Source organism: Marmota monax, unplaced genomic scaffold (assembly GCF_021218885.2).
Source record: "Marmota monax isolate L192 unplaced genomic scaffold, Marmota_monax_Labrador192_F-V1.1 WCK01_AAM20220418_F8-fsc00176, whole genome shotgun sequence".
In the NCBI taxonomy this organism is placed as follows: domain Eukaryota; kingdom Metazoa; phylum Chordata; class Mammalia; order Rodentia; family Sciuridae; genus Marmota; species Marmota monax.
The window spans coordinates 3,555,553-3,623,103 of record NW_026694774.1 but is presented as its reverse complement, the minus strand read 5'-3'; the positions used below and the strand labels follow the sequence as shown (position 1 = coordinate 3,623,103).

The 67,551-nt window shown below is 37.7% G+C and overlaps 3 protein-coding genes and 2 pseudogenes across 4 annotated transcripts; 3 read left to right on the top strand and 2 right to left on the bottom strand.

The window, feature by feature from the left end:
* Positions 1 to 25,160: 25,160 nt before the first annotated feature.
* On the bottom strand, positions 25,161 to 25,625 carry LOC124079718 (late histone H2B.L4-like). The gene has a single exon (XM_046425402.1). It carries the CDS (start codon positions 25,623 to 25,625, stop codon positions 25,161 to 25,163), a length of 465 nt encoding a protein of 154 aa, XP_046281358.1.
* Positions 25,626 to 26,415: 790 nt separating this feature from the next.
* LOC124079722 (U6 spliceosomal RNA) lies at positions 26,416 to 26,509 on the top strand (annotated as a pseudogene).
* A 1,732-nt stretch (positions 26,510 to 28,241) lies between these two features.
* Positions 28,242 to 28,934, top strand: LOC124079685 (large ribosomal subunit protein eL8-like; annotated as a pseudogene).
* Positions 28,935 to 37,408: 8,474 nt separating this feature from the next.
* On the top strand, positions 37,409 to 39,408 carry Bex4 (brain expressed X-linked 4). Its single transcript, XM_046425390.2, has 3 exons — positions 37,409 to 37,563; positions 37,884 to 37,964; positions 38,357 to 39,408. Exon 3 carries the CDS (start codon positions 38,362 to 38,364, stop codon positions 38,722 to 38,724), a length of 363 nt encoding a protein of 120 aa, XP_046281346.1. The 5' UTR covers positions 37,409 to 37,563; positions 37,884 to 37,964; positions 38,357 to 38,361; the 3' UTR covers positions 38,725 to 39,408.
* Positions 39,409 to 63,656: 24,248 nt separating this feature from the next.
* Positions 63,657 to 65,886, bottom strand: Tceal8 (transcription elongation factor A like 8). 2 transcript variants are annotated; one of them, XM_046425363.2, is made up of 3 exons: positions 65,746 to 65,886; positions 65,252 to 65,324; positions 63,657 to 64,652 (listed from the first exon to the last, which is right to left on the bottom strand). In XM_046425363.2, the coding sequence occupies exon 3, from the start codon at positions 64,607 to 64,609 to the stop codon at positions 64,259 to 64,261; it is 351 nt and encodes a 116-aa protein (XP_046281319.1). In that variant the 5' UTR covers positions 64,610 to 64,652; positions 65,252 to 65,324; positions 65,746 to 65,886; the 3' UTR covers positions 63,657 to 64,258. The 2 variants fall into 2 exon arrangements, with proteins under 2 accessions (XP_046281319.1, XP_046281320.1); XM_046425364.2 differs by having other exon boundaries at positions 65,735 to 65,836.
* Positions 65,887 to 67,551: the final 1,665 nt, after the last annotated feature.

The window sequence follows — 67,551 nt, the reverse complement described above, 5'->3', positions numbered from 1 at the left end:
GTGGGGTTTACTTTCCTCTCTTATCTTCATTACATAGAGGGGTTATGAAGTGAGGACCATGAGGCCACAATAACATGGGAGTGTAATGTTTCTGTTTCTCAAGTCCTAGAAGCCAATCTTCTAAAAGGGAGGTTGCTCAGTGACTTCTAGAAAGGGAAAAGGATGAAACTTCATCCCAATCCTGCCACTGATAAGGAGAGGTAACTTAAAATCTGTGAACCTGAACTTGGTCAGTTGTGAAATGAGATTCAGGATAGTATCCTTAAAGAGTACTCATAAAGGTAACTGAGAAAACCTGTCAGAGTCTATGGCTTGGAGTGTGACTTCAGTGGCCTTTTAAATGTTGGGACATAGCAGTAGGAGTTGGCTGAGCCTCAGGACTACAGCAGGCATTGTGAAAACCATTCCTCATTGTTTCTCTTAGTGAGAACACATATAGCTAGACAAAGAACAAAAATCTCTCTGTAGTATACCTTGTGTTTAAAGTTTTATATGCGGAAGTTGACTTACTTTTTTTGGTATTTCAGCAGCTCATAAGAGTGGCTCAATTTCATGCTTCTGAGGAGATCTAAATCCAGTTCCTCACAATGGGAAGGAAGGTGTGTCTATGAATGCACCTAGTGAGTTTCTGACTGGTCATACCAGGCAAACAAGGAATTGTGTTTGCCTAATGGCAGCCCCTGAATTGCTTGATATATTGATATATTTATTTAAAAAGTCTATATCCACTGGGCATGGTGGCACACACCTATAATCCCGGTGGATTGGGAACCTGAGACAGAAGATCACAAGTTCAAAGCCGGCCTCAGCAAAAGCAAGGTGCTAAATAACTTAGTGAGACCCTGTCTCTAAATAAAATATAAAATAGGGCTAGGGATGGGGCTCAGTAGTCTTTTAATCCCTGGTTACTCCCCCCCCAAAAAAATTCTATATCCATTTACACCATGAATGCAGGAGTCTTTGGATCATGAATTATTCAGCCATATCACACCAGGATTTCAGTCATGTATTGCCTCTGTGAGTGACAAAACTTCAAGAATTACTAGCATTTCTTAGACACTCAATTGTTCATTCTTGTATTTACTAATAACTAACTATGAATTGAACTGAAACCCTGTACTATTCCATTGGAGATGTCTTATGAGATCTAAAGTAGAATTAAAATGGTGGAAAGGGAAATAAATATATAGACAACTTGAAGGTTAAATGTGAGATGAGATGGCTCCTTCACATTAACTTTTAAATTTGCTCAAGTTTTAAGGAATTAAAGATATTCAAAAATCTCTCCTTGGGCCCCTAATCACCCATTCAGTCACAGGATTAAGATTCTCTCTCTCTCTCTCTCTGTCTCTCCCCCCTCCCCCACCCCACACCCACCCCTGTTTTTCTCTCTTCCCCTTTGAAGACAAAGTTCAAAAAGGATACATCCCCTGTCATCATTCTTAAATTCCCACACCTTATCTCATTGTGTTATGTCGTCTCTCCCCAGACTTTTCAAGAAAGTACTGCCAACAAGGTCGTGTTTTATCTATTTGTCACTAGAATTAGATATTTTATTAATATGTTAAGATACTAAATATACTTTAACTCATAAAATGTGCTTACTTTTGCAGACTCCTTTCACTCAACTGTAAATCTGTGACATTTTTCCGGGCACTGAAGCATGCCCTTAGACTGGGAACAAACCCAAGCTCTAACTATGCAATCTTAGACAAATTTCTTTTTCTAAGATTTTCATGTATATAATGGGAGTAAGCAAGAGTATCTCAAAAGGGTGCTGTGAGTACTAAATGAGTCAAAGTGTTTGGAACACTTGTTCCAAAATAAATTTTAGTCTTATTGGCATTAGTATCCCCATATTATGAAAAATAATATAGACATATTTAGAACAAATGAATCTGAGTTATATTTATTAGTAAGCATATTAGTTTACTACAGTGACCATAACATGCACTTGGTGGCTTAAGGCAGGAGAAATTTATCTCACAGTTCTTCAGACCAGAAATCCAAAAACAAGGTTTCAGTAGAGCCACACTTCTACCTATGGCTGAAGAGGGTAAACTTTTTTTTGCATCTTCAGATTCTGGCAGCCCCTACTTTCTTTGGCTTATAGTAGTATAACTCTTATGACTACCTTCACCTTTACATGGCTTGATTTTCTGTGTGTGACAAATATCCCTGTCATTTCTCTTACAAGGACACAAACCGTTGTATTTAGGGTCCATGCTAAATCTAGGATGATCTCGTTTCATCACTGATTACATTGTACAGACCTTATTTTCAAATGAGTTTGTATTCTCAGGTACAGGGAGCTAAAGTTTGGTCACATATTATTGAGGGATATAATTCAACCCACTACAGTGATATAATTAGGTTAAAAAGTAAATTATTGCCTTTTAGGATAAAATGCATCCATAAATGCAAAAATATATAAATACCTGTATAGGAAACCTTCTATAAGAATTTATTGCAGATGAAAACATGAGTAGGGCTTATCTTTTGTCCTTATGCTTTGGGATATTGTTATTTCCTTTCCTATGTTTTATATTTTACCAGTAATAAACATGTATTGATATTGGAAATATCCAAATTAATAAAATCATGAAGAAACACAAGCATTCTCTGCTGTACCCACAAAAACCCACTCACATGAATAAGAATATTCTTAAGACAGGAAGGAAGACAAGATGCTGGGAATCTGCTGCCATAATATTACACAATATATTTCCCCCAGTTCCAAATCATAATAAGTTTTTTCCAATATTTCACTACCAAAGTAACTGGGGGAAAATATGTTACTTTAGTTTAATTAATTTGCTGTGCCCTGATCTTATCATATGAGAAGCAATAGCACATACTGGGTAGATATATTTACCTGGTAGCCACAAGGCCTTCGAGCCTTGGCCTTTGATGGACTTCATTTCACTTATGGTAAAGTGGACAAAAGTAGCTCTTCCTCATAAGTTATGGTGAACATTAAATGAGCAAGGATAGGCTTAGCACTGACAATGGCATGAGCCCTGAAGAAGTCACAATAATTAATAGCCATTTTTTCATTATTTTTATATCTGAATTGACAATGTTATTATGTGGAATATTTTGATTCATATGGATTGACCTTTATAATATGTTTCTTGGAAAACAAAAACAGTTTACAAAACTATAACTAGAATATCATATCACTGCTATCTATAACCATGCATGGTTATATTTGCAGAGTAAAAATTTCTGAAAAAAAATACAATTCAGCTGTTAACATCACTTATCAATGACTTGTAGAATTTTTAACACTTCTAATGATTTTCTTTCTATTCTGCATTTTTCATTTCTAAGTACCTTGGTTTTGGAGTTGGAAAAAAAAATATTACCAGCCATTCCTATAGTGAAATGGTTCATCAGCAGAAAGAGGAACATTCCCAAGTCAAGGGAATTCTGTGATTATGTAGTCCAAAAACTAATACATAAATCTTCCATGTGACAGCCACAGTTGGGCAGCTTCAGGGAAATTATAGATGGTGGGAGAAAGGCAGGCATGTGTCTCAAATGAACTATGAATTCAACAGTCAAACCATTTGTCCACTTCACAGAATTTCAATGAAGTTTAGGAGATGAATATAGTTTTCAAACATAATTTTCTCCGTACCTTGCCTGCCAAATGAAGCCCTTTCAATGGAAAGTAGGTTCCTCTGTTCACACACTTAGTTAAGTAAAGCAATAACTGCCCCAGGGGACAGGAAATGCGAGGGACAACAAATCACCCAGTGCTCAGTACCACAGCTTCCAGAGGGGGAGATCCCCATGCAGTGGAATACAGGGTAAAAGCTGAGTCAGAGTCTCAATCAGTCTAGGACCCCAGAAGCAATCAACATGAGAATTAAAACACCCGTTAAGGACCTTCTTTATTCAATTAAAAATAATAAAAGGAAAGGAAATACACACATCCCCAGCACTGCACTTGTAGTACCAAACCAGATTAAGTTCAAAATGGGATGCATTCCTAAAACATCCAAGGAATTTGTGCAGTACTTTGGATACTTGACATCTAACTCCTAAAAAACACTGTCTTCTTTTGCCAACATTGTCAAAATTAGGTTCCCAAGGTACAGGCTTGCCTAGAAGAATAACAGTTTGAATAAAAGATTTTTAAAAACTGGGCCAAACAGATAAGATATTTCATATTCAAGATGCTATGATACATTGTTTTAAATTAGTTGACATTAGAAAATGCTAAGATTTTGAACACATCAGGAAAATACGACTAAAATAGTATCTGGTGATTCTGTTAATATTCCTTAGAACATATACGCTCAGAAAATGAGTGAGTCCATTATAGAAGCTCTATAAAAGAATACATATGGCAAAGCAGAATATATGGTAGGTCACAAGGTTGAGGTGTTAAAGTATTTTTGTTCTCTCTGTTTCTTACTTCCTCCTTTTCATCAGGTATCCACATTATAATACCATATTTCACTTTAAGGAAATGATATAGATAGATAATGAAACTAGAAATATTGGTTTCAAGAATGAAAAATCCTAATTTAAATAGTGGTTAGTTTGGGGGAAGAAGGAGACTAATGCAATTATAGGAGATATCAAAGTGAGTTTCAACTGCATATGTAATTTTTATTTCTAAATATGAGTCACAGAAGTCTGACTTGTTTTATGTTCTTTTAAGTTTTATTTTATACCTAATTATTAAAAGACCTTATTTTTGGAGCACTTTAGGTTTAAAGAAAAATCGTACAGAAATCCCATGCATCCCCCTTCCTGATCACACAATTTCCTGTAACATTTACATCATGTATTACTGTAGTACATTTTGACAATTGTTTAATCAATGCTGATAAATTATTATTAACAAATATCCATAATTTACAGTAGGTTTCATTTTTTGTGTTGTACATTAAGTATTGGCAATTATAGTATGGTATGTGGCAATCATTACTGTATCATACAGAATAGATTTACCCCACTGAAAATCCCCTGTGCTCCACCCATTCATTCTTTCTTGCCCTTGAACTTCTGGTAAAAGTGTTTAGAGGGCTGAGGTTGTAACTCAGTGGTAAAGTGCTTGCCTACCATGAGTGAGGCACTGGGTTCAATTCTCAGCACTGCATATAAATAAACAAAATAAAGTCCATTGACAACTAAAAAAAGTTTTTTTAAAGTGATTAGAATATTCTATTCCCAAATATATCACATTGGCATAAAGTACATTGTGAGCTGAAGACTGAGAGATAGCAGACATAGGAACCTTTCCCCTCCCTGTTTAAAAAGGGCATAAATTATGTTTTATAACATTGACAAAATTTCTATTTGTAAAGGAATCTTCTTCCATACCAGGGAATGGAGAATGACTAAAGAGAACACTCATCACTGGAAATGACTTGAGTCTACATAACAAATCTTACTAAATAGCCTTTATTTCCCATATAGTTCCTATTTATCACACATATCCCAATTTCCTTTGTCTAGTCACTTTTGTTCAATTTTTCATCTTTTGTTAAAATGACACATAGCTCCAAATCTAACCACTTCTCTAATTTTCACTTCTCTTCTGTGAAGTTCTCATGCATATAAAATTTTAATGTGAATAAAATTACTGCCTTTTTTCCTGTTAATTTCTCTTTTGTAAATTAAATTCAGATACCCCAGTTAGAAAAATAAGACAGAGGAAAAAAAATTCCCCTACACTGGCAATTGCTGATCTTTTTACAGTTTCTATATTTTTGCTTTTTTTAGAAAGCTATACTGCAATCACACAGCCTTTCCAGATTGGCTTCTTCACTTAACAATAAGCTTCTTAGGCTCCTCACTCTCTTTTGGCTAATAACTCATTTCTTTTTCTCTCGGAATGACATTTCATTGTATAAATATACCATAGTTTGTTTATATGTTTATTAAGAGATGTCAATATAAAATAACTCTGCTTTAAAAATAGTTTATTCTGAGCCAAATAAGAGTAACCATGGCCCAGGAACATAGATTAAACTCACCTTGAATGTTGTGTTCTGACATTGTAGGGATTACATGAACTTACCTCGCCAAAGAACAAGTCATGTCATAAACCAATGTACTCAATGTATAAATTGGTATGACACTGGGTAGGTGGGCTATAGCAAAGAAAGGAAACATTTCCTATAAGTTTCAGATGATATAACATTTTTTGCCTTAGGATTGATGGAGGCTACAAGTCTACAAGCTTGACAATACAGTCTGAGAGTTTTCTGTAATAGAATCAAAGTCAGCATTCAAAAAAGAAACCTCCACATCTGTGCTTATCATAGTACTATTCACAATAAACAAGTCATGGAATCAGCCTAGATGTTCCTCAGTGGATGAATAAATAAGGAAAATTCAGTGTGTGTGTGTGTGTGTGTGTGTGTGTGAGAGAGAGAGAGAGAGAGAGAGAGAGAGAGAGAGAGAGAGAGAGAGAGAGAGCGCATGTGCATGCACAGTATCACAATATTCAGCCATAAAAGATGAAACCATTTCTTTTGCAGGAAAATGTATTGAAATGAAGAGCATCATGTTAAGTGAAATCAGCCAGACTCAGAAAGACAAGTTTCACAAGTTTTCCATCATATGTGTAATCTAGAAGGGGGGAAAGACATGAAAGTAGCAGGGAGACTATTAAAGAAGAGGAAAGAATTCATCTGGATGGGGAAGGGATGGAAATGGAGGAAAAGGGGTGGATATGATCAAAGTCTGCTAATTGCATGTGCAAATAAGCCACAATGAAACCCATTATTCTGTGTCATTAAAATGCACTAATAAAAAAGAAAAAATGTGAAAAAATAAAGTCTCACAAGAGGATAGAATAAATAAAGAAAAATCAAGTGGTAATTTTAGAAGTAAAATGTATTAGGGATCTCAAGAAAACAGAGCCAATATGAGCAAGATGTATTTTAAGATATTGTCACACATTATATTAAACATCTGGTAAGTCCAAGATTTGTAGAGCAGGCCAGAAAGCAGGGAACTTCTGGAAGGTTGCAGTTTGATTCCAAAGGCAGTATTCTTTCTTGCTCATAGGAGGGAAATCTTTGTTATATTTATGCCTTCAAATGGTCTAATGAGGTTCACTAACATTCTGGAAGATAATTTTATTTACTGAAATCCATGTTAGTCTCATAAAAATAAACTTCACAGAAATTTTCAGAATACTGTGTAATCAAATATCTTGTCACCATGGCCCAGGCAGTTTGACTATAATTAATCATCATGCCAGGCACTGAGGCAAAAAGCTCACAAGTTCAAGGCTAGCCTCAGTAACTTAGCAAGATCCTGTCTCAAAATTAAAAACAAAACAGACTAAGGATATAGCTGAGTGGTAAGACACCCCTGGGTTTGATCCCCAGTGTATATATAAAAAAAAGATTTACCATCACATGAAACACATTATAACTGAAAAGCTGAATGAATAGTCTCAACTGAAAATGGAGAGAAAAGAAAAAAGACACAGTAAGACTGAATGTATGACAAGAGACATTATGTGAAAAGAACAAAGAAAAATAGAAAAAAAAACAATAGTAGAACAAAAGCCCCATAGACCTCTGGGGCTCTGAAAAGTTATCTAAAATTCATATCATTTATGTACTAGATAGAGAGGTGGAAAACTAAGGACAAAGAAAAATCTTGAAATCGGGAGAAACAACACATTATCTACAGGAGAAAAATAATATGAAGGGCTTTCAATTTCTCATCAGAAACCACATAGGGTAGAAGAAAGTGACATAGTTTCAAGTGATGAAAGAAAAAAATTTGCCCATGTCTAGTGAGTGGAAGTCATGGGCTATGGACAACGGTTTAGATGAATCGTCAAGCACGAGAAAGGAACAGAATTCGAAAATTGTCATAAGGAAATCTGTGGAAGAAATATGTAAATAAACCTCTCTGGTTTGGGAAAAAACATGAAAATATTTTTTTTGCTCAATGAATGCTCATGAAATGGTACGACAGGAGAGCATTTGGATAACTCGTTCTGTTGACACCAGCCAGAGTCTTTTTTTTCTTTTTAAAGAGAGAGAGAGAGAGAGAGAGAGAGAGAGAGAGAGAATTCTTTAATATTCATTTTCTAATTTTCGGCGGACACATAAGCTTTGTATGTGGTGCTGAGGATCAAACCTGGGCCGCACACATGCCAGGCGAGCACGATACCGCTTGAACCACATCCCCAGCCCCAAAGCCTTTTTTTTTAAGGCATTATATCTGTACAATTTGATCTTTTTTTTTGAGAGAGAGAGAGAGAGAGAATTTTTTTTAATATTTATTTTTCAGTTTTCGGCAGACACAAGATCTTTATTTATTTTATTTTTTTATGTGGTCCCAGCCAGATTCTTTCTAGTTAGTCCTGTCATCATCCAGTGAGATCATGAACAAAGTGTCCTTGGTGGCAGGAATGAAGAATACTTAGCTTAGCAGCATGGAGTTCCATTAACCAAGGCCAAATTGGCTAGAGCTACTTCTGAGTGACCAATGTGTCAGCATCAGAGGCCAATCCTGAGTCTGCAATATGACACCATTCCCCTGAGATAAATGGACATCTACATAGTGAAAGATTTATTACATTGATTCAATTCCTTCATACAAAGGGCAGCATTTTGTTCTTACTGGAGTATGTTCTTACTAGAACACTCAAGTATGGATTTGAGTTTCCAACACACAATGCTTCTGCCAAAACTACTATCTGTGAACATATTAAATGCCTTATCCACTGTCAAGGTATTCCATAAAACATTGCTTTCAAGCAAGAAGCTGACTTCACAGCAAAAGAAGTATGGCAAAGGAATTATGTTAATGAGATTTACTGGTCTTACAATGTTTTCTACCACCATCCTGTGGTAGCCCAATAATTCTTAGAAAGAAGATTTGATGCTATCTAGTAAAATTGCATAGACATCTACACTTGGAACCAGCAGTGGCCCTTCTAAGAACCTGTTCTCAAGAAAAAAGGCTGCAGGGTGCCATGGTGCATGCCTGTAATCTCAGAGACTTGGGAATCTGAGGCAGGAGGATTGCAAGTTCAAGACAAGCCTTAGCAATTTAACAAGGCCCTAAGCAACTTAGCAAGACCCTGTCTCAAAATTAAACATTAAAAAGGCCTGAGGATATGGCTTGGTGGTTAAGTGTCCCTGGGTTCAATCCCTAGTACCAAAAAAATAAAAAGGGCTGGGGTTGTAATTCAGTGGTAAAGTACCCATAAGTTCATTCTCTAGTACAGAAGAAGATGAAAGAAAGAAAGGAGGAGGAGGAGATAAAGAAGAGGAGGTGGAGGAGGAGGATAAAAGGAAGAGGAGGGGATGAAGAGGAGGGAAAGAAAGAAAAAAGAACAAGGCAAAAAGACAAAAAAGCATAAAATAAGCCTTTTCTAGCAGAACAGTCCTAATAGCAGAAAACTAGGAAAAAAAAAAAAACATGCCCACCAATAGGAAAATGGTGGAACTGTTTAAAGTATAGCTACATCAGAGAGCAGAGAGTACCATGCAATTGTATAATGCAATAAATTCTCAAGATGGGGGTATAGCTCAGGGGTAGAACATTAGCTTAGTGCACTTGAGGCCCTGGGTTCAATCTTCAATATATATAAAACATTTCACTCTCTAAAATGGTATGGAGTGAGAATTAGGATATTGTTATGGTATGGATATAAGGTGCCCCCACCAAGTTCATGTGATTGACAATGCAGGGATGTTTAGAAGCAAAATGATTAGATTATGAGAACTATGATCTAATTGGTACCCCAATCCACTTGATAAATTAATATTTTGAAATGGACTAATGGGTAGTAACTGCAGGCAGGTGTGGTATGGTGAGAGGAAATAGGTCACTGGGGCTTGCCCTTGGGGATTATATATTTTGTCCCTGGGTCTTGTCTCTTTGTGCTTCCTAGCTACCATAAGCTTTCATCCACTACATCTTCCACCATAATGTGCTACCTCACCTCAGGCCTAGGGAAATGGATTCAGCCAACTATCAGCTGAGCCTTTGAAACAGTGAACTCCCTGCTCCTCTAAGTTGTTTTGTTGTGTATTTTGGTCACAGCAATGAAAAACTAACTAACATGGACAACCTGTTAACTGAAAAAAATCAAGGTACAGAAAAGGATATAGAGCTCTTGTTTTCCAATACTGGAACCATTATCCACACATAGTTATTTAAATTCATATTTTTCATTTTAATAAACTCTAAAAATTCATTCACTCCGGGGATGGAGAAGTAGTGAGGATGGAATTGGTAATGTATAAACTCTTAAAATATGATATCTATTTACTGGCTCCATGTATAAGTTAGAAATAATAATCAAACTAACAGCATTGAGAAACCCTAATAACCCAGATTGATTCCTCTAAAATCCTTTCCCATGGAAAGAACTCAAACTTTGGGCTGGGTCTGTAGCTCAGTGGTAAAGCACTTGCCTCACATGTGTGAGGCACTGGGTTTGATTCTCAGCACCACATAAAAATAAAGAAAGATACTGTGTGTCCATGTACAACTAAAAAAATATTTTTTTAAAAAGAAGCCAAACTTGCTTGGTGAAATGCAGGCTTCTAAGGATAGGGCTGTATTTATTACAGATGAGTCTACACCAATGCCAGAAAGCATATCAAAATGATACAACCCCATTAATATATGCAATGTTTTTATGTGTAGGCTAAAAATAAATATAAAGAATAAAATAAAAATTATGTTAAAAAAACTTGGAGACAGCAAGCTGAAGAAACTCCCAGTGGCCAAACAGAAAAATATCAGCATTAAATAAAATAAGTAAAACACATCACATATATAAAAACCTATGAACTCTGATGACATTCTAAAATAAAAATATAACAAGATCACTACTCTCCCTTTGAGGCTCTTAGGAGAAGAACTCATTATTTCAAAAAGTGGAAATACTGCAAAGTAATTAATCATTCCATCATAGCCCTTCTTGTATTCTCAGAGTAACCTAATAATTAATGAAAGTTTCTTTTCTATAATAATTCCAGATAATGAATAAAGAAGAAATTAGAACATCACCTTTTGATAAGCTTCAATGAAATACAGTTCTGGCAACAATCTACAGTGAATGCATAAAGCATGAAGGCAATGCACATGGGAAATTTTATAATGGATCAACGAGTCTGAGAACTGAACCCAGTGATGATGATGAATCATAATGTCACAGGAGGAGAGAAAATGAGACACAATAAGCCTCCTAATGCAACACTCTAGGAAGCATAGGTTCCTTGTCAAAGAGTAAGCTTATGTGCAAGAGCTCTTGGATACCTCCCGGTGTCTCTGTACCGATACCACTCCTACTCTTTTGCTTTTAAAGCAAACAAAATTCCTGACAACATGGCTGTGCTTTGTTTCAACAACCTGGGCAGAGTTCTGCCGTTAGCCTGCATTCCAGTCATTCTAATTAGTAATCTTTCTCAGGTGACCATCTCAAAAATGATAGTGTTGATAGTGTTTTGTTTTCCGAGAAAGGCAAGGGGACAGAGGGGAGGGCGGTACGTAGGCATTGCCTGTACACAAATCAGCCTGTGCATTGCGGTTGCCATAGAAACCTGGCGTCATTATGGCGACCACTGTGAGCGTGACGAATTTTTAATAGAAATCGATATGGTCTGGCAATAAAAGCAAGGCCCCCGCCTACAGGTGTTTGGACTTAGCGGAGGGTGTGGGCGCCCCGCGGTGGGGGCTGAGCCTCCCTGGGGTGTGGGGACACAAAGGGATCCCAGACCCTAGTCGCCTCGTTCAGCTCTGGGGCTGGGTGCCACGCTGACTGCAGAGGGAGAGAGGAGTAGGACCCTCCTGGCCCCAGGCAACGTAATGTCCTGCTCCAGGGTGTCCTGGACCTATTTTCTGTGTAAAGGCCGCGTGGAAGGAACAGACCTCTGTTAGCCCACCTTCTCTGTAAAATGAGGGCAAGAAGGCTCATCCACAGGCCCATTCATGTGCACAAAACCCTGTTGTTTATTGTGGGATCATTAATGCCTGTATGAATTTAGGCCATTTCTTAGTGATTTTCAAAAATATTTTTTGGCTAGGAAATAGATGTGCCAAGGATAAAAAAAAAAAGGCCCTGGTGAGAAACCCATTGCTTCTTCTTGGTAATCAATTACATCACTGTCAGAGGTCATTGACCCAGTGCCTAGCATGTTATCAGGGAAATGTTTACTCCATAAAACATAGTAATTTCTGGATTTTGTCTTTCCCTGGGCAACTCTTCATCAGGTGACTGGGCTCATGTCAGGTGTTTGAAGGAAGTGAGTTCTGAGGTTCTGGGTGGTGGTGGCTGCTGAAGCTTTTAATACATATTTGAACACAGCAGTTCACAGGAGCCCTCCACCACTTCTATCTCTGGTAAGATACATAACACCTTTCTCCAGTAAGTTCATAGATCTGGGCAAAGAGACATATTTTGGAATACTTCTTGTGAAGTTCATGAAATAGTACAAAAGTAGAGAAGCTACTTTCATCTCCTCATTGGAGAGAATATTTAAAGTGGAATTTAATTCCACTGGCAATTACATACTTTATGGCAGCCCTTGAGGCCCATCTTTGAAATATTCTCTTTTGATGAAAGCAATGGAACTATCCAGCTTAAGGGAGGAACTTAATCTTTAGTATGCCTTTGCAATTAATATACCTGACTTATTCTCATTGTATAAATGTTATTCAGCAGTTCCCATGTTTCTCTCCAATGAATACAGTAATAAGCAGTTAGTTAGAAGGTCTCCCTAGCAATTTGAGATTGTAACATGGGTTCTTACATGGTAACCACATTTTTTATTCATTCTGTAATAACATCTTTTTAAGTATTTATTTTTTAGTTGTAGATGAACACGATATCTTCATTTTATTTATTTATTTTTATGTGGGGTTGAGGATCAAATCCAGGTCCTTGCACATGCAAGGCAAGCACTCTACCACTGAGCCATAACCCCAGCCCTATAATAACATCTTAATGCCAGAAATATTGCAAGTGTTAGTTTAAAATATCAGAAACAAGAATTTAGCATTTTAAAAAATAATTACCATAGTTTTCATCATCTTAAGAATACTAAATCATGACCCCCCAAACAACCAGACATTCTTTTAAAAAAAAAAAAATTTAGTTGTAGATGGACACAATACACTTATTTTATTTTTACATGGTGCCGGGGATAGAACCCAGTGCCTCATGCATGCCAGGCAAGCTCTGTACCACCTAGCCACAACCCTGGTCCCAGACATTCTTAAATAGCACAATGATGACTTTCCCACATATAACATTTTCAGTTCTGTATTCATAGGCTCCCATTGCTATTCTCCCCATCTTGTCACCAGACTATTACTGATCTTCTATTACTATAGATTCTTTTTTTCATTTTCTACAATTTTATTTAAAAGTAAACATGAAGATTGTAGTTTTTAATTGTTCTGGCTTCTTTCACTCAGCCTATTTAATTTTAATCATATTATGGCAAGTTTCAAAAGTTCATTCTTTTTTATGTCTGAATTGCATTATAGTATATGAATATACAGTTGTTTCTCAGTGTCTAAGATAGCTTGGTTCTAGGACCCCTGTGACTAGCAAAAGCTGTGCATGCCCAAGCCCCTTATGTAAAATTCTATAGTATTTGCTTAGAACCCATGAGAATCCTCCTCTACACTTTAAATCATCTCTAAATTACTTATAATACCAGATACAATGTAAATGCTATGTAAATAATTGTTATACTGTGTCATGTAAGGAATAATGACAAGGGAAAAAAAGCCTACACATGACCAATGTGGACATAATTGTTTTTAAAAAAATATATTCACAGTTTTTTGAATTCACAGGTGTGGAACCTGTAGGTATGGACTTTCAACTCTACTATAACTGGTTTTGTCCATTCAGTTGTTGAGGGGAATTTGCCTTTTTTCAATCCATAGTGCCTATAAACAAAACTGTTATGATCGTTTGTATACAAGTTTTTTCACTAACATATGATAAATACTTGGGAGTGCAATACCATGATCAGATGGTAGATATAAAATAAACAATGTAAGAGACTGCCAAAAAGCTTTACCATTTTTTCTTGCCTACCAGTAGTGTATGAGAGTTCTAACTCTACAGTCTTGCCCACATTTGGTATGGTCAGTCTTTTTAATTTTGACCATTTTTTAAATTACATTTCCCTGATGCCTAATGGTGTTGAGCTTCTTTTCATGTGCTTATTTTTCATTTGCATATCTTCTTTTCTAGGGTATCTTTTCAAAACTTTTGCCCATTTATGTATTATATGTCTCTTCTTATTGATATTTTTATTGTGGTTAAACCTTACAATTTACATTCTTAACCATTTTAACTGTACAGAGCAATAGTGATAACTATATTGCCTTATCATGCAATAATATATCTCTAGAAATTTATCATCATACAAAACTGACACTCTGTACCCAGTGAAAAACAATTTCTCTTTTGTCCCTCTCCTAATTCCCTGACAACAACCATTCTTTATGTTTCTTAGAGTTTACCTACTTTAGTCACATCATATTTGTGGGATAATGCAGTATTTATCTTTTTGTGACAGACTTATTTTACTTAGCATAATGTTCTTAAGTTTTGCCCATGTTATAGCATATGGTAAGATATCCTTTTTTAAGGCTAAATAACATTTCAGTATATGTGTATGCCACATTTTCTTTACATGTTCTTCTACTAAAGTCCATTTAAGTTGCTTCCACTCCTTGGCTATTATGAATAATCCTGCAGTGAGGATGGATCAGCAAATATCTCTTTGATATCATATTTTGAGCCAGGTGGTGCATGCCTATAAGCCCAGAGGCTCGTGAGGCTGAGGCAGGAGGATCGTGAGTTCAGAGCCAGCCTCAGCAAAAGTGAGGCACTGAGCAACTCAGCGAGAAGATTTCTCTAAATAAAATAGCTTAAAAAGGGCTGGGGATGTGGCTCAGGGGTTGAGCACCCCTGGGTTCAATCCTTAGTAGCAAAACAAAAAAAAATCACATTTTGAAATCCTTTGTATATATACCCAGAAATGAAATTGCTGAATCATATGATAATTTTGCTTTTAATTTGAGGAAACTCCATACTGCTTTACACTGTTATTGTACCAGTTTACAATCTTACTAACAGTGCAAAAGGCTTCTGGTTTCTTCACATCCTTGCCAGCACTAATTTTCTGATTTGTTCTTTATAGTAGTCAACCTGAAAGTTTTAAGGTCCTATCTCATTGTGGTTTTGATTTGCATTTTCATGATAATAAAGTTTTGTGTTGGGCCTTGTACATCTTCTTTGGAGAAAAAGATCCTTTGCCCATTTTATAAAATTATTTTTCTGTTGTTGAGTTGTAGGAGCTTTTTATATATTCTAGATATTAACTAGCTTTAGTATGTTTATACACAGGTGTATTTCTGAATTTAGCACATCATATCTTTCATCTTTATGGAAAATTACCAGTCTTTTCATTTGAATATTATTTTTTTCAAAACTTACCTTTTTAGGAAATTAAGTAACATTGCCTTCTATTTGCTCCTATTTTTCACTATATGAAGTATTTTGTATAATTTCTTTCATCTTTTAGTTCACAAAACCCATGTGCTTTTATTTTTTGCTGTATGAAGAATTTTTGTAATTTTTTTCATCTGTCTTTTAGTTCACAAAAAACTCTGTTCAGTTGAGTCAAAATCACTCTATAAAAATTTAATCATTTGATCCAATTGTCACTATGTTCATTTCTATGAAAGTTATCTCTCTTACTTTGATAAATAGATATTTCTTGTGTTTTAAATATTTTGTCATTTATTTAAATATGTTATGCATACTTTATTACTATGAATATCATGATCAGTTTTTTAAAATCTCATAATCAGTTTATGTATTGTTTTTGTTCATGATGACTTCCTTATGGACACCTGCTTGTGTACAAAGACTGTCAGAATCCTTGTAAAGCCTGTTAAGATTCCCACCCCTGACCCCAGAAAGAATCATTTTTTTTTTTGCTTTTGCACCTCATTGTGTTTGGCTGCAGAAATTAACTGTACAATGCTGATAGTTGAAATTTGAACTCAAAAGACACCGGTAGTCTTGTGATTAAAAATATTCAAGGATACTTTTTCCCCAACCAAGAGTGAAGAACTGATAGAGTTCTTCTCAGCATGTCCCTTTCCCAGGAGGAAAAAGCCACCTCTTCACAGAAATGTGGCAATGTAAAAGTTCAGATACATACAAAGGTCCCTGCAAAGCAGGTTCACAGTGTACAAGTTACCATATTGCTAAAGTCCTGGGAGAAAGAACACCCACACATGCGACAAGTTACATGAAGTACATTTTGTACCCACTGATGGGCAGCAAGGGAGGATGAAAGCTTAGATACATCACGACTTGTGCCCCCTATACACAGAAAATCTGCCCAGAGAAGACATACTCAGATGAGTTTTGGAGGACATCCTGGTTCTAGAGAGACTGGAACTAAGCCTTGGTGGTTCTGGGTGTTCCTTCTTATCTCAGGATGTTGCACTCCCAGCACATTCTACAGTTATTCTTGAGAACTAAAAGGGATAAAGGGGTGAGATCTGGGTCAGTCCAAGGCCACTTTTAGAACTATCCTATGGTCTCATGTTTCTATTAATTTCTCTCAGTTTTCAAATACAAAGCATCATCTAATATCATGTTGTAGATAATTTTGTCAATTTCCCATGTTTAACACTGAAAGATTTTCACATTTTCTATCCTAAATATTGTACAAATGAGAAGTGCTACTGAACTGTAAAATTATAAACCAGAGGCGGTTCCCTTAGTATTATTTAACTGATGTGTAAACTACTCAATAACTTACTGGGACATTTCACAAGTTGCTCTAGATAACTTGTACTCACATGCTTGGCACATTGCTGATTGTAAGTCTGTGCCTGTCTGGATCCCTGTACTTCTCCATAAGCTCTCAGAGTGCTGTAGTATCTCCAGCAGGAGAGGCATACTTTCCATATGATGGATCATAAATAAAAGATACCAAAGCAGGAGCTTCTAATCCTCTTACTGGTTATCATTGAAATGGTCATAACATCACTTTATTTCTATTTTCCATTGTTCACCATTATCACAGGCTTTCCAGATGTTGTAAGGAGGAAGTAACAGGCACTACCCCTCAGTGATGATAATATCTAGGGATGAGAAACTTTCATGAGTCTCACGCATAATTCCATGCAGAAAATACTTCTTGAGAAGTATGCGGGGTTCCAAAAACAGTATGTCCATATATACTGATGCTTTTTTCCCCCCACTGCACCAGGGTTTAGACTCAGGAATAGTTTTATATTTTGTTTACCCCTAGAACAGTGATATCTCCAATACAGTGGATACTTTTACTTCTTGCCAGAGTTAACAAACTGATGTGTATGAAATTTATAATTGTTATGAACATCCTTTCCTACACATAGGTCTCTGGACATAAATAAATGCACATAGAGAGAATGGATAATGTGTAGAGTGAGAACTTGCTGAAGAGAACTGGACAATAATCTGGTAAAACACCAGATTCTCCTAATTTTGGGGCCATCTATTTTCCCATATTTCTCATGGACCTCTTATTTCAGGAGTCTTCTAATACTTCACAATTCAATCACAGCCCGTTCCTCTACATTGTTCCCAATAAAGTACATAGAAATAGTGTCACACTTGGTCATTTTTGAAGATACAGAAATAATTTAGGAAAAGGAAAAAGCAGAAGCAGCTCTTGATGTCTGCATTCCACATTGTCGGAGTTTTGTTACAGAAAGCACTTGTTTATGCAATTCCATTTAAATTACCAAGTGGAGGTTGATTTAAGTGTTGAAAATCAGTGATGCCTTTCCTTGAATATGAAGGCAATCTCTGTTAAGTATGATAATAGAGAGAAGCATGGTTTCTATTGCCAACTATATTTTCAGGGAAGGAAGGAATCCAAGGTTGGAGGGATGCAGGAATGGAGGAAGGAAGCGAAGTTTGCAAACCTCTGAGACAGCAACTATAGGTAAAAAGGAAAGTGCACACCAAGGAACAAAGGGAGGGGCTCTCTTATATAGAAAACGTTCCTACCATTGTTTCCATTCCAATCCACTTCTGTAAATGAAGGATTCAAGTGTGCTCAATCCTGATTGGTCAGTCTTATGTGAATGAATGATGCTACCATGCCCATCACTGATTGCTTGATTTTAAATATAACTGAAGGTGGTAGTTCACTAGTCAGGTCTTAGCAGCAAAGTAAAACTTTCCAGGGCTGTTTATCTTGGCAGTGGAAATAGGAACATGCTTTGGCAAGGACCACAAAGCTCAGATTACAAGCCTTTCAGGAACACAGAGTACATGTGTGACCCTATAATCAGCAAAGAGCTATCAGGTTCATTCCAAATTGTAGGCCAAGTTTTGTCACTTGAGATCCTTCTTGGAGATTCAACTTTTCTCAGAGTTCATACTATTAACGTCTAATAGACTAAAAAAACTCAAAGGCTAATACCATGTTTGATGGAACAAATACTCAAGTGAGATTCAGGAGATCAGCTGAGGTCCTAGAGTCAAATTGAATCCAATAGCTATGTGTCCTTGAGTAAGGCCCTTTTCCTGTCTGTAGTGATTCCATTTATGAGAGATCTCTAAGTTCGCAGGAAGGATAGAACTCATTATGCCAATCAAAGTACCATAACAAGCACAGTAACTATGCATATTATTCCTCATTAAAATGAACTTCCCATGGGAGAAAGTTAAAATACATAGACAAATATCAGGTCCACCCAAAGCCATATTATCCTTGCATACTTCCAATATCAAGGGTTGACATTGTTCACACTTATGTGTAGGAAGATCTGGAAACAGCAATGCTAACATCATGAACAGGCTGCAAGATTTCTTGGAAACAGCAGAGGCCATGAGGGGCAGGATTGGCCTGTCACAACCCTCAAACAGATATAGAAAACATGGCAAGGACTGGATGAATGACTCTTGTTAAGGAGCCTGGTGCTCTCACACTTTACTAAAGTTCATCTTATAGGCTAGCCAATTTCAAGGGTGGTCCTAGATTTCCTTGTTAAATTCTCTCAAAGAGAAAAAAAATAAATGGCAACATTTTCAAATTTCCTCCTCCCCAACTAGCCTTCATTCTCCTTTTTAAAAAATATTTATATTTTGTGGGGCTGGGGATGTGGCTCAAGCGGTAGCGCGCTCGCCTGGCATGCCGGCCCGGGTTCGATCCTCAGCACCACATACAAAGAAAGATGTTGTGTCCGCCGAAAACTAAAAAATAAATATTAAAAAAAATTCTCTCTGCCAAAAAAATATTTATATTTTAGTTGTAGTTGGACATAATACCTTTATCTTATTTATTTATTTTTATCTGGTGCTGAGGATCGAACCCAGGGCCTCGCACATGCAAGGTGAGTGCTCTACTGATGAGCCACAACCCCAGCCCACCTTTGCTCTCCTTTTAAGCAAGAGTGATGGGTTATGATCAGAGAAGGGAAAGGCAGAAAGGGGCCAGGAATCAGAGTCAATTCCATTGCATTGACCACTGTAATGGGAATTGGGTTTTCTTCCTGCAATGTGAATGTGTTAAGTTTTATTTTGACAGACACAAGTACTTGTTGGTGAGAAAAATAAAATACTTAAACATCCAAATAGTTTTGAGAAAAAAAAGGTGGGGAAAGGAGAAATTGTTTAAATTCTACCAATTAATTTCCATTATTTTCTTGTTTTTGGCAGTAGGAAAGGTCCTTGTCTACTCATAGCTCTGGAATTATATATTTTTCACTATGATTAAAAGCTTACAACATATCCTGCAGTGCAATAACTGACAAAGAATCATATCCCATTGAGTCACAAGTTTCTTTCTCCTCTCAATATCAGAAATACTTTTATTGGTTCACCCAGGATACTTAATCACACATTGTATTGATGTCTGTGGCTCCATGGCTCTGATTTATTATAGTCAGGAAAGAACATAATCAGATAGAACTGAATGAATTAAAGTAGTAACTTCAGGTTTCTAAACATTCTAGGAATAGGTACTGTTTCTTATAGTTATTCATGTATCATGTTTGAGTTCTCCCTTGTCTAATAAATGAATTCCATAATATAGGTAGTGTTGGAAGAAGTTTTATGAGAGTATGTTTGTCTTATGAATACTATTTTTTCAATGTATATCATTATAATTTTTCATTTTTCTTAATTTTAATATTTTATCAAATATATCTAAAATATCTTTTCAAAATGTATTCAACTTAACCTATAATCTGTTTTGAAAGCATATAATTTGTTGTTGAAGTGTTAACTCTTTCCCTTAGTTTATCATTTTAGTAAATATACTATTTGATTATGATTGCTCACTAGGTGCCTTCTTTTACTCAATGGACCACTGAAGTGAATAATCACATGTATTCACATTCACCACTAGTACTCAACCTCATTATTCCACTCTCATCCTAATAATTTGTCTACATCAGTCTCATTTCACTCCCTGACTTTAATTCACAGACCCTATTTGGGTTGTCATACTAACGTTCCTATTCAATTTCTGAATTTACACAGGCAAAACACCATAGCATGATAAAACTAATCTAATGGATGCAGATCCTTAAAATTACTTGTCATAAAGAAATATGTATGAAGTCAGTATTATGAAACAATGATATTTCATGTTTTAAATTTTGGCATTTTAGCTGGGTGTAGTGGTTCACACCTGTAATCTCTGCTACTTGGGAGACAAAGGTAGGAAGGTCACAAGTTTGAGGACAGCCTGGGCAAAATAGTGAGACCCTGCCTCAAAATAAGATAAAAAGGACTAGGGATGTAGCACAGCAGTAGAGTACCCTTGGGTCAAATCCCCAGTACTCCCCCACTACACACACACACACACACACACACACACACATATTTTCAAGTAGCTCCAACTACCATGATGTATTCAGTGGCTTAATGAAGTGGGTTTTTTTCTCAGTGGTCGACAGGAAAAGACACATAGCTCCTTTGGCATACAAAATTGTGTTCTGGATGTGTACAACTATTTTGAATCACCAATCAGTATTTACGTGAGGTTGATTTTAGAGTAGTTTTTATTTTCTTGGTTTCCTGTACAGTAAGCTCATTCATAAGATCGTTCTAATTGTCATAAGATTTTTTTTTCTAATTTTCCTGAATAACAACACATACTAATCCTTATGAGAGGACTTATCCTACATTCTGTCCCTGTTGATGCTTAGGGGAGCTCTGGATGTGAAATTGTTCTGTTCTTACCTGCACTACTCTCGTATCCTGCCCTGCACCCACTTTGCCCCCAAGCAAGTACAGACAGTCCTGTCAAAAGGAAATAATCCATGTGGGTGTTTCTCCCCAAAGGGCCTTATCCCTCTACTCCGGGGCTCAAGAGAAGGTTTTTTTTTTTTTTTTTTTTTTTTTGTAATTAGCGGTGCTGGAGAACACCAGGCCCCATGCACTCTAGGCAGGCACTCTACCACTAAGCTATACCCCCAGACCACAAGAAAAGTTTTGATTTTTATAGTGTGCCCAGCTTTTGACTTATTGTTTGGCTAGGCCTGACATTCTTTAAAGGTGTTTGCATACATTAAAAGAGTTATTCATCATTTTATTGAGAAATTCAAATGGAACATTTAATAAAAATGATGAAATATTGGGCATTAATGAAAACAATAATAAATTTCTTTGGATTGAAATCCCACAGTATGCTCTTTCTCCATATCTGTAATAGGCTAGAAATAAATTTTAGAAACAAAAGCAGTTAGAAAATCACCAACATTGTTGAAATTCAACAATACACATGGACAAGTGAAACAAAAAGTCAATATTGCCTCATTAATATGTACATGTTTATATTTTATGTTATATTAAAATAATATTTTTAAAAAGTCATTGGTCAAAAAAACAGTGGAAATTAAAATAATTTATCATTAAAATTAATATGAACATTCAAATCACTTGAGGAAATGACTTAGTTCTATAAATGATAGACCATAGTCCTTTTATTTGATGCAAAGGGCAATGGAAATATCCTACTTCCAGGTCTAAATGCATACTTTAAATTTCTAAAGTTTATTTTTTAAATATTGTTAACAGTGTTAAAAGTATATCTTAATTGGGCTCATAGTTTTTAAATTTTTTTTAGTTATACATGGACACAATATCTTTATTTTGTTTATTTATTTTCATGTTGTGCTGAGGATAGAACCCAGTGTCTCACATGTGCAAGGCAAGCACTCTGCCACTGAGCCACAACCCCAGCCCTGGACTCATATTTTAAAAAAAACATGAAAATAAACAAGTAAGGAAACAACAAATAACAAAGAACATAATCACTCTCAATTTCCTCAATCTCCAATCTGCATGTTACAAGAAGGCTGTAATTGGTTCAGCCCTGATCTCTCACCCACACATTGAGACAATGACTGTGCACCTTTAGTTGTGTATTCTTCATTGGCTAGTCCAGTGTAAGGCTTAATCTGTTCTTATTGGAAATTTCATTCATACAAATGATGTATAATTGCATATAATAAAGGTTTATGTTTTTAGCTGGGCCTGGTGGCACACACCTATAATCCCAGTAGCTCAGGAGGCTGAGGCAGGAGGATTGCAAGTTCAAAACCAGACTCAGCAATTTATCAAGGCTCTAAGCAACTTAGTAAGATCTTGTCTCAAAACTAAAAATAATAATTAAGAAAAGGCCTAGGCGGCTGGGGATGTGGCTCAAGAGGTAGCGCGCTCACATGGTATGCGCGGGGCGCTGGGTTCGATCCTCAATACCACATAAAAATAAAAAATAAAGATATTGTGTCCACCTAAAACTAAAAAATAAATATTAAAAAAAGAAAAGGGCTAAGGATGTTGCTCAATGACTAAGCACCCCTGGGTTTAATCACTGGTACAAAAAAAAAAGTTTGTGTTTTTAAAATTGACAGATTATCAATAGTAAATAATAGAATTAGATAAATCTCAATAACTGGAAATGGTAATTACAAAGTCCAAAAAGCAGGGAAAAGGAATTGTTTCTGAAAATTTTATTTAGCTTTTTTGTACTTCCATTGGATGCTATAAAAGAATTCTATATAAGGTATGTTTGGAAAAATCAGACTGAAGAGGTATAATGTTTATATCAAGTCTTCACTTTATATGTTGCCATTTCAAATATAATTGCCTTATGGATTATTCCACTGCCTCCTCTAGGGAGAATGAGAATGAAAATGCTAAAGGATATTATTACAAAAACACTTTTTACCTGATTGGTTCTGATAAAAAGTGACCCTAAGAATATAACTGGAAGAAATTATTAATATAATAAAGTGATTAAATTCAGACTCATTAAGCAAAATCCATCATTTTCTTTTGAACTAATTGCACCAAGTTTTTTTTAAGAGAGAGAGAGAGAGAGAGAGAGAGAGAGAGAGAGAATTTTTTTAATATTTATTTTTTAGTTTTCAGCGGACACAACATCTTTGTTTATATGTGGTGCTGAGGATCGAACCCGGGCCACACGCATGCCAGGTGAGCACGCTACTGCTTGAGCCACATCCCCAGCCCTGCACCAAGTTTTTAAAATAGAAAATCCTAAGTTGTTTCAAATTGAAGCAATATCTTTGTATAACAAACCAAAAAAATTAGGCCACAAAGAAAAAACTTAATGGAAATTAGAAAATGTTAAGATAAATATTAACATTCAAATATCTTGGCAAAAGGTGTCATCTTAGTTATATTAATTTCTGCCCAACCTTTTTTTTTGGTACCAGAGATTTAACCCAGGGGTGCTTAACCACTGAACCATATCCCCACCCCTTTTAAAAAATATTTTATTTAGAGACAGGGTCTCGCTAAGTTGCTCAGGGCCTCAGTAAGTTGCTGAGGCTGGCTTTGAACTCACCATCTTCCTGCCTCAGCCTCCCAAGTTGCTGGGATTACAAGCTTGTGCCACTGCACCTGACTCCCATCCTCTTAATTTAATGCAAGGGGCAGGAGACATGTTCCCCTCCCAGCTCTAGATTCATGCTTTTAAATCACGACAGTTAAAAACAAGCATCCAGACAGCCATGCGCCTGGAAAAGAATCACTTCCTGTTTCTCCTCAACCTCCAGGCTGAATTTCATGCAGACTCTTACTGCTTTATCCAAGCAACTTGCCTGCACTATGGGCCAATGTCCATGACTTGGAGATGGCAGGTCTCTGGTTGGTGGAGTCAGTTGAGACTGAGATGTGAACTGTTTCCAGTGGATGGTCACAAGATGCAAACATAATTATGCAAGAATGAAGGTTTGGGGGTTAAACATAAGAATGGCACTGGTGCAGTGGCTCAAATCTATAATCCCAGCCACTCAGGAGGCTGAGGCAGGAGAATCCCAAGTGAAAAGCCAGCCTCAGCAATTTAGTAAGGCCCTAAGAAATTTAATGAGACCCTGTATCAAAATAAAACATAAAAAGGGCTAGGGATGTGGCTCAGTGGTTAAGCACCCCTAGGCTCAAAAATAAATAAATAAATAAAAGTAAGAACAGAAGGCTTGATATGTAGGTCCACAGAATAACACTGCATAGTAGAAGAATCTCCCATACTTGTGGAACTCAGTTCAAAACTCCAGTACATATATATTTATATTTATATTTATATATATTAATCCAAATCAGAATAGTAACTTCACACTTTAGACAGCTTGAAACATGAATGAATTCTTGCACAATTGGTTATTTAAGCACATGTCTGTATTTAATCAATTCTGAATATAGGATGTTTTTAAAAGTAATATTGAGTATGCTTATTTTTCTGCTTTTGGGCTTTATCTACTTCCATAGGACACATTAAGTACCTCTAGATAATTCTGCTCCACATTCCTGTGAGAATAAAAGTTAAAAAGATACATTATTACAAAAATAACTATGACCTGACTGAGCCTTACAATGGTTGATCTAGGAGTATGTGACAGAAATGCTCATGTAATAAAGATTTGTTATTATTTTCCTTGGAACATATTTCACCACAGACATATAGTAAAGCAGATGTGATGATGTTTATTGAGAAATGCTTTAAGAATGGGCAGGGCACCCCCTCGCTCACCCCCAGACCTGAGGTGTGCTGCGCTGGCAGCGCTACCGGTCTTTGGGGCCCAGTGATGGCTCTTAAAAGAGCCTTTAGGGTTGGCTGCGGAGGGCTCCCAGAGGCGGCTCACTTGCTGGAATGTGAGCGGCAGACGGCCCTGGTGGCCTCATACACGGCGTGCTTGCCAATCTCCCCGGGCAGCAGGAGGCACACGGCTGTCTGGAGGTCTCTGGAGGTGATGGTGGAGCGATGGTTCTGGCCAGCCAGGCGGCGGGCCTCGCTGGTGATGCGCTCGAATATGTCCTGGACGAAGGAGTCCAGGACGCTCATGCTAGACCGGGAGAGGCTGAGGCCCGAATGGATGTGCTTCAGCACCCTGGGGAAATAGGTGGCAAAATTGTCCCCACACCTGGAGTGGCTGCGGTGCCTCATGCTCTTGGAGTGGCTGGGGAGCCTGGGCTTTGGTTTGGTGGCCGGGCCGGCCTTCTGAGGCTCTTGGAGATTGAGGGGCTCCTCAGAAGAGGTGTCACAGGCTAGCTCTTGGGGATTGAGGGACTGCTTAGAAGAAGAGTCACAGAGTAGTTCAGCCATTGCTGTCCACAGTTGGTGAGGACAGACAATGAGAGTTGCTAGGGGCCGGGAGCCCTTTATATAGGCCACATTGTGTCACGTCATGGGCCAACTCCACATCTCATTGGATGGCCTGCCCTGCAAGGATCCTGTCAGTATGCCTCATGGCACAGTGTGATTGGACAGTCCTCTTGCTTGGCATTCTGCCCCAACCAGAATGGGTGCTCAATACAAAGAGATAGTCCTCCTGCTTGACCAATTACAGAGAACCTCTGTCATTTTAGAATCTTCCTGTTGCCTCCAGCAGCAAGTGAGGAAAATGCCAAAGAGAGCAAAGAGTCATTGAACCACATTAGGTGATTCATGGCACAACATGAACATTTTGAAAAGACATTATGGAAATTTCCTAAAGAGTAGGAATTATAGCTCAGGCTCCTTGAGAGAATCTGTCAGTAGTTTCCCTAGCTCATTTTCCCAGTGAAGTGACTTTAGGCCAGTTTGATTCATTCTTATTTCAAATCAGATTTTTTTTTCCTAGAACAACCCACCTGGTTTGGGCTGCAATTCCCTGATATGGCCCCCACATTGCTCCTGGAAATGGAGTCTTGGCTGTATAACTCTGTCTTCAGATTTGATCAAAACCCTTGGAGAATCATAAAAGTAGAAACAGCCAAACCACAGTCTCCGAATGCAGAACACAAAATGAAATAGGTACACATATATAAATTTATTTTTTCTTAAACTTCTACCAGAGTAAAATTGTTGTCTTAACAAAATTTGGATTCTAAAAATATTCTAAATGCTACTATGGGTGCTCACTTTGGCAGCACATATACTAAAATTGGAACAATACAGAGAAGATTAGCAAGGATGACATGCAAATTCGTGAAGCATTCCATATTTTTTATTGAGGGGAAACAATAATTTATATATAACCTGTAGGAAATGCTTCTCACATTGGGCTGTGCCTAATGAAAGGGAAGGATTAAGTCCTCACTGAAGACATGTAAAAACTAAAGTTCTACTAATTTGAAAGGTGCAATACTATAGTATATAAAGTAGTTCTGACACTATTTTTAAGGGAAAAATATAGAATTGAATTTCTCTGAATCCTTATGATTGGAGCAAGCCCTTTGTAGCAATACTGCAACAATCATATAGTGCACCTAATCATAAATTTCTCATCACAACTAACAATCCTAAATAAATGTCAATCAATTATGTTAGTTGAAAGCTTTAATTATAGAAACAATGTTATATAATTGCTTAATATAGAAAGACTCAACAAGTTTAAAGGAATGATAGAAAAATAATGTTTACAAAGGTATAAGACTTATGAAAATATTATCAACTACTGTTGGAGCATATGATATTTCAAATTGTGTTATAATTGATTTTTTTCTCTTGTTAAAATAAAGTTGTACAGAATTTTTGCTGAAAAAAAATGCTACTATGGGAGAATAAGAGCTATTCCAGGCAACTACTGTTAATCTAATCTCTCTAAAACCCTCCTTAGAGAGACAAAGGAAATAGTGAATGGAAAATGGTTTTAAATTGAAGGATATCCTTCAAGAAACTATGATAATACATTCAAAAACATTTCTTAAATATAAGAAAGTAAAACATAAATTACAGAAATTGAACCAAAGAAAGATTTAAGGATTGAAAAGACTTTAAAAATAGAGATTAGTCATGAAATATCACACCAAATGGCCAGGATTCCAATAGTGTTTCCTGACAGACCTGTAAGAATCAAGCAATAACTTTAGAATATGAAGTGATAAAAACATTTTTCCTCAAGAAATAGAATGCGATGAAAAAACCTGTTGAAAGGAGCATGCTAAGAAAATCTGAGCAGTTCATTTTAAACAAATTTTTATAGTAAATCGACACAATACCTTTATTTTATTGTTATGTGGTGCTGAGGATCAAACCCAGTGCCTCACATGTGCTAGGCAAGCACTCTACCAACTAAGCTACAGCCCCAGCCATGAGCAGTTCCTTTTTTTTTTTTTTTTTTTTTTTTTGAGAGAGAGAGAGAGAGAGAGAGAGAGAGAGAGAGAGAGAATGAATATATCTTTTTTTTGTAGATGGACACAACACACGCCTTTATTTTTATGTGGTGATGAGAATTGAACCCGGGTCCCACCAGTGCTAGGTGAGCGCTCTACCACTGAGCCACAATCCCAGCCCAAGCAGTTCATTTTTAAACAAGGATACAAAAATCTTTCTTGAAATACCAGCAATAAAATATGGTATCATATAACATTAAACAAAACAAAATAATGAAATAATTTACTGCCATACATAATTAAAATTATCAAATCAGAGAAAACATCATTAATGGAACTAACATGCTTCATTTCTTCTTTTATAACATGATCACTATTATGAAATTCATTTAAATAAAGAACCAAACACAGTGGAGAAATAGCTACATGAAGAAAGAAAATAAAGGAACTGAGGATGTAGTTCAGTGGTAGAGCACCTGCCTAGCCTGAATTAGGCCCTGGGTTTGTGTCCCAGATAGGAAAGAGAGAATGAAGTAGGAGAAAGAGAAGGAGAGAAGGAAAAAAGAGGAAAGGAAATGAAAAGTAAAATGAAAAAGAAAACAGCTCTCTCCTCCAGCTGACCAAGATGCTGAAGGGAAAGAAAGCCAAGGGGAAGAAGGTGGCCCCGGGCCCCAGCTGTGGTCAAGAAGCAGGAGGCTAAGAAGGTAGTGAACCCGCTCTTCAAGAAGAGGCGGAAGAACTTCGGCATCTGGCAGGACATCCAGCCCAAAAGGTACCTTACCAGCTCTGTAACATGGCCCCGCTACATCCTACATCCGGCTGCAGCGGCAAAGGGCTATTCTCTATAAGCTGAAAGTGCCTCCTGCGATTAACCAGTTCACCCAGGCCTTGGACCGCCAAACAGACACCCAGCTGCTTAAATACTGTCACCACCTTGGTGGAGAACAAGAAGGCTCAGCTGGTGGTGATCGCACTTGACCTGGATCCCATCAAGCTGGTTGTCTTCCTGCCTGCCCTGTGTCGCAAGATGGGAGTCCCTTACTGCATCATCAAGGGGAAGGTTAGGCTGGGACATCTGGTTCACAGGAAGACTTGAATCACTGTTGCCTTCACATAGGTTAACTCGGAAGACAAAGGAGCTCTGGCTAAGTTGGTGGAAGCTATCAGAAACAACTACAATGACAGATATGATGAGATCCATCGCCACTGGGGAGGCAACGTCCTGGGTCCAAAATCTGTGGCTCGCATTGCCAAGCTGGAAAAGGCAAAAGCTAGAGCACTTGCCACTAAACTGGGATAAATGTATGCTGTTGCATTTCTGTACATAAAAGTAATAAGTTGTCCTTCATCCAGTGTCTTGGGCTGAAGGCAATGAACTTGTTTCAGGCAGTAGCAAGGGCATGCCCCATAGTATGAGAGCTTTAGAAACTCATTGTGTAACTTGCATGAAAAGGCTGTATACAGCAGTAAAATGTTCAGAAACCAAAGGAAAAAAAAAAGAAAAAGAAAACAAATGACAAAAAGAAAAAAAGGAGTAAGTACACTGAGTGTTCCTGGCTATCCCTCTAATACCTCTAGTTCCCATCAAACCCCCTGGGAACTAAGAAAAGGAGAAATTACAAAACTTCAATTTTCAAATGGTGAACACAAAGAGAAGAAGGCTATTTTTACATAGATACAAGTTCCTTCAGCATTTTCCAAGTCCGAATTGTAATTTTAACAATACTTAATCCTTAAAAATAAGACCCCCCCCCACATACTAGCACTGGTGAATACCTATAAGAAGTCCTAACTGAAATTAAATATGACACTAATTCTGTAATAAACCACCAGAGGGAGAGAAAGCTATTCTAATCTCAGTAACTTGAGTCTACTATTTACAGGTATAGTTTCGCTACCAATTTCCTCTAATCCTGAAGCATGACCACGTGAACCTCACCATTGCCTTGATAATCGTGAGTGTCATGGATTCATTCCAGCCACCTGGCCCACAAGAATAAGCACATGACCATTACCTCCAGAGAAAATTAGACAGCAGTGTAGTTAGTGCTGCCTGGGGAGATCGGCAAGTATGCCATGACCAAGGACACCAGGGATGTCATCAGGTTGTCATTCGTTTCACCCGCCACCAGTGAGCTGCATCTGGATGCCCTGAGCAGAACCCAAAGGATATTTTCAGAGACACCACTTGTCCTAAAAGACCTGTAGCACTGCCAACACCAGACCGCTCCAGTCTGGGGGCAGAGTACATCTTGCTGATTCTCTTAGTACTACTAGTAATAGTAAAACTAGAAGAAGTAGTAGTAGTTAACGTCCAAATTAATAGGATTTGCTGTGATATTTCCATCCATACAGCTATCATTCATTGATCTTAGCTATCTTTCCTTCTTCTACCCTCTCTACTGTCTGCCCTTTTTGTCCCCTCTCCTGATCCTCTTCCCAGTACTTTTCCTCTTCCTCTTCCACTTTTAGGTCTTTTTTTTTTTCTAGTTTCCACGTATAAGAGAAAATATAGATTACTTGTCATACTGTGTCTGGTTTATTTCCTTCACATGACATCTTCCAGTTTCATCCATTTTCCCACAAAAGATATTGTTTCAGGGGCTGGAGTTGTGGCTCAGTGGCAGAGAGCACTTGCCTGGCATGTATGAGGCACTGGGTTTGATCCTCAACACCATAAATAAATAAATGTACATCAACAACTAAAAAAACTTTTTAAAAGATATCACTTCATTCTCTATGGCTGAATAAAACTCTATAGTGTGTATATGCCATATTTTCTTTATACATCCATCCGTTGATTAACACATAGACTAATTATATATCTTGAATATTATGAATAGTGCTGCATAAACATGGATATGAAGGCATTTTCACCATTCAGGGAGTTAAGGAGATCTCCAGAGATGGAGGAGACCTCTACTCAAACTTTTACAGGTTCTTGACCACATGGCAGAAAATAATTTAGGACATTTCATGTTATAGCACAAGTGGAAGTGCTTTATTTTCAAACCAAATTCAACACTCGGCTAAGTGCAGACACATTCAAAGCCTGAGTGGCCTTATAGATGGGTTGTGTTTTATACTGGCTAGAAGAATTAATATTCGTAAGCACGACTTGACTATTGTTTGAGGGTCCCTGGATTTGGGAGGTCCGTCATAGAATCCAACTCAACTTCATTAGCATCTAAATTTTCAGCTAAGGGGTGTGTGAGTACCTACAGTAACCAGCCTTAATACACAAAGAGGTAAAATAGAAGTCAGGTTGCTTCTTGATATGCCTGCACAAGAAACCACTCACAGCTGGCTCAAACATATGGCCACTCTGTGGTTAGATAGAATGTTTCTTGTGTACTCATAGGCCAGCAGGATATCTGTGATTAAACAGGAGGCCTGGTGTCACTGGGATCCATGCTTGATGCTAGTATAACACTCACCTAATCCCACATATCTTTAGTTAAACAGGAGGCTTAATGCCAGCAGGATCCCTGCAGTTAAGCAGTTTCCTGTCAAGTAAGTCCAGCTCATACTATCTATAAAGACTGTCCATCTGCACTTACTCCTCCTGTTCGCTGTCTCAGCATCCCTTTTGTATGCTGACTTCATTTATTTCAGATATACACTTAGGAATGAGACAGTTGGAACATATGTTAGTTCTATTAGTTTTTTGAAGAACTTCCATATTGTTTTCCATAGTGGTTATAATAATTTATATTCCCGCTGGTTTAGTCAGCTTTTTCACTGTTGTAACCAAAAGATCTGGTAAGAACAATTTTAAAAGGAAAAGGTTATTTGGGAGCTTACACAGTTTCAGAAGTCTTAGTCCAGCCACACCCTACCTGTCTAAAGTTAATCCCAATCAATTGGGTTAATTCACTGATTGAGTTAAGGTTCTCATAACCCAATCATTTCACCTCTAAATTTCCTTGCATTGACTCACATCTGAGTTTTTTGGGGACACCTAATATCTAAACCATAACACCCACCAACAGTATATAGGGTTGTTTTTTCTCCACATCCTCTTCAGGATCAATTATTTTTTATGATAGCCATCCCAATCGGGGTGAGTTGGAATCTCATGGTTTTGATGTGCATTTCTCTAAGGGCTAGATATAGTTTTCATATATGTGTTGGCCATTTATGCATTTCTTATTTTGAGAAGCATCTGTTCAGACAAAATGAAATTTGCCTACTTTTAATTGGATTGCTTGTATTTTTGGTGTTAAGTGTTTTGAGTTCTTTGTATATTCAGGATATTAATCCTCTGCTAGATGTATCACTGGCATTGATTTTCTCACACTCTGTAGGCTTTCTCTTCACTCTGTTCATTGTTTCCTTGACTATGCAGAAGCTTTTAAATTTGATGAAATCCCATTTATAAATTCTTGCTTTTGTTTCCTATACTTTAGGAGTCCTGGCCAGGAAATCATTGTCTGGAGGCCAACATCTTGAAGTGTGTCCCCAATGTTTTCCTCTAGTGATTTCAGAGTTTCAGTTTTTACATCAAGATATTTGGTTGCTTTTCATTTGATTTTTGTACAAGTTAAGAGATAGGGTCAAGTTTCAATCTTCTACATGTACAGCTCCAGGTTTCCCAGCACCATTTATTGAAGTGACTGTGTTTCTCCTAATGGATATTTTGGCAATTTTGTAAAAAAAAAAAAAATCAGTTCTTTGAAGATTCATGTTTTTATTTCTTAATCCTCTATTCTGTTCCCTTACATCTATGAGTCTATTTTTATGCCAATATCATGGTGTTTTGTTTTCTTGGCTTTGTAGTATGCCCTGAAATCAGGTATTGTGATGCTTCCACCTTTGCTGTTTTGGCTCAGGTTGTTTTGACAATTTGGGGCCTTTTGTGCTTCCATATATATTTTAGAATTTTTTTTTCTAATTCTGTGAATAATGTCATTGGTATTTTGATAGAAAATGCATTCAATCTGTAGATTGCTTCAGGTAATATGGACATTTTAAGAATATTAATTATCCTAATCCACAGACACAGGAGGTCTTTCAACGTTTTTAGTGTCTTCTTCAATTTCTATCTTCAGTGTTTTTAAAATTCATTGTAGAAGAATTTTCATCCTCCCCCAGGTGTTTTTAAGGTTATTGTGAATGAAATTGTTTTCCTGAGTTCTCTCTCAGCAGATTCATTATTGGAGTATTGAAAACCTACTGATTTTTATGTTGTTTTTGTAGCCTGTTATTTTGCTGAATTTGTCATCTCCAGAAGTCTTCTGATGGAGTATTCTGGTTCTTGAAGTCCTAGGATCATCTTATTAACAAACAGAAAATTTGATTTCGTCTTTTCCTATTGGTATCCCTTTAATTTATTTCTCATACCTAATTGCTCTAGCTATAATTTCAAGAACTATATTTAATAAAAATGGTGAGAGTAGATATCTTTTTCTGGTTCCTGATTATAGAGGAAATTCTTTCAATTTTTCTGTGCTCAATATAATGTTGGTTTTGGTTTTGTCGAGTATAGACTTCATGATGTAGAGGTAAATTCCTCCCCTCCCTAGTATCTCTAGTATTTTCAACATGAATGACTACTGGATTTTGTGAAAGGGCTTTTCTGCATCTATTGAAGTTATCATGTAATTTTGTCCTTAATTCTATTTATGTGATGAATTACACTGATTTGTATATATTGAACAATGTTGCATCCCTTGAATACTGTACAATCTCTTTAATGTGTTTTGTTTGTTTGTTTTTTGGTACTGGGGATAGAACTCAGGGACACTCAACCACTGAGCCACATCCCCCAGCCCCTTTTTGTATTTTATTTAGAGACAGGGTCTCACTGAGTTGCTTAGTGACTCATTTTTGCTGAGGCTCGCTTTGAATTTACAATCTTCCTGCCTCAGCCTCCTGAGCTGCTGGGATTACAGGCATGCCCAGGTCCTTAATGTGTTTTTGTATACGGATTGCTAATATTTTATTAAGAGTTTTTGTGTCTATGTTCATCAGGGATATTGGTCTGTAGCTTTCTTTCTTTGATGTGTCTTTATCTGGTTTTGGTATCAGGTTGATTCAGACTTTGTTAAATGAAATTGGGAGTGTTCCCTCCTTTATATTTCACAGAATAATTTGAAGACTGGCATTAATTATTCTCTAAAAGTCTGGTATAAGTCAGCTGAGAATTCATCTGATCCTGGGCTTTTCTTTGGTGGGAGGCTTTTATTACCATTTCAACCTCAGTTCTTGATATTGGTCTGTTCAGGTTTTCTATATCCTCTTGGTTCAATTTGGGAAAGTAACATGTGTATAGAAATTTCAAAATAGTTCCTAATGATTTCTGCAATGTCTGTAGTGATATCTCCTTTTTCATCTCTAGTTTTGTTAATTTTGAACTTCTCATTCTTTTGGTTAGTTTGACTAATGGTTTATCCATCTTGTTTATGTCTTCAAAGAATCAACTTCTTGTTCAACATACCCCATGTTTTATGATGCTAGTAATATGCTATTGAATGCAGTTTAATAGGTATTTTTTAAAAATTATTTTTAGTTGTCAATGTATCTTTATTTTATTTATATATATGTGGTGCTGAGAATTGAACCCAGTGCCTCACACACGCTAAGCAAGTACTCTACCACTGAGTCACCACCCCAGACCCTTGGCTAAGTATTTTGTTGAGTATTTTTGCATGAAGATATTTTTCTATTATTTCCTTTGCCTTATTCCTTTTTTTTTTGCTATTGTCTCACAGTCAGGTTTTGTTAGTAAGATGATGTTGGCTTTATAGAATAAGTTTGGGAGGGTTCCTTCTATACTATTTTATGAAATAGTTTGGGGAACTTTAGTGATAGTTCTTTAAAGATTGGTAAAATTCAACACTGAAGCCATCTGGTCCTGGACTTTTCTTTGTGTAGACTTTTTATTACTATTTTAATCTCATTACTTGTTACTGATCTGTTTCAATTATTCAGTATGACGAACAAAACAACATCACCTCTAATGCATTTTTAGTGTAATTTACTCCAAGATAAATAATGGCTTTGTCTGTATTTAATCACTTTGTTAAATGTTAATTTCTGACAAATATACTTTTAATTTCTAGGTCATGCTTTTTAAGGACTAGTAAAATGACAATTATTTTTGTAATAAATCATTTACTTTTTCACTCTGATTCTCCCAGGAATTTGGGGCAGAATGATCTATAGGTACAGTTTGTGTGATATTTCAGCTGAAAAACATAAAAACAGATATAGCAAACATACCCTAACCAAACTTTTTTAGTAAATACATCCCATATTCATAACTTTTTAAGTGTAGAAAATAAGACACACACTACAGAAAAAGTGAAGCCAAATTTTCAGGCAAAATAGTTTTTAACTTACAAATTGTTACAAGAGATGAAGACAGACATTGGATATTTATAAAAATCAAAAAACCTGTAAGTAGAGAAACTAGAACTGGACCGATACCATGTGCTGCCTTCTAGAGTGGATAGAAATGAAAAAGCTAGGGATTAAAGAAAGCTCTTTCCATTAGTACTTACATTTACTAATTTACTTACATTTTGAAGAGTTTCTTAAGAAAAAGAATTAAACCCTGCCAACCTAAAATGTTTGTTCAAATACCCAAATTCTTTTTCTCAGTCATATTTATAACCTGCAGGAAAAACTTGTGAATAAAAATATGCTATTTTGAATTAAAAAAAAAACAAAACAGCTAAGACCATACTGGGTTGTGAAAGCCTGAAAGCATTCCTCATGTATCAGAAACAAGAAAAGGACATCCAACTTTCTTCATATCCATTCAACATTTTACTATAAAATTTATCTGGATCAATGAGGCAATATAAAGCAAATCAGAAAGGCATCTTTTTGAAAGGAAAAAGGGAATTATCTTTACCTGCAAATGACACAATCGTATATATAGTAAATCCTAAAGAATACACTCATGTGAACACACAAATTGATAGAAATGACAAATGAGTCCAGCAAAGTTTCAGGATACAATATCAATAGTAAAAAATTTTGTTGCATGCTGGGCATGTTAGCACATGCCCATAATTCTAGCTACTCAGGAAGCTAAAGCAGAAGGACCCCCCCCCCCCGCCCCAAGTTCATTCCAACTACTCAAGAGGCTTTCTTCAACCTGACAGCATCATCTCAAGAGATCTCTTTCATAAAGTTTTCTGTTTTAGGTTCTGCTTGTAGGAAGCCTGACCAAAAATTTGAATTGTCTCTATAGCAATATTCCAGGTAAAAATCACATAATTTGTTTGATGTTTTAACAAATAACAAATCAAGAGCCAACAGCCATTTCTTGGGGGAAAAACTGAACTGAAATTGAATCTGGATCCAAACTGTTCCTAGAAATAACTCCATTTCATAGGAAACAAAGAGTAAAGAGGTCTGTTAATAATGACACCACCAAGGTCAAGATTGTGGGAAAATATAGGACAAACAACTTCATTTCAACAATAATTAAATTGAAGGAGAAATTAACAAGTGAGAAACTATACATTAAAAGAAATTTAGGGGGCTGGGATTGTGGCTCAGAGGTAGAGTGCTCAACTAGCATGTGTAAGGCATTGGGTTCAATCCTCAGCACCATATAAAAATAGATAAATAAAAGAAAGGTATTATGTCCAACTACAACTAAAAAAAAAAGCAAGACCAACTATTTTTAAAAAGGAATTTAGGAGGTACAGCAACAAAATAAAATGTGTGGGTGTTATTTGCAACCTGATTCAAACAAAAGAAATGTTTAACTATGATACAATTGGGAATTTAAACTTGGATTAGACTTACAATGGTATTAAGGAATTGTGAATTGTTAGGTGTGATAACTACTGTGGTTGTGTGTGTGTGTATAGAGAGTCCTTATCTTGCAAATATGCAAGTGATATATGTCTAAAGTGATATTATGTCTAGAATTTCCTTCAAAATTAAACTCTAAGTGTAGAAGTGGGTAAAGATAAGTATTAAATAAAATTGGGCAGAGTTGACTGTGGAAGCTGAGCTAGAGGATGAGTACATGGGTTTGCATTATTCTACTTTAGCATATAGTTGAAATTTCCCATAAGAAAATTAAAATAATGTTAACATAAACTATAAGGAGAATTCAATTCTCAATCAAAAAAAGAACAAAATCAAAACCTATTAAGAAGAACTAGATGGGACTAGGGATGTACCTCAGTAGTAGACTGCTTGCCTACCATGTGCAAGGTCCTGGTTGGAGGAGGAAAAGGAGGAGGAAGGAAAAACTTTTTCCAGTTTCCTTAGGCATTCTGGTATAGAGAAAAAAGTAGGAACTAGCATCAGGGAGGAACACAACTTGAAAATTGGGCAGGTGGCATAGATCACTCCTTATTAAAAATTTTGACATCTTGGGGTTCGGTTGGTAGAGTGTTCAATCCCCAGCACCACAAATAAATAAATAAATAAATAAAATTTTGACATCTTGTTCATCATAGACATTCTTGCATGAACTTCTTTTTTGAAAAATTATTGCACCAAAGTGTTATTTTTTTGACAATTGAGGTTTTTTTGCATGCCGTTAAATTCTACAAACAAGAACTGGTGCCAGAAGGTTGGGGAGCAAGGAAAATCCTAAGAGGGCACAGCAATTCTCCAGTTCTAGAAGCAGTAATGGCCAACATTCTGGTGAAAAGACACTGCTCTTCTCCGATAGGCAGAGAACTGCCTAGGGATGCACAAAAGCCATAGCAACAGGGCCCAGGATGCTGATGTTCAAAGGCCCCTGAGAGAAGCTGGGGCCTTGCCGCCAAGCCACGCCCACTCTGGGCAGCCGGCTGGGGCCTGGGACGCGGGCGGAGCTGTTGGCAGTGACAGAGCCTCACGTGATCTGTCGCGCGCGCCAGGACTCTAGCTTCGCTCGCTGGCTCCCTTTAGGCGGTAGCTACGCAGGTGGCCCTTTTGGCGAGCGGGCCAGGGGTGGCCCAGAAAAGTAGGAGGCGCCGGAGGAGCGGGTGAGGACCCGGAGGGGGCCCCTGGGGTTGGAGTGGGAGAGCGGACCCCTTCCTGGGGGTCCAATGAGACACACAGCTCTCAGCCCAGTAGAGGCCCCGCAGAGGCGGGGAGGATAGGGGGAGGGTCACGACCCCCTGGAAACACCTGTCTGCGCCAGAACCCAGCATTTTCCACACCCCTGCCCCGCCCCCGTCGTCTGGTGCAGAAAATGGTGGTCAGCTTGGGGGCGGGGCTGGACCGAGCGCGGCGAGGAAGGGGCCGGGGCCGGGGCCGAGCACTAGGCTATAGCAGCCCCCTGTGCCCCCACCTCGGTCTGCAGGTCTGCAGACTAAGAGTCGCGGCGGCGCAGCCGGCGGCGAGAATCCGGAGGAGTAGGAGGAGACGGCAAGGATAGGCCCAGGTGGGTGCGAGGGGCAGTGCTGGGAGGCGGGGAGGGGGGCAGAGGGAGGTATGCAAAGCCCAGTCTGAGACCCCCAACTCCCCTCTGCATCCCCCCCTCCCCCCCCGCCCCGTCTCTCCCCGCCCCGTCTCTCCCTTCATCTCTGTCCTCCATTTTGGTGCCTGCGGAGGCCAGGAGATGCATCTGCAGGGAAAATGGTGGGCTTTGAGGGAGGGAGGGGTTGGACCCGGCCCCCTAGAGGGCGCACGGGGCCTCTCAGGTGGGAAAATGCAATTCACAAAAGGCCTTTCAAATCTAGGCCTCTGTGTTTTGAAAAGTGCGTAGTAGGGCCTCTGTCCTCGGTGCTGATCTGTCCATTAAGGATTCAGTCCCTTCTGTCTCTTGTCTTCTAGGAGTAATGGAGTCCAAAGAGAAACAAGTGTTAAAAAATCTCAGCGAGGAAAACAACCATCAGGAAAATGAAGGAGGGGAGCAGGCTCCAATGCAAAATGAAGAAGAATCCCACCATTTGGGAAGGGGTGAAAGCCAGAAGCCTGGAGGAAATGTAAGGCGGGGGAGAGTTAGGAGGCTTGTCCCTAATTTTCGATGGGCCATACCTAATAGGCATATTGATCACAGTGAAGTGGGAGATGACGTAGAAAGGTTTGTAGGACAGATGATGGAAATCAAGAGAAAGACTAAGGAACAACAAATGAGGCATTATATGCGCTTCCAAACCCCTGAACCTGACAATCATTATGACTTTTGCCTCATACCTTGAATCCTAAGGCTTTATAAACCTTATAAAATGAGGTTCATAATGTGGCCACAGCTTTAAAATCTTGATCTTTGTGATTTACTTTTCCTGTAAAACTTTTGGTGTTTCCACTTTTCAGTTTCTGATTGAATGTTGTTTTGTCTCTGTCTAAAAGTTTCTGTCAGCATGGCAATTTCACCAGTTTTTGAAAAAAATATTCTTTTCATAATATGAAATTAATAAAGCAGCTTAAAAGCAGCCTATATTCTATCATCTTCCTCTTCTACCCCAGTCATTATTTTTGTTAATGGTACTTTTTCTCTTTCAGCTACTTAGACTCAAAATCTTAATTTTCTTAGACAGTTATTTTCCTTGTCTTCAACCAATCATGGAAAATCATGCCTATAATTAAGCATCTGATAACATTTTTAGAATTATGTCCTAGTGTTTTCCAATGAGTGTGAGTCTACTATCTTTATAGAAACACTTTGGTGGAAAAAACTTTTGTGATCGTAAAACTTCTGGCCCCTGCCCTCCATACCCACATAGTGGGGTTACAAAATCTCCATTTTAACAAGATTCCTAGGTAATCCTGTTTACTCCAAAGTCTGACTGCTACTGTGTAAGTGTATATGTATCTACATACATTGATATGTGTATATCATATGTCTGTTAAGCATGAACAATAAAAAGAGGATGACTATGTGAGTTTGATTGGCAAAACAATGAAAAGTACAAGACCTTAAAATAGACTGATTATAGGATTGTTAGGGGCATCGGCAAACTGGAAGGTGTTTGCTGTGCAAGACAAAGCATGGCTGAAGGTCACATTCAGCTTGAGAGACCCAAAGATCATCATTCCTCTCAGCACTTTAATTTCTAGGATCTCTTTCTAATACTCAATCACATCCTGTAGAATACACCGTGACCACTTCTTTATAGGTGAGGTTACCAAAGTTCAGAAATAAGTACTAGGGTTCCTCCCTACTTTGTATCTTGGGGATGTGTCTGGCCTGGGATGTGTTCTGTGTAGGACGTGTTCTTTTCATCTTGAGATACAGAATATTTAACTGACAACATGTTGAGGAAGGTCAAAAAAATCACCAAGAATGAGGCTACTTTACACTGTTTATGTCTCCAACACAGATATTAAGTTTTAGAATATCTGGGCCAAAAATGATAAACACACTCTAGTATAGTGTTTGAACTAAGGATTGTCTCCCATAATGGCTCTTGAAATCAGTTTTGTGGGACATAAGCAAAGAGATCAGGGGCTGGTTCTGTAACTCAGTGGTAGAGCCCATACTTAGCAAGCAGAAGACCCTGGGTTCAGTCCTCAGTACACACAAAGTCAGTCCATCTCCCATTGGTAATGTTAAGAATTATTTTTACAAATTTGTTTTAGTTTTACATGTGAGAATTGTCACATTTAAAATGTTTTTTTAACTAGATCACAGAAAAATCAGCCCAAACTTGACTTTACAAATGAGAAAATTGGGTTAGGAAAGTGATTTGTCTAAAGTCACACAGCCAGTTAGTAGAAGAGCACCACTGACAACACCGCTGATATCCCAATGCCCAGTTCAGGATGCTTGTTTTCTCACCCGTGGCCTCAATAAAGCATTTGGAAATTTTAGCAGCATGTACTGATTGTCAGCCAGCATGAAAAAATGAATATATGCAACTAGTACAAAATCAATGTCTTCTTAATGCTCACTATTTATTTAGTCATCAGAATCCCTATGTGTTCACATTTAAGGAGAACTCCATGCCTTTCATACTATTTTGAAACTGGAATGGTCTCTTACCTGTGTAGAGGAAGCGGATGATGGTCTCATCAGAAAATGGACAGCATTATACTCAGGCACTTCATAATGTGTTGACTGAAGTTGAAGGAAAACTGATGCCCCCTCACCAGAGCTTCTTAGGGAAGGTAAATAACCAGTGCAAACATTCTGGGAGAAATAAGGGTAAATGGGCTCAGAATATTTTTTAATACTGAAATAAGCCCCATTCCCTTAGTGTTTCTGGGAGAATAGAATTAGAAGGACAGAAATTTCCAGAAGTGAAGTGAAGGTCAGGGAATAGAGTCAAAATATAATTTATTAAAGCCAAATTAAAACTCCTCTACTGGCATTTTTTTTTATAATGTCAGATGAGTACAGAACTTTCTAGAAGAAGTAATGTCCAGGGATCATTATCAGAACATGTTTGAAGAAAGCTCTGTTTTCTGGGGTTTTCTGCAAGGGTGGAGGATTGAGGAAATAATTTTCTGGAAGAAATGAAAGAAGGCTAGTACAGAAGGTGATTGTTTAAAAGAAAACTGAGCTAAAGTGTTTCCATTAATTCATAATTCCTGTAGAAGAGACAACTTTGCCTGATCTTGGTAAGTAATACATTCTGTCTTTTTAAAGTGATAACAAAGGGGTCAGTGAGTGTCTCTAGAGGCCAACAAAAAAGAAAATACTTTATAAAAATCAATAAAAGTGAATGAACCAAGAACAACAAAAGGGGTTACCACATTCATTCTAGCAATCCTTTACACATTAGTGTTTGTAGATTTTTAGTTTCTTGAAGAAAATGTGCATTTTTAAAATTTTGAAGCAAGGCTTGGGATACAATCCTGATAATATAGAGGGAAAGAGTGAGGAGATCTCTAAAAAGTAGAGAGTCACCAACACAAAGCAGCATGTATTGCTGCCTTCAAATTACAGAAAATGGATATCACTGAGGGAGTCTAAAAACCAGCACATGAACTGAATGTTTGTTTCTTACCTAAAACTAATACGTTGAAATCCTAACCCTCAAGGTGATAACATAGGAAGTATGTTTTATAGCATTTTTATATGAATTGAATCATAGAGTATAAACTGCTTTGCTTTTCTGGCTTTATTCATTACACATGATGATTTTGCATGTGATAATAACATTCTTTTCTCTTACCAAATGGTATTTCATGATATAGTGAATATGTATCTATTCAGTTGTTAAACATTTAGGTACTTACCAATTCTTGGCTATCACAAATATAGCTAAAACAAACGTGCACATAATTGTTTTGTGTGGATGTATGTTTCATTTTTCTTGGGTAAACACTTAGGAATGAAATTACTATATTATGTAGAAGTTATATATTTCATTTTTAAGAAAATTCCAAACTGTTTCCCCAGGCAACTTTACTATTGTACAGCCCAATAAGTACAGGAGGAAAATTTCAGTTTCTCCACATCCTCACCATCACTCAATGTGGTCAGGTTATTTTTGTCATTTTATTTTAAATTTTATTCCAAAGGGTGTATAGTGGCTTTAGTCTCCATTTCTCTGACGACTAATAATGTTCAGCATCTTTTCATGTACTCATTAGCCATTTACATATCTTTTTAAATGAAATACCTGTTCAAATAGTTTTCTCATTTTTTTATTGTTGTGAAGATTGAACTTGGGAACTTGTACCTGCTTAGCCAAATGCTCTATGACCAAGCTATACTCACATTTTTCTCACTTTTAACTGGATAATTTATCCTATTATTACTGAGTTTTGCAAGAGTTCTTTATGAATTTCATATTAAAGTTTTTATCTGATATATATGTTAATATTTCTCAGTCCTAGCTTGCCTTTTTATTTACCTAAGTTTCTTTTTTTAAATTTTTTAGTTGCAGATGGACACGATACCTTATTTATTTATTTATTTATTTATTTTATTTGGCGCTGAGGATCAATCCCAGTGCTTCACATGTCGCTAGGCAAGTGCTGTACCACTGAGCCACAATCCCAGCCCTACCTAATAGTTTCTTTTAAAAAACAAAAAGTTCTACATTTTTATGAAGTCTATTTTGTCTACTTTTTCTTTTATAATTGTATTCTATTTAAGAAATGTGCTGCCTGATCCAAAATTATGAAGACTTTCTCCTCTTTTCTTCTAGTAGTTACATACTTAAAGCTTTACATTTTGGTCTATAAATTATTTCAATTTGTGGGGGACTGGGGATTGAACTTAGGGGTACTCAACACTGAGCCACATCCCCAGCTCTATTTTGTATTTTATTTAGAGATAGGATCTGACTGAGTTGCTTAGCACCTCACCGTTCCTGAGGCTGGCTTTGAACTTGTGATTTTCCTGTCTCAGCCTCCTGATCTGCTGGGATTACAGGCATGTGCCACCATGCCTGTCTCAAATTTGTTTTTGTGTATGCTGTGGGATAAACTCTGATGTTCCATACTATCATTCAGGGATCAAGGTGGCAATGAGCAACATTCAAGATTGCATTTGGTGTTTATATCCAACAGGAAGAGAGAATTTTCATATACATGAGGCCTGAAATCGGTAAGTGTCATTTCTACTCTGAGTCCAGTGGTCAGACATCAATCACCTAACTGTAATGCAGTCTGGGAAAAGCAGACCATAAATGTGAAACTGAAAAATTAAATGGAATTTGATTAACACACACACTATTTGCCAGAGTATCACAGCATCATTTAACTACTGACAGAAATTCTTCCAACTCAGCTATTCTGTCTACTATGAAATTCCTTTTTGTATTTTATCCTACTTGAAATGTTGACATTGCTAGTGAAATCAAGGTGTCACATCAAGTGTAACAGTCATTCTCAGCCTAAAGAGAAAAGCCACTAAAATATTTTTAAATAATGCTTTCCTGCTTTGCTCAATTTCTTATTGAAAGTAGCATCTTCTGGCCCTATCATCAGACATAGATAGGAACAGATGAGTACACAATGTACAACAAGTACACTCCAACATTCTCTTTTCCATGCCTCTTTAGATTCTGCCTCTGTATCACATTAAGTAATCTCATAGAAACTTTGCTTAGTGTGATCCATAAGGACACCATATTCAGTCAATCAGCTAAAGCAAAACATTAGAATCCAGCTGCATGATATAATGCAGTGAATTTAGAATCTCTCTTGTATGCACAAATATTCATAAATTATCTCTTTATTAATTTAACAATTTATTATTAACCATTTTCCATGTTTCTGACGATGTCTTAGGTATTGGGAATAACTGCACAGAACAAAATAAAACAAACTTGTCTTCAAGGAACTTGAATTCTTACTGGAAAGACAAATGAAGGTCAAGCAAAAATATCTAAAGAATTTGAGGGAGTAAACAAAGGAAATATCCGAGGGTAGAGTTTTCCAGGCAGAGGGGATAACAAATGCAATGGTTCAGAGTTGAAATAATACCTGACAAATGTAACTAAAATCATGCTCTTTCCCACTTAATCTAATAACCTCAGAAACTAGTCTCACACATATTCTTGAGATTATTTCCAGGGCAGCAAATACGTTGAAGTAGCAGGATTTGTAGGGTGCAATATATAAGAATATTTTTTATTCCTGCTTCCTATCCACACTTGAATTTTGGAACTAGTTCTCCTTTCACTTGGGTGAAATCTAGGATATGTCCCATGACATTTTTGCTTGTAAAAAAATTGCTTGTAAAGTAATCCTCCTGTCAACCCTAGTCATGAAACAGTTTCCACTCAAAGGGCAGAGAGAAAATGGGAAGAAATTAAAATCTTATATAACGGGATACTACTGTTATGTTCATCTAGTATTGACATTTTTCAGGCTGGGGTAGTATTTAAAGTTGACCTTGTATGTGACATCTTTAAAGATTCTTAGGAAGTCCTCATTGTTGAGGATCTCTCACATGCTCTTCTCTTGAAATGTATTAATACACATATTTGGACAAGTCACTTTTGACTCTGTTAGCCTTTAAGTTTCCAGCAGCATAACTCCAGATTGTTTTTATTAATGTTTCCTTGATCATCCAGAAGACCATCATAATCTAGATTTATGACATCCCAAAATAGTTCTAATCTCCTTTTTGGCCCTGTCATATATATGGGAGTGATTCACACATCCTTTGCCCAATATGATTCCCAAATTCAAACTGTCTTCAGTTTGGTGTCACAGTGAAGTAGTTGATCAGCCAGTCTTATATCTTTTAGATTTCACAGGGATGACTCAAATACCTACTATGGTACCCATTTCCAGGACCTCCAAAAGATCCTATTGAAGTTTATTGCCCTAGGTTTGAGGTGACAACAAGAACTCCTATTCCTCCATCTTCTTTTGGGGCATTAAGGGAATACCAGCAGCTCATTAGAAATCTTCTTCTGATTACCAACAATCTTCTTGGCCTCTCAAACATCTTTTGTAAGCTCTAAGTGGATGGTTATCAAAAGGTAACAAAATCAGTGTCAATTCATGTCCTTGGTAAGAGTTCCTTTCATCATCTTGTTCCCCACTTTGGAATTTGGTAGCAATATAATTGACACCAACTGTTTTGGGATCTAGCCAAAAATGGGACTGAAATAGATAAGGTTTTATTTCCCATTATAATAATATAAATATTATTATTTGCATTTCATCTGTTTATAAGGAGTTGTGTTAGTCCCCTTTTCATTGTGACCAAAATACCTGACAACAGCCAACTTAGAGGAGGGAAAATTTATACTAGGCTCAGTGTTTCAGAGGTTCTGTCCATGGTCAGCCATTTCCATTGTTCTGGGCCTAAGAAGGAAGAACATCATGGTTGAAGGGCATGACAGAGGAAAACTGCTTAGTTCATAACATCAGGGGAGGGGAGAGAGAGAGAGAGAGAGAGAGAGAGAGAGAGAGAGAGAGAGAGAGAGAGAGAGAGAGAGAGAGCCAGCCAGGACTGAACATAGTTCAAGGCCACACCCTAGTGTGACATAGTTCTTCCAGACATGCCCACCCACCTATAATTACTACCTAGTACTCCATTCAAATTATCAATCCAGCAAATAGATTAATCCACTGATATGGTTACAGCTCTACTAATCCAATGTTCACCTCTGAACATTGTTGCATTGCCTAACACATGAGCTTTTCAGGGGATACCTCCAATATTCAAACCATAACTGCTGTATATTTTATTTTCTGATTTCAGTCTTCCCACCCTCTCTATTGTTCATGCTCATGCTTTGATTTATTCTAGTTATAAATTTTGAAAAGTGTGTCTGCAGGGCAGTTGGGAAGGGCTGAGAATAATTAGTCTCACTTGCAAGGTGCTTTCAAGGCAGGTTGTTGAGGATGATCAAACAAAGCAGGAATACCTTTATTCATCTAGTGGAAGAAGAGCTGATTTGGTTGATAAGGAAGACCCAGTAAAGGTTGAAAGTAGGGTTGCTATGAATAAGAGTTCCATTTCCTCTTTCCTTTTCATGGCTTCCTCTTCCTCCTAGGTCCTCCATACTGATCATTTCTAAAGACCGAGCCCTAAATTTCTGGTCCTCATCACACAGCATATGAGACCATGCCAGCTAGAAGGGATCTCTCCTGTTCTGGTCATTGATGCCAGCAGTCTCAACCCCTTTTGTGGACTTTAACAGAGGCTAAATTTCCCTTTCCCCTTACCTGTGTGTGTGTGTGTGTGTGTGTGTGTGTGAGAGAGAGAGAGAGAGAGAGAGAGAGAGAGAGAGAGAGAGAGAGAGAGATGGGGTTGGGGGAGAGAAAGTGGTGGCTATCTTATCAGAAAGTTGGGTGCTAGGGTAGCAGGCAGGTGGCAAGTCTCATTCTGCCTTATTGGCTTCTACAGTGTTTAACTGGTATATCTGCAAAAATCTCAGAGTCTTGCTGATTGGCTCACAGACATACTTTTTCTCTTCCAACATAATATTAGGAGCAGAGGTTTTATCATGTCCTCTGCTGCTTACTCAGTTTACATGTAGTCAGAAGCAACATTAATTCCATTTTAAGGGAGCTGTTTGACAGAGGACATTCTCAACTGGATAAAAAGTTGGTGATCTATTTGTGATCAACACCTATCTTTTTTGAGCAGTTTCATAACACATAAGCTATATTTACCTTTGAATTATACTTAAACCCAACATATTTTGTACTTTTTTTGTTTTTCTTTTTTTTTCTTATTGGTTGTTAATATTTTGTACTTTTTAGATTGGTAATGTAGTCAAATAGTTCAGTCATAAAATGGAATGAAATATCTGTTGTTCATCTTGTCTTCATCCTTCCCTTTCCTTCCCTTCCTTACCCTTCCTCAACAATTCAGTCCTAAAATCAGCAGATTTTAGGAAGGAGGATGGATGTCATTATCAAAAGAGGGGAGAGAGATGTTTACCTCACAGGGTGAGAAAGGCATTCATACTGGGAAAATGGCTTATTGTAGGGAGTCAGAGCCTAAGAATTATAATGAGGGCTTTCCAGGTAGGGAATAGCCAAGTGAAGGAAACTGGAATTCTATCTGATTGAAGAGGGCGTTCACCTGGACGTAGTACATGGCACACTGGAGCAGGATTTAAGACTCTGTATGTGTACAGATTGAGTATACTTTATCCATGATGTTTGGGACCAGAAGTGTTTTTAATTTAAGAATGAAAATCTCCCACCAGTGGCATATGATATTTCTGTTTACTGACATACAAATAAGCACAGAATCTTCTCAGTCATTTTAACCTTTTCTAATAGGTTAAGGAAGGGTTTCTTTTTTTCTCGCTATTCTTTTGTTTTTTATATTTCTTCCATTGCTAGTTTCCATTTTTTTATTATTCCTTGATGTTTCCCTTGCTATGAATTTGCTATTCTTAATCTTTATCCATTTTATTATTTAATTGTGAGTTATTCAAATGTTAGGAATATTAACCTGAATCTGTAATATATGTTATAAATATTGTATTTTATATGTTTTAATGTCATTAAGATATTGTTTCACTTAAAGCATTTGTAATATTCCATAAGGAATTTTCTGATTGCAAAAATAACACATGGTTATAGCAAAAAGAAAGAAAAAGAAATTATAAGCACACAAATAGTGAATAATGTTTCAAAACTGCAGTGTGGTGGCATCTTTTCCTTTTCTTTTTTCCAATTTATAAATATTTTATTGACATCTTCCCTAAACACAGTGCAGAAGATAAAGAACATTCACTTCATTCTATACAACGAGGTCTATATTCTAATAACTCATGTTGTGGCACTGAGGATGCAACAAGACATAGTTATTAAAAACTGCAACTTTAGATTTAGATAAATTGGGTCCAATTCTTACTTTGTACAATTAACTTCTTTGTTCCTCAGTTGCCCTTTTCTGTAAAATGTAATTCAAATATATTTCAATGCACTCATCATGGAAAGGAAGAGCCTTTGAGTTGAAACTATTTTCGTGCTTTGTTGTTGTTGGTGGTTGTTTTGTTGTGTTTCTTTTTAATAATGCATCAGGTCCCACCCAACATGGAGTGGTACCTATCTGAGTAGGTACAATATTGAAGTGGAAAGGAGAATATTACCTACACTTATGGAGGAACATAGAGGGACCATGGCTCATCAGAGACTCCAGATAAATAAATAACATTTGTGTCAACTTGAAGAAACCAATACAATTGCAGCAGTGCCAAAATACATAGCTGTTCCTCCACTAAGGCCAAGGAAGAGGCTGTAGTAGCAGAAACGAAAGAGTGGGCACTCATCTCTGCTGTCTAAACCTGTTCTAAAGCATATACCTTAGTATATAAAGCATATACCTCTACCAGTAACAGAAGGAAATGAAAAGGAAACTGAGGCTTTGCATATGTTAGGGGTGGAGAAGAAGAGACAATCAAGCAGCTCATATTTATTCTATACTCATTACTTCATCTGATCTATTCAGCAGTCGTGTGTGATATTTTCTCCATATTGCACATAAAAGAGTGTGACATTAATGTACATACAATAATTTCCTGTTTATACTTCTAGCCCAGATTTTCAATTATCACTTAAAATTTATCATCTTTTTGAGTTTTTGCAAGTATTTATCATCAAGTGCTTACCGTTTTATAAGCCAACTAACACGTTACTCTCATTTTCTTCTTTTTAAATTCTTTATTAATTTTTATGACACAGACACATTCTTTTGGAAAAAGGAGAAAATAGAGATTTGCAAAAACTACAAAAGAAAACACACTTTCCCATGAATCTGCCTCTTAGAAACCAGCATTTTTAGTGTTTTGTTTACATCTGCTATGCATATATGTGATATACAAGTGGACATATTTCTGATTGAGATATCATATATATGTGCATGTGTACATATATGTGTGTATGATTTGACCTATATATGACATTTTCTGTGCAATTTGTAAAAATTCCTAATTAAAGTATAGATTTGCATATGGAGTAATGACAAAATCCAATGAGCAATGAGATACCAGTGACAATAGAAACAAATGAATTGCTTTCCTTCTTTCTTTCTTTTTTGGTACCAAGGATTAAACCCAGGGGTACTTAACCACTGAGCCACATCCCCAGCCCTTTTTTATATTTTATTTTGAGACAGGGTCTCACTAAATTACTTAGAGCCTCACTAGATTGCTGATGCTGGCTTTGAATTTGTGATCCTCCTGCCTCAGCCTCCCGAATCACTGGGATTATAGGTGCGCACCACCACACCTGGCAACAACAGGAATTTCTAAAACCAGTACTATCAAATGGTTAAAATAAAAAGATGAGCAAAGGTATGACTATAAAATGCAACCAACAATGAAAATGACCTTCTAATAATATCAGAAAAAATAATTTAAGACAAGCCAGGTGTGCATGTCTATAATCCCAGAAATTTGGGAGACCAAGGCAAGAGTATTGCAAGTTCAAGGATAGCCTCAGCAATTTAGCAAGTTCCTATCTCAAAATAAAAATAAAAAGGGCTTGGGATATAATGCCCCAGGGTTCAATCCCCCCCACATCAAAAAAAAAAAAAAAAAAGAACTAAGTGGGATAAGGTCATTTCTTATTTTCCTGGATAGATAGTACTTGTTGTTAGTTATTATTTCTATGGCTTCCTTTCCTTCAACGCGTTCCAAAGGTAGCTCTGCCTCTACATTCTGAACCTTTTCTTCATTTCCCTTTGTGTGTTTTTCACATTGAGATTTATTTTCCCTTTTTCTTCTTTGAATGCAATTACTCATTAGGGGGAAAAAGAGAGGGAATGTTGTGTGCTATTTATGCCAGCACCCATTTGCTTCCCTGGACCAGGGAAATGAGTGCAAAGGTTTCATCTTCTATTCCACTCCTGTATTCCTCCAGATTCTTGCCTTTATCACAAACCCAAAGAGCTATTTTACCAGCCTCTTCCTGACTGAATGAGGGGTAAATAGGGGCAGTGTTTCCTACCAGCTTTGTTCTGGCCTGGGCCATATCTACCATTTTACCCTCTGCCCTCAGGGTTGCAGTCCAGAGCACCACACAAAACAACCTGTGCATATCCCCAAGCAGTTTCTTCTTCCTTTTTTTGTTCTTGAGACATGCCTGATAGACATTCACACCTATAGACAGAGGCACAGAATGCTCAATGGACTTACCCATAAAATAGACAAAGATCTTTTTCACGATTAGCCACCCAATCTCCTCAAGTCTCAAGGATTCCCCTTTCCACCCCTGTTCCACCCTCATCTTCTCCTGTCTCATCCCCATCTCCAGTTGCAAAATGCCCACCATATTGTATTAGAGGAATAATCTCCATTTATCCACTTCTCTGAGTAAATAAGCATCATTTCTTTTGCCTCCTCCCCTCTTCATCTCAAGGCTCCTCATCCCTGTGCTTATTGACCATTTCCCTGCAGGCAGGGTAGAAAGGAAGCAGATTATTTACAACCCCCAGGTATATGTTTTCCATTATGACCTTCTTTCTTCAGCCCTTCCCTCCATCCCAAAGAGATGTCCATCAAACAGATCAGGACTAGCCACTTCCTCTTGTTTACACCACACCACCTTGGAAGAGGTCCAGTTGCTCACACTGAGTTGCTCCATTCTAGGGCGATGGTTTCTTTTACCTTGCCCTTTGGGCCAGACACCAGTGCCCCAACTAGCCCTAGACTGCCTTAATAGAAAAGAGAAGGGTTGCAAAGGTTGCAAAGAACTAGAAAAGGAGGCTTATGAATGCCTGAGCAACTGGTCACATGAGGGCTTTATCTCAACCCAAACTTCACTGCCCACATCTGTATCCCCACCTTCAACTCTTGCTGGCAAGCAGTGCAGTAGGAGCCCCTACCACACACACACAGAATCATCTCCATCCCCCTCTTTGCATCTAACTCCAGCCAGCACACGCATTAATTCTGAGGAGCCACAAGTGGCATCTCCTCCATATGTTTGGAGTTTACCTGTGGTAACTAAGGGAGGTCTGCACCACTCCCATCTCCCTAATACACCTACCTTCCTCATCACTCCCAACAGGCTTTGATTTCTCTTACCTGTCTCTCCTGACACAGTCCTTCTTCCTGATCCCAACCCAAGCCCCCAGTGCCTTCCTAGTACCTTGCTTTTGTTGTCATACAAGGTGGAGGGGATCTATATTGTAGTTTTTATTAATTCTCAATGCTTCCTTCCATAGTTTCTTTAAAAATTATAAATAATTAAAATGTTTTCATTTGTGAAGAGAAAGAGGTTTTGCTGTTGTTGTTTGTTTCATGATTCCAGGCATGAACCCAGGGCTTCAAGCATTCTAGGCAGGCACTCGACCACTAAGCTATATCTCCAGCACTTTTTAAAATTTTATTTTGAGAAAGAGCCTCATTAAACTTCTCAGGCAATCATTGAACTTGCCTACTTCAGCTTCTCAAGTAGCTGGGATTACCAGTGTGTGCCACCAACCCTGCAAGGAGAAAAGTTTTTAAGGCCTTTATTTAACATTCTTCTAGCTCCAGATTCAACTTAAGTATTACTCCTTTTGTAGTTCTTGGTTATTGCTTTAAATTGTTATGCCAGAAACTTTAGAAGAAGCAAAGGATTTGAAACACCAATTCAAGTTTATGCTCCTAGAAAGAGGTTGTTTCCCATTATTATTGTGATCATTTAGCTACTTCAATATAAATGCTACCTGAAATTTTTAAAGAGATTAGAAAGGAGAAAGATCTTTCTAGGGAATGTGGCATTGTTGCCACATTCATTAAGTAACTATTAAAGTGGAAAAATTTTTTTTCTGTCTCAAATCCTCAACAAGCTGCATTTTGGCCTGTGTGCTCCCAAAAGTATATATGCAAACACACACACACACACACACACATACACACACCAATTCAGATGCATTCTGTGTGTGTGTGTGTGTGTGTGTGTGTGTGTGTGTGTGTGAGAGAGAGAGAGAGAGAGAGAGAGAGAGAGAGAGAGAGAGAGAGAGAGAGAATAATGGAAATAGTGGGGAAACCTAACAGGGCCTGTCCAGATTCTTCATTTCCCCTCTGTGTAGTATTCCTTTCTATGAGGCATGGGGCAGGACCGTTTTTGGAATGGGAGTGTTATGATGTACTATGAGACAAGGTAAGTTGGAGAATTTCTTTCTGGTCAGCTCTAAGACAAAAGGCAAGAGAAGATTAGAATAATATTCTTTTAAGTTTTATGCCTTGTTCTGGGTAGTTTCTAAGATCTTAGAAGAGAAATTCTAATTTTCATGGTTTGCCTTGAGGGCAGAAATCAATGCAGGAAGGTCTGGGGATGTAGCTTAGTGGTAGAACACTTAGCATCAATCCCCACTACTGCCAAAAATAAAAGGAAGGTGAGAGAGAGGTGGGGGGGAAGAGGGAGAGGGAGAGACAGAAGGAAAAAGAGAACAAATGCAGGAAGGTAGGAGAGCAGAGAGAAAATTTACTTCTGAAGCTGTTTCTGAAGCCTTTACTTTAGAATATCATACTTTGAGCCCCAAGATATACTTACAGGAGTTTTACATTGCTGAACTGAACTGGACAATCCAATTCCTTTAAAAGAAATCATTCAGTGTTGGTTTATACTCATTATAACATTTATTGACTACATGATAATAGCAGCTGTAAATCATCTTAGCACATGCTTAACTCAAACACTATCATTTCTGAAGCACTTGCTATGTACCAGGTTTTAATTGGATATTATTCTTCAATCCACAGAAAAGTCTTTTGAGGCACATATTGTTATTGTCCCAACTTTACAGACAGAAAAAAAAAATAGATATGTAGTTTAAATAACTTGCCCAGAGTCTCACAGCTAGTAATTGTAAAGCTGAATTTGAATCCAAATATTTTAACAACTTCCCACCTTGTAATCAGAGTCAATGCTATTTTGTAGTTCCCCTGAAATGTTGGTATCCTTTAGGGTTTTTGTTTAGAACTTTTCTTCTTTAAGTGTTTGTATTAGCTTTCTATTGTTGCTGTAACAACTGATCATAAATTTTGTGGGTTTGAGCAATAGAAATTTATTATGTTCTGGAAGACTGAATTCTGAATTGAGTATTATAAGGCTAAACTGAAGATGTAGACAGGGCTGGTTCCTTCTAAATGCTCCAGGTGAGAATGTGTTTCTTTATTCTTTCAGCTTTGTTTGACTGGTAACATTTCTTGGCATATAGTTCCATCACTACAATTTCTGCTTCCATTATCACATTTTTGTAGTTTTTATTCCTCTGATGCGAAATTTTTTTCTGCCTTCCTTTCAAGGATGCTTGTCATTATATCTAGGGTCCACCCAGATAATCTCCCCATCTCAAGATCCCTAACATCACATCTGCAAAGTCCCTTTTAGCACATAAGGTAAAATTTACATGTTCCAGGCATTAGGACCTAGATATTTGGGTGAGGGGGTTATTCAGTCTATTACAGATGATCTTCTGATTTTCACTACCATGTAAGCATTGACTCTCAAAAGTATCCCTCCAGCATATATCTCTAGCTCGCTCGCTCTCGCTCTCCCTCCCCTCCCCTCCCCTCCCCTCCCCTCCCCTCCTCTCCTCTCCTCTCCTCTCCTCTCTTGAGTTCCATACTATTTTGTGTATATGATGGGGATTAAACCTAGGGTCTCACACATGCTAACATAAGCTCAATCATTGAGCTACACCCCCCTCCCAAGTGCTATACTATTTTATCTGAATTATCTTTGAGTTTTCCACCTAAATGTCTCACTTTGAAATATAGATAGCATCTTTCTTAGTTCTTCTCTCATCATACCCAAAAATCTCTCTCTGGAGATTCTCTCTAAGTTAATGATAACTGGGATTCAAGTAATGCCCCAAGCCAGACTCTCTCTGAGTGCCAATAATGTTTTTGTTATTGTTGTTTTGATACTAGGGATTGAACCTAGGAGCAACTGCCTCCTTTCTCGTCTCCCTATTTAAAGAATTGCTCCTATCCCTTAAAAAGATAATTCCAGAATACCATATAGAACGATGTCACATTCAACAATCATTAAATAGCCCTGTGAAGTTGGCATATCTTTGGGAAATCTTTAGTCTGCAATAGCACAATTCTCCAAGACAAAAATAAACTTGACTTGTTGAGAACATTTTCATATCAGTTTGTTTTGTTTTGATTCAATACCAGGGATTGAACCCAAAGGAGCTTAACCATTGAGTCACATTCCCAGCCTGTTTTATTATTTCTTTTAATTTAAAGACAGGGTCTAAGTTACCTAGGGCCTTGCTAAACTGCTGAGGCTGGCCTCAAACTTGTGATCCTCCTGCCTCAGCCTCCAGAGTTGCTGGGACAACAGGTGTGTGCCATGTCACTGTGCCTTGCTCTTATCAGTTTTAAGATGATGTTAGAGATGAACTCCACCTGTGGAGGAAATTGTGGCTCTTTGGAGTGGGGCAAATTCCAAGAGAATACTCTATTAGAGCCCTGATGCAATTCTAATCAGAATCCAACTTCACTTTTAGCCCTTGTGTAAATACAGAATATGATACTCCTTTTTAAAAACCTTTTTTTAGTTGCAGATGGACATCTACAACTTTATTTTATTTATGTATTGTTACACAGTGCTGAGGATCCAACCCAATGACTCATATGTGCTAGGCAAGTGCTCTACCACTGAGCTACAACCACAGCCCCAGAATACGGTACTCTTACTTTGGATTTTTTTTAACTCCTTTCCATCCTTCTCACATTTTCATGCCATCTGATAATCTATTTCTACCATTGTTAATTCCTTTCATTCACTCTCTGATTACTTTCCTGGGGCTTCTGATCACTGTTTTTATCCCTCACTAAATGAGGGCTGAATGTAACAGAGCCAACCTTGGTTTTTGTGTCTTTCCTTTTTTGATACTGAGAAAGCAGTTCACACATTGTCTTTCTTAAAATTAGGTTACAGGTCAGAGAATGTAGGGAGAAAAGAGATAAGAGAAGGTCATCTGAACTCATAGTTCAAGCTAAGTCATCACAGAAAAACGAACAAACAAAAAAACCTGCTACACATTCCTTTTCAACCTGCCAGAGATTACCATCAAGGACACATAGCGTTCTGGTTTTGGAACCAACAAGAAAGTAGCAAAACTTTTCTATATGTACTTAACTCCTATCCCAGGACTTTTCCCACTTCACAATGCTCAGCGCCTCCTTACTATAGCCAATTTTGTTTCAATGTAAACAATTTATGTTTCTTACCCCCAGAATTTCACTAAAATACTCTGGTTAGTTCTGGTGGGCATTTTTTTCCAATTGCTATCTGGCCATGCTGCTGATGGCTTAGGGAATTTGTCTTATGACTAGTCCTTCCACCTTTTAGCTAGCATCTGAACTGCTCAATAAATTCTTTATTTTCAAAGTCTTCTTAGTATCAGAGGTTTTGATTTAACACAAAAAAATTTGTTTTTTCTTATTAAACTATATTCTCCTTTTGTTTCTTTCTCTAAGGTTGCTTCCAGTTCACCTTAATTAGATGCTTAGATGTTCTCAGTCTCCCCAGCTCTCTTCCTCCCTCTGCAATCTGTTCATATCCATGATGTATAGCTATTGCTATCTTAACTCTCAAAAGAACAAGTCTTGGAGATATGTGGTGGTCTTTCCTAACAAGCTGGTCTTATGAATTAATTTCTTAGTTTATTTCCAGAAGCAGAGCTTAGCTTGCTGTCCCTCTTTTATTTGTTCCTCTATAAAGGGATTTGTGTAATCTATCATCTCATGTTTACATATAGCCAAAGTTTTTATATCTTGTTGCTTACTCTGATTCAGCTACCTTTTCCTGGAGGGCTGATAGATATCTCTGCCTCACTCCCTGATCAATGTTTTATTTTGAAAAAAAAAAATTCAAATACACAAAAACTTTCAAGGATAATATAGAGAATACGTTTCTGTATCTAGATTATATTCACCAATTAGTATTTTGCCAATTGCTTTCTCTCTCTCTCTCTCTCTCTCTCTCTCTCTCTATATATATATATATATATATATATATATATATATATATATATATATAATTTTTCAGCACTGAACTCTTTCAGAACTACTAATAGACATCATAATATTTTCATCATTTTATCTCCTAACAAGAGCACTCTCCTACTACCACATTACAGTGGCTGTGATGACATTCAGAAAATTTAGCACTGATATAATACTATTACCTGACCTACAGTCCTTACTCAAACACTACTTTTAATTAGGATGTATTCTGATATCTCTTAACCTAGAATAGTTCCCCAGCTTTCTCTCTTTCATAGCATTAATATTTTGATGAGAATGTGGAACAACTGAAATTCTCAAACAAATGCTGGTATGAATGTAAAATGGTATGGGCACTTTGGAAAACTGTTTGACAATTTTATACAAAATTAAATATTTTCCTTTTCTATGACCCAGTCATTATACTTCTAAGTATTTTCCAAGAGAAATGAAAACATGTGTACACAAAAAATATGAAATATGCATAAGGGTTATATTTATAGTAGTAAAAATAGACACAATACATATATCCAATAACATCCAAATGGATAAAAATTTTGTTTGCATTTATACTTGGAATACTACACAGCAATAATTTTAAAAGAATAAATTGCCAATGTACTCAGCTATAAAGATGAAATGTTAAAAGCATTATAATGATGAGTGATACTAATCAGAAGAGAGTATCTACCATACTATTCCATTTATCTGAAGTTCTATAGATGAAAAAAGTAATATAAATTCATAGAAATAACTTGTGATTACTAGTAGGGAAATGGCTAGAAAGAGGGACAGAAAGCTTTCTGGAGCAATTAAAATGTCTTATTTTTACATTTGTACTTTAATTGTACAATTAACATCCACATATCCCTGTATGTAAATTTTACCTCAATTTTTAAAGAGTGTAAATTAGACTATGAGCAACATGAAGACAAGAACTTTGTTTTGTACACTGCTTTGTCTTAGCACCTAGCCAAAGCCCAGGATAGTCAACAGGAATTCAATAAATGTTGAAACAAAAAAGAAGCAGGCCTTGAAATCATCTTTATCAATGATTGCCAAATGCATATTGGAGATTTTAACTCAACCCTATGTAATATGGGTATAACATATATTTGAAACCTTATTTATCCTCTTCTTCTGTTTCTAAGAATCCTATATATCAATCATAAGAGTTTTGAAATTTAAAAATGGCTATTTCAATACAGACTTTTCTGAATCTAAAACTGCCACTTTCCCTGCTTTTGCATACTGTCTCCACTTTATGTAAATAAGCCTCTAGGATTACAGAATAGATTGGCTAAAAGTGAGGTGTTGTGTCCATGCAGAGTTATGTTGATATGCTTTTAGCAATAATATATTTATGTGAATCCAAGTGGTCATTTCCAACAGGTAGTTGAATATGGAGTCTTAAGAGAAAAGTCTGGGATGTATAAATGATTTTGGCTAGCACAGTTTTGACATATAGTTGGCTTCCAATAAATATTTGTTGGATGAGTAAGCAAATGAATTGTGAATTTTGGAGTCTAGCAAATACAATTGATAGCATTTCCTTTCAGTGTTCTTCTGTTCATATATATCAATAAAATAATGTTCTTGAAAGTCACATTTATTTCTATTTTATTTTGAGAAAGTAATGTTACTTTATGGGAGAATATTTATAAAGCAGCAATGAAATGCCATCATGTGACCAAAGACAGAACTACAGCATAAATTAAGTTAACAAGGGAGAGTGTGGCAAAGAAGGCCTTCCATAGAGAAGGGAAGATTTTTATTCAGGATTCATGGAGGTCCAACACTTATACTAGATTCTTCTCAGAAGTAAGATATAAAAGAAACAAATGAGGAATTAATACCTTTATCTTTTTTTGGTGTGGGGGATAGAACCTAGGGCCTCCTGCATGCCCCAGCCTCACAAATGAGGCATTGAAAAAGGCAACAGCCCCTATGTCAACTAAAGAAAAAGGAAATGGAATTATGCAATTTTCAACCTTAAGATATTTGAGGGGGGGGGTACCAGGGATTGAACTCTGGGGCACTCAACCACTGAGCCACATCCCGCCCTATTTTGTATTTTATTTAGAGACAAAGTCTTGTCTTGGCACCTCCTTTTTGCTGAGGCTGACTTTGAGCTCACCATCCTCCTGCCTCAGCCTCCTGAGCCACTAGGGTTACAAGCATGTGCCACCATACCCAGAAAGATATTTTCTAAAGATCTATGTTATGCTTTTTATCTGAAATGTTCCCTAAAGGCTCATGTGTTGAAAGTTTGATCTCCAATGCAGTAATGTTCAGAGGTGGGACATTTTGGAAAGTGATTAGATCATGAGAACTTTTATCAATGGATTAATTCATCAATGGATTCATATTTATTTGGATCCAAGTGGTCATTTCCAGTAGGTTGTGGAATATGAAGTCTTGAGAGAAAAGTCTGGGATGTATAAATGATTTTGGTGAATGGAGTATTAGGAGGTGATGAGAACTGTAGGAGGTGGGAACTATGTGAAGGGAGTGGTTCTTTGAAGGCATGCCCTTGGGGACTATATCTTGTCCCTAGACCCCTTTCTTTCTTCCATTCTCTCTCATCGCCCCCCCCCTCTTTCTCTCTCTCTCCTGACTGTCATGAGGAGAATAGCTTACCTTCCCCATGCTCTTCCTCCATTATGTTCTGTCTTGCATCTGGTCAAAAGCAATGGAGTCAAGTGACCATGGACTGAAACCATGAGCCAAAATAAATCTTTCTTACTCTATGTTTATTTCCCCAACTATTTTGTCACAGTGATAGAAAGCTGATTAAAACACATACTCACTGAAAAAAATTAAAACTGAAATACATAGAAGAATAAAGATGAAGCTATAAATTTCTAATAAAAATAATCTAAAATATTCACTTTACATAATTTGCCAATTATCCTTAACTTGTGTATGAGTGTGTGTGTGTGAGTGATAGCTAACATTTTCATGAAACAGTATGCCAAGAACAGCTTTCTATCAAAACTACTCTAAGATTTCATCTCACTCTAGTCTGAATGGCAACTATTAAGAATGCAAACAACAATTAGTGTTGGCGAGGATGTGGGGAAAAAGGCACACTCATACACTGCTGGTAGGACTGCAGACTGGGTGCAGCCAATATGGAAAGCAGTATGGAGATTCCTTGGAAAGCTGGGAATGGAACCACCACTTGACCCAGCTATCCCACTCCTCGGTCTATACCCAAAGGACTTAAAAGCAGCATACTACAGGGACACAGCCACATCAATGTTTATAGCAGCACAATTCACAATAGCTAAACTGTGGAGCCAACCTAGATGCCCTTCAGTAGATGAATGTATAAGAAACGTGGCATTTTACACAATGGAATATTACTCAGAAATAAAAGAGAATAAAATAATGGCATTTGCAGGTAAATGAATCGAATTGGAGGAGATAATGCTAAGTGAAGTTAGCCAATCCCAATAAAACAAATGCCTAATGGTTTCTCTGATATAAAGAGGCTGATTCATAATGGAGTTGCAGGGGGGAGCATGGGAGGAATAGACAAACTCTAGATAGGGCAGAGGGGAGTGAGGGGAAGGGAGGGGGCAGGGGAGTAGGGAAGATGGTGGAATGAGAAGGACATCATTACCTAAGTACATGTATAAAGACACGAATAATGTGACTGTGTACAACCAGAGATATGAAAAATTGTGCTCAATGTGTGTAATATGAATTGTAATGAATTCTGCTGTCATACACAACAAATTAAAATTAAAAAGTGTAATCATAAAATAGTATCAGATTTGTAAGTTATAACCATTATTTTTGTTTATGAATTTATGTATTTTTAAAACATACTCTATCAAGAAGTCATTAAATATTTGAATTTTAAAAAGAAGAGCTTTCCGTGTCAATTATGTATCTATACATCACATAATTTAGGACAACAAGATTGTACTCATGATATCAAATTTTCTGGCAGGTAACTAAATAAAGTGAAAGTGTGGAGGTTTTTTATTTTTGTCCTGCAATACAGAAACAACACCAGAGTGCATAAAAAATGTAATTGGGGGCTGGGGTTATGGCTCAGTGGTAGAGCACTTGCCTAGCATCTACGAGGCCCTGGGTTTGAGCCTCAGCACCACATAAAAATAAATATATAAAATAAAGGTATTTTGTTCAACTACATAAATATTTTAAACAAAATAAAATAAAATAATAAATATTTTAAAAAATGTAAATGGGTACAAAATTCAGTTATGACTTTTAAAATTCCAAATGAATAATTTATCGTATTTAGCTGGTATAAAAACTGCTTCTTTTATAAAAGGAAGAAGGTTGAACAAAAGGAACAAGCTTTGATTTTTGCTTTAAAAGGGTCAAGAAGCACTTACTTTTTGAGTTCCTATAGGAGTATTATCTCAACATCACCACTTGATGATGATGGTGATGATAGTGACAATAATGATTATTTACAATATAACATTCTTTTGTGGTCTATTATATGCCTGACATTTCATTTAATTTACTGCATTTACTTTCTACAACCCAGTCTCATTTCATATATAAATATAACTAATTTTATAGATAAATGAACCAATCTCACAGTACACTTCTTATTGGCAGAAAATCCAATTCTAGCTGGTGCTTTCCCATTATACTGGGTCTACCCTTTTAAATAATGGATTATTTTCAAGTCTTGGCAAATGGTTATTTCAAAATTTCACAGTATGTATGTAACCTGTGCCCAAAAAAGCCTTTGAGTGTTCATTCAACAGCCACCCTTGGCCATGATGATAATGATGACAATAGCAATGATGGTGGCAGAGAAGAAATTTCGTGTTTAATCTTATATCTTGGGACAATTCAAAGGGCCTGGTCTCCAAGAAAGGAGGTGTCCCCCCCAAGAAAGAGGATGATTGATTTATATAGAAGGTCACATACCATTAGAGAGAAGAACCCAAACAAAAAAACAGGTTTATGTGGCTCTAAAGTCATATACTTTATCAATTTGCCCTACTAAACCCAAGGATTTGAATTTTGTCTTCACCTTATTGCCCATTCAATATTTTAGGATGTCAGAAATATGCTAATGTTTCCTCAGATAACAGACTTAAGGAGCAAAGCTTTATTACATTGCTTCCTTCACCATGGATGCCTTAAGAAGTATCTTTACACCAGCTCACAGTCTGACTGCCTTCATCTCCAAGTCAAGGGCTGGGTTTACAGTGCACATGTGTTTTCAGACAGGGGGTGACACCTCTCTTCTCCCAAGTTGCAGGACCACATGCCTTTGTGAGCTCCCTTTACCTGGGGTCTCCTGTACTCCTGGGCCTGGGCTGACTCAGACATCAGATGCTCTGTGCCAAGCAGACACAGAGCTAAGTCATCACAGAACCAAGAAAACAGGCCAGGGCATATCCTAGGCCCTCCTGGGAGTCTGGGCAAGGCGGGTGGGAGAGAGATGGGTGAGGTCTTGTCTGCTGGCTAACCTCATTTTGCCCAATTGTTTTGGAGGCGACTTCACTGGACACTGAGGGAGGAGTCAGCCCCCTCTGCTTCAACCCCAATTTACCTGCTCTTATCTGGTGCAGACACCTGCCTGCTCAAAGACTATTGTAAGCATATTTCTAACTTGGAAGCTTTGGGGCCTCCTCCCTTACAAAAAGATCCCCCAAGGAGAAATGGCAAAGGAGGAAAAGGCAGCATGCTCCGACCTCAGTGTGGACCATCCTCCTCCTCCAGTAAGTCTGTTCCTTAAAGCCCAGCCATTGATCCTGGAGGGCCTAATTGCTGCTTCAGTCTGGAGCAGAGAAATCAAAAGCAGACCCAGCCAGGAGAGGAGTGTGGCTTGGGGGATCCCTTCCACAGCCTGCCTGCACCCCTCTCCCCATGAGTTCCAGGGTTGGATGTCTTCTGCCTTATAAAACTGGCACGGTAAGCCCCTGCAATATTACATCATTCCAGCCAGAATTCCATCAGGCTGCCATGACCTTGAAGAATGATCTGGAGACATGAAAAGCTCCATAAATGGTATCATATGGTGAAAAAATTAAAATAACTACCAAGGGTATAGGGTTGGCTCAATTTTGTGAAATGATCCCAATAAGAGAAGTTGGAATTTGTTTCTGATACATTTTGCTCATATGGGAGAAAGGAATTCAAGGCTAAACAAGGAGTTCAGTAAAGAAAAATTCATTTTACATTACATTTCCCCCCCCTGGTTTCTTATCTTGTCTTTGTTTGTTAACAGAAATCTGTTAAATTCTATGTATTTATCTGTTGATATTTTTCTTTAAAAATCCTTACTTAAAAAATAAATGTTTGTACAGGATTTCTATTTCCTAAATTTCAGTGAATATTTGCAATATTTTTTTTTTTGTATTTTAGGGTCCATATTTACAATATAAGCAACTATATATACCAACTATATATATCCTCATACTTCATTGTGTATCATAATAACGTGGAGGAGTTTGTTAGCTATGTTATTTTAAAAGCCTTTCTCCAGAGTATAAATCAGTGGGACTTCTATGGGACCAAGAAATCAGCATTTTCAAGATGCTCCATAGCTGACTCTGATGCAGGAGACGATGCAAGATATTTTGGCAAAACATTAGGAGTGCATTCTAATTTCTGCCCTGTTTTTTTCTGAAATTGCTTTTCATAACTCTAAATGAAATCAAAAGCCTTGTAAAAATACTTCAGCAACAGAATTTGGACAAAAATACTGACTCTTAAATAATACTCTGGCTCCTTAGTAATAATGATTTGAAATCAATTAAATATTAAAATATGATATATCAGTTAAACACCCACAAGCATATGAGGGCTATCAGGAGGAAAACACAGTCTGTTCTAATGACAATATAATCACTAACATTTATAGAGTAGCCATCCTATTTCAAGTATATTTATCACATTCTTAGTGCCTTTGAAATTTTTTGTATTTTCCCCCTAATTTCAACAAAAGATGGAATGGAGGGGAGCTATCCATCAGACACACACACCTTCTTCTTAAAAATATTTTTCCATTTCAGGGGAATAGAATGGAGAGTAGGGGACTGTTCCTTTAGATTTGTTCCCAATATCATGTCCCCCAAATCTCCTGAACTAGTAAGGCAGGCCTGTCCAGAGCCCTCAGGGAGAGATCATCTCACAAGAGGACAAAACCTTACTCCTTGGACTTAAAAAAGCAACTCTGACTACAGCATGTCTTTCACTCATACTTGTATACCAGTCCAACTTCCAAATGAACACATCACATGAGACTCCTATGGACACAAAGGATCCTGTGATTGACAACAGAAATGGTTGTTTGGCTGAGGATTATGCAAGACATTGACTGCAGCCCCAGCAAGCCTAGAGCAGTCCCACTTATCTTAAGCATTACTATATAGCAGAGATGGGCTTAAGAAGTCAGTGGGAGTTCAACACAGAGGATTCCAGGAAACTTAGTGAGGTTTTGTCACCCAAGGCCTCAGTGCACCAGCAGTGGAGGGGGGCAGCAGAGAGCAAAGGACCCAGCAGAAGGAGCAGCCATGGTCAGTAGGCATAGTGGGACCCAGGGGAAAAGACAGGGGTAAGGCTCAGTGACAGAGGACTAGCATGAAGTCCCCACATCTGCTTCCTGGACTTGTTTCTGAGTACAGGTTGAGTCAGGTCAGGCCCTCCCTCAAATAATTGGGGTTCTGTATGCATAGGTGGAACAAGGTCCCATCATGCTAAGTTCAGTGTTACTGTATCATTGCTTCCCCACAGCTTCCCTGTAAGGCAAATATTTTCCCCATGAAAAGACTGAGTCTTAAGCAACTGTATCTGTAATGATTGCCAGTTTTATTCCTCTGGCAAAGAAATCCAGAGGTAACTTGAGGTTTACATTTCCTTTTTATAGTTATTTCATCAAGAGTTTAGGTGCCCCCATTGCCCTTACAAGCTAGTTGCAAACTATTTTTGATCAACTATTACTTATTAAAAAAATCTTCAATTCTTTGTGTGTGTGAAAGGTATTCATTAAAAAATACACATAAGCAAAAAGCAAAACAAATACAAAACTTCACACCACACAGAAATAAGCACAGTTAAGTTTGAGATATGTATGTATGTATACACACACACAATTTGGAATTGTATCCTACATATGTGAGCTGATACTAAATATGCTGCTTTGTAACCTGTTACGTTTTTACTGTACATACAGAATGAACATATTTCCATGCATATGTGTGAAACTTTCCAATTGAAAAATAAACCTGGAAAGTAGGTCAAAATCCAAAATCCAATGAAATGCTGATAACAAAGAAACTACCTAAAACAATACCACCATGTAATTAAAAGTAAAATGAAAGTCAAAGATACATCAGAAAATGCTAACATAAAGAAAGCAGGGGCTCGATTTTAATATCAGACAAAAAGGAATTCAAGGCCTGAAACACACAGGATAAGGGCGGCTGCGAGAATGTCTTTGCTTCCAATGCATCATCACGAACTTATTTCTTACTCTTCTGATCTCTTCCCTAAGCCTTTCCAACTCATCTACTCCTCTAATCATTTCTTCAGGGTCCAAATGCCTAACGGGTGTGTCCTCTTTAAATCCTTGGCCAGGTTGGGCAGGCCCTCCTCTAAGGTTTCCTTCTGCTTCCTGGCTTACACCTTCTTGGGAAGGTTGAGGGTTTCCTTCTGGTTCCTGTGGTACATCTTCGGAAGGATGGTCTTCTTCTGCCTTTGGCATGTTCTGTTTTCCTTCATTTTCTTCACAAGACTTTTGCATGTTGATTTTTTTTTTTATTATTTCCTTTTGGAATAAATTAATCCTAGGAAAAAAAAAAAAGGATACAAAGCGACTAGGTGCCAAGCAAACAGACAGAGTATGTGTTCCCATAGTGACTGGCTTTTCTCATTCAGGTCCCTAATTTTCAAAAAAGTTTTCCAACTAGACAGGGCAAGATCTTCGGGCTCAACTCCCATGACTCCACCTCTTCCTCCACCTCCCTTCCCTCCGCTCTGGCTCTGGCTCCAGCTCCATCTAAGCTCCAGGAGCTCCAGCCCACCATTTTCCCAGCAGGCCCTGCTACAAGCCTCACCCAGCACCGAAAAGGGAGCAGCGCGGAAGCAATTAACCCTTCCCTCACCTCTGGTCTCCCACACTCCCGCCCTTTCAGGCTTTCCCAAATCATCCCAATCTGCAGCGTCTCACCTGAGGTAGCCCAGTGTCTGACCTCCCCTCCCCACTTGCATGCCTCTTTAGTCTCCCCAACTCCCCCCGCCCCATTTCCGCTGCAGGCTCTGCTCAGGCCTCCAGAGCTCAATCCGGATGGGGAGAGGCTGCGGCGCCCCCGGGATGTGCTTTGGTGTTATCCACACTTCCACCCCCACCCAAAGGGACCTGAAGCAATTACACCCTTCCACTGACCTGCAGGGATCCAGGAGATTTTCCTTCCTCTTCCCTCACCTCGATTTCTGTCGCGCTTGAAAGACCAAGAATACTGTAGACAAACGGGAGTACTTGGTGAAGAAGCCAGTGCATGGATCAAAGGGTCCCTTTTATGATTACAGGTTTTGCTTGTCTGAAGTTTCCCATGCCCTCATCAGCTCCCTCCTTTTATGACAAACCCGCCCTCCACCGCCCTCCACCGTGCCCACCTTTCCCTGCAAGCCAGCTGGGAGTGAAAACAGCAAGTTTTTCTACATTTGTTTCTTTGCACCCCCCTCTCTCGGGACCCTCAATTAGCTACACTTCTCTCTTTCCACCCCTCAGCTACTACCACCCCCCACCCAAGATTTCCTGCACAAAATGGGAGTTTTGTAGAAACACTAGAGTAGGGTAAGCAGTGAAGTCTCCGCTTGCATTCTGCTCTCTACTTCCTCTACCCCACGATCTCAAGTCAGCGCCCACCTTTATACTACCTGAAAGGATCCGGGGCACTTTTCTCCTTCTCCAGCAGAAGCGAGCTGCTTCGGAGAAACGGGGCCTGGACTGTAAGGACTTCTGCACACGTCGACTCTCTGTCACGTGAGTGCCACGTCATCAATAAGCTCGGGTCCTCAGTTACCCCTCCCATTGACACTGAAGCCCGCCCCCTACATTCCCTCTACTTGATAATGTCAGTCTTTCCCCCTATTTGCCAATCAGAGACAATAAAACTGCTATCTTCACCCTGGAGTATCTATTCGCCTTTTTCGGATTACCAGGGAAGATCCGCCTTTTACCGTTAATTGACCATTTCTCCTGCTTTAGGGAATCCATTTCTCTTTCTCTCCGGCTCCAGGGAATTGCGTCTTTCTCTCTCCAGCTCCCTAAACGCCCACCTTCCCTCCCCCAAGGCCCCATAGTCTGTATCCCCTGGAATCTCAGCCAGCATTAAAATGAGTGAAGGTGGTAGATAAGGGGTACAGAGGCTGGAAAAGAATCTGGGGTGAAAGTGTGAGATTTTACTAGCCCCTTTGAATATTTTTATGGTGTGTTCTGTTTTAAGCAATCAGCATATTTTAAAAAGAATACCTCATACGCAATATCTAACACAATATGGAGAATTTAATTCAACAAGTCTTTTTATACCTCTGTTTTTATTTATTTATATGTGGTGCTGAGGATTGAACCCAGGGCCTCCCACACACTAGGCGATCGCTCTACCGCTGAGCCACAACGCAGCCTCACTTCAATCAATCTTTAAAACTACAAAAAGAGTTTTCTAATGGCTACAAATTAAATGATAGCATTTACAACATAGTGATGTGTTAGAACTCTTAAAAATCCTACTAAAAGAGCATCTTGTAAAAATTGACTCCCAAATTAATCTGTGGAAGGAGACCTTGTTTTATCTTGTTAGCAACTTAATATAGGTAATCCACTACTTTCTATTTCTGGCTGAAATCAAGTTCTCAACTGTTAAGTGTCTGAACTTTCCATTGATGACTTCTGGGAGCTTCCACTTGTGTTTCACATGAAAGCTTCAGACAGACCTCCTCTCCTCCTGTCCTCTGTAGGATCCAATGCCTTTGATAATTAGATAAGGCCACTACTGCTCATCTTAGCCTCCTTTCTACTGAATGAACTTTTTTGGAACTCAAATGTTTGTTGGAGAAAATGCTGTTGTTGAGAAAGAAATGTTTGTAGGCAAATAACTCTCATAGTGAAACATTGAGAAAAGAGAGAGTTCCCTATATCTCACCATTGATTCTGAGGCTGTTAAACCAGTAGAAATTTTATTCATTCATTCATTGATCTCTTGAGATACTCTGATATTATTCACTATGCTCTGTTTTAAAAAAGAACTATCAACATGCATAATTGTTATGATAAGAAAGCAGAGATAACATCATTGCTGTAAAAAATAGTTTTTGTTCAAAGAAGAAATCAATTTCCCTGCAATCCAGAATTCATTGGTACCTGGAGATGTGGTGGTGCCTCAAATGACAATCTGATCATAGAGCCAGCTGGAGAGCCGAGAGGAGGGCGGGGTGGTCTCTTGTCTTGGGTGATCAGAGCAGGGTACCTCAGCCCAAAATACAACCCACCAAGGAGAACTAAAAGGTTGGAAAAATAAATATTTTGCTGGATTAATGTTTTATAATTTACATTTAAGCATGAAGAATTTATTGCACAATTGAAAGATAAAATTTCTATTATTTGATGGAGAGTTTTTAATATAAGCACATCCCCAATGACCCACCTCCTCCAGCTTTACCCTACCTGTCTAAAGTTAATCCCTA

What these genes read in the sequence shown, in the direction of transcription:
- LOC124079718 (XM_046425402.1), bottom strand. Translation starts at nt 25,625, where the DNA reads ATGGCTGAACTACTCTGTGACTCTTCTTCTAAGCAGTCCCTCAATCCC.
- Bex4 (XM_046425390.2), top strand. Translation starts at nt 38,362, where the DNA reads ATGGAGTCCAAAGAGAAACAAGTGTTAAAAAATCTCAGCGAGGAAAAC.
- Tceal8 (XM_046425363.2), bottom strand. Translation starts at nt 64,609, where the DNA reads ATGCAAAAGTCTTGTGAAGAAAATGAAGGAAAACAGAACATGCCAAAG.